The sequence below is a fragment of the Lactuca virosa genome, chromosome 7 (assembly GCF_052849685.1).
Source record: "Lactuca virosa cultivar CGN04683 chromosome 7, Lactuca_virosa_CGN04683_v6, whole genome shotgun sequence".
In the NCBI taxonomy this organism is placed as follows: Eukaryota; Viridiplantae; Streptophyta; class Magnoliopsida; order Asterales; family Asteraceae; genus Lactuca; species Lactuca virosa.
This window is the reverse complement of record NC_136432.1, coordinates 174,116,914-174,189,002: the sequence shown is the minus strand read 5'-3', so window position 1 is coordinate 174,189,002 and position 72,089 is coordinate 174,116,914. Positions and strand designations below refer to the sequence as shown.

At 35.7% G+C, this 72,089-nt stretch overlaps 3 protein-coding genes across 3 annotated transcripts; 2 read left to right on the top strand and 1 right to left on the bottom strand.

Annotated features, from left to right (window-relative positions):
* Positions 1–14,222: 14,222 nt before the first annotated feature.
* On the top strand, positions 14,223–22,039 carry LOC145124268 (putative LRR receptor-like serine/threonine-protein kinase At1g53440). Its single transcript, XM_079059536.1, has 24 exons — positions 14,223–14,514; positions 16,160–16,361; positions 16,456–16,527; positions 16,630–16,698; positions 16,772–16,843; positions 16,924–16,995; positions 17,085–17,156; positions 17,251–17,322; positions 17,395–17,466; positions 17,558–17,632; positions 17,707–17,781; positions 17,895–17,963; positions 18,066–18,131; positions 18,408–18,467; positions 18,558–18,602; positions 18,686–18,735; positions 18,813–19,168; positions 19,240–19,438; positions 19,522–19,656; positions 19,741–19,859; positions 19,965–20,175; positions 20,272–20,509; positions 20,598–20,748; positions 21,525–22,039. Exons 1-24 carry the CDS (start codon positions 14,376–14,378, stop codon positions 21,918–21,920), a joined length of 3,087 nt encoding a protein of 1,028 aa, XP_078915662.1. The 5' UTR covers positions 14,223–14,375; the 3' UTR covers positions 21,921–22,039.
* Positions 22,040–50,132: 28,093 nt separating this feature from the next.
* On the top strand, positions 50,133–58,156 carry LOC145124267 (putative LRR receptor-like serine/threonine-protein kinase At1g53440). The gene is made up of 24 exons (XM_079059535.1): positions 50,133–50,535; positions 52,278–52,458; positions 52,547–52,618; positions 52,727–52,795; positions 52,873–52,944; positions 53,025–53,096; positions 53,175–53,246; positions 53,337–53,408; positions 53,489–53,560; positions 53,649–53,723; positions 53,824–53,898; positions 53,978–54,046; positions 54,151–54,219; positions 54,364–54,423; positions 54,510–54,554; positions 54,654–54,700; positions 54,783–55,138; positions 55,232–55,430; positions 55,522–55,653; positions 55,739–55,857; positions 55,955–56,165; positions 56,247–56,484; positions 56,567–56,717; positions 57,562–58,156. Exons 1-24 carry the CDS (start codon positions 50,397–50,399, stop codon positions 57,982–57,984), a joined length of 3,090 nt encoding a protein of 1,029 aa, XP_078915661.1. The 5' UTR covers positions 50,133–50,396; the 3' UTR covers positions 57,985–58,156.
* Positions 58,157–63,559: 5,403 nt separating this feature from the next.
* LOC145127325 (SH3 domain-containing protein 2-like) lies at positions 63,560–70,893 on the bottom strand. Its single transcript, XM_079062541.1, is given in 6 exon segments — positions 63,560–63,766; positions 63,855–63,956; positions 64,079–64,230; positions 66,613–66,623; positions 68,533–68,575; positions 70,851–70,893. Coding segments are annotated over 6 exon segments (558 nt in total).
* Positions 70,894–72,089: the final 1,196 nt, after the last annotated feature.

Genomic DNA, 72,089 nt, shown 5'->3' with positions numbered 1-72,089 from the left:
CAGGTCGGTGACATGGTACTCCTGAAGGTCTCACCCTAGAAGGGTGTGATTCGCTTCAGGAAGAGGGGGAAATTGGGTCCCCGATACATTGGTCCGTTCAGGATCGTTGCCAGGGTTGGCAAGGTGGCATACAGGTTAGAGCTACCAGATGAGCTCAGTCGGATCCACAACACCTTTCACGTTTCGCAACTGCGGAAGTGCATTCCGGATGAGGAGGCGGTAGTATCATTGGATGACATTCAGGTCGATGAGTGTCTGAATTATGTTGCGAGACCAGTGGCCATTCTGGAAAAGAAGATGAAGGTTCTGCGGAACAAAGAGATACCTTTGGTAAAGGTCCAGTGGGAGCACCGAAGGGGGTCAGAGTGGACGTGGGAGACAGAGGCGGAAATGCGGGAGCACTATCCAGGGTTGTTCACCGCGGCAGACTTCGAAGACGAAGTCTAGTTCAAGTGGGGGAGAATTATAACGCCCCGATTCTCAGGTATTGATTTATGGTTATAAATTTTCATGATTTCAAGGTCTACTCGACGAGTTGGTTACCCTGACCCGTCGAGTAGCAGCGGGTTGGTCCACGTGTTTAAGTGACCTACTCGACGAGTTGGAGCTGGAGGATGAAACCCTAATTTCCGGGGTTTTGCACCCTATTTAAGGGATCATTAGCCTCCTTTGGCCTCCTTACTGTCCCTTGAGAGCTCAGCAAAACCCTAATACGTGTGTGTGCTCCATTTGTGTGTTTTAAGCTTTAGAAGAGGATTCTTGGTGAGAAGAGCTTGGAGAACAAGTGTCTAGAAGCAAGGAACATGTGGCAATCAGAAATCTACCTCAGTTAGCATCTCTTGGAAGGTATCAAGTCGTTATCTTGACCTCTTTTCCTTCTAGATCTCATTTGGGTGAAGTTTAGGGCTTTTCTAGAATATAAGGAAGCTTTTTTTGTGTATGAGCTAAGATCTGAAGTTGCAACTTCAGATCTGAGTTCTCTTGGGTCACTAAGTCCATAAAGCTTTCATCTTTAGCAAGTGTGAACCTCTCCTCAAGTGTAAAACTCCATTACAAGCTTGGTTTTTTCATTATAAGACCTTAGAGCCTTGCATGCACGTAAAGTTTGCAACTTTACGTGATAAACATGCCTTGGGAAGCTGGATCTGCAATATAGAACCTTAAGATGGCTTATTAAGCATCTGTATGGATATGGACTGAAGGGACTCGGCGAGTTGCATGGTAAACTCGGCGAGTCTGATGAAGATTGTCGTGGGGTTGGCGAGTCGGTAGGGTGACTCGACGAGTCAACTTGGGCTTTCCCCGACTTTTGGACACGCTTGGACTCGGCGAGTTGCAGGGAAACTCGACGAGTCAGTGACTGCACTCGACGAGTCGGGTCAACATGGATTGTTGACCTTGATCGTTGACTTTGACTTTGATCAAGGGTTGACCATTTGACTTCCGGGGCATTTTGGGAAGTTGGAAATTATGAGTATGGTTCAATGGTGATTATAGGTGGTGGAGTTTGTGGCGGTGATCCAAGAGTTTGAGCTTATATTTCGAGTCGACAGTTGCGAGGTGAGTTATCCTCACTATATTAATAGGGTCTAAGGCACCAAGGCCGACCCTTTATGGATTTGTATCTGGTTTATGGCATGATATGTTATTTATTGCATCCTGGTAGTTAGGATGGTGATATGCTTATGCTTGGTAACCTGGTTAGGTTGGTGTCCCGGTTATAGGATGATGTTATGTTAGTGACCAGTTAGGTCTGTATCCCAGTTATTGGGAAGTTGCTATGATTGTGATCTGTTAGATCGGTTTGGCTGTTATATGATATGAGCTAGCATATGATATTTATATGCACATGTTTTTTTGGTTGGGGATGGGTTGAGGCGGTCCTGCTTTGTGCTGTAGGCCAACATACCCTGCGAGTGGTCTGGATAGGTTGTAGGCCCTGCGAGGTGGTCCAGTCATGTCGAAGGCTCGGGAGCAGTCCAGATAGGTTGTAGGCCCTACGAGGCGGTCCAGTCAGGCTGAAGACTCGTTATGCATGTTGATCTGTATTCGTTGATATGATATGATATGGTTATATGAGGTTGGTATTTTGGGGGTAACTCACTAAGCTTTCGGGCTTACAGTTTCAGTTTATTGTTTCAGGTACATCAGGGGATCGTGGCAAGGCAAAGGTGTGACCGTAAAACTCCTCACTTTTTATGACCTTGTTTCTGGGATACTCTGATATGATACATTTTGAAAACAAGTTTGTAATGGTTTATAGATTTGAAATATTCTTAAAAGTTTAAATTTGGCATGATTTTTATGGGTGTTACAAAGACTCTAGGGATCTGGAATCCTTTCTTTCCAAAAGAGTTTCTAACCCTCACAACATTCCAAAGATGGAGACTTTATGGACATGTATGTCCAATGCATGTCTTGAAGTCAAAATGTCTAAAGAGGGAAAATATACCTTAAAATCCATGCATGGCATCCATGCTTGACCAAAAGCCAGATCTAGCCAACCATGCGACCATTTTGCCCCGGAGATTCATAAAGTTGCAAACTTTATGAAACCTATGCATGCAATCAACAAGAAAGATAGTAAATGAAGAGTAAACTCAAGGTCTAGCCATATTCTAAGATAAAAATCGAATCCTGAAGAGTTACAATAGTCCACAAGATGGTCAAACTCAAGAATGAGGGCTTTGTTTGTTGGATCTTCTCCTTCTTCTCACTATCTTCTTCTTCTTAAGCTCCAAAAGTCACTCTAGCTCACAATATAATAGGAAATGAAGATTAGGGTTTAACACAGACGTTCTTAGGGTTTGGAGAGTGATGGAAGGTCAGCCTCAAGGTTTTAAGGAGATTATATAGGGTGCAAACCCTAAAGTTAGGGTTTTTCCTTTACAACGCCTACTCGTCGAGTTGGGCCTTCCAACTCGTCGAGGAGGTCCTAAATCCCGCGTCCCTCAATGATCTCTACTCGACGAGATGGAGCTCCCCAACTCGTCGAGTCCCAGTCTAAAACCCTAAATTCTGAAAAGAAATTGATACCTAAAACGAGTGTTACACTAACATTTCACAATTCTCCTATATAATATAACTAATTTGTTTCTCTTATATTTCAATTATGATCATAATGTGGCTTTGAATTTTATTACTAATATTTATTAGTGGACATTTTATTATAAAAGTATATTTTTGTCTCAAAGTTTCAAAGGATTTTATCATTTAGTTTCAACTTTTAGAAATATTAAAACTTCAAAGTTATCATAAAAAATAGTTAAACACTTAAAAATGATTAAGTTTGCATTTTCATAGTTAAGGGTGAACATAGGCTGATAACTTGTCCTATTTGACTCGAACTGGAATCAGAACCGGCAATTCTTAGAATATTGGAACCAAAACTGGAATCAGTTACAACAGTTCTTTAGTGTTTGGAACCGGTCCTGGAACCGGCCGCTACCGGTTACTAATCCGGTGCCCGGGTTTAAGTTTATATATGACTTTTGAAGCTATAAATAAGCTTACATAATAATTATTATTACTCACGATTTTTGACTTGGAGCAACACGTTAAAAAGTGTAACACCCTATTTCGAATCGTTACCCATTTGGGCGTAGGTGATGAAATGTAGATGGTTCGGGCATTCGGAGTTGGTTTTGGTGTCAAGGAGTATTTTGGTAAATTGGCAGCGGGCTTTTATAGAAATTGGATTTTGTGTTCTGGGAACTTTAATTCAGGTATGAGTTGATAAAAGCATGGAGCTTTTCAATACCTTTTCATGGATATAAGGATGGTCGGAATCGGAGTGGTATCAAAGAAGTTATGGCCTTCGGAATGAATTAGGGTTTGAGGGAAGACCCTAGTTCGTGGGGCGTACTTATGCGAGGGGGACTACACCGTGCGTAAGGAGGTGTACGCTTAGCGTAGTGCGAAGACTGGATCGGGATGTGAGACCTCGTACGCTTGGTGTACGAGGGAAAGGATGAAACCCTAATTTTTAAGGATGTACCCTATATAAGCTTTATGTTAGTCCCTTTGGTTCATTTCTAAGCTAGCCTCCACTCTCTAAAAACCCTAAATCGACCTTGTAGCCTCTTGGAGGTGTTCTTGAGCTATTAGAAGGCTTTGGTGCAAGGTTCCTACCCTTGATGTATTTTTCATGTGGAGTATCATCACACCAGGGGATTTTTGTCATCTTCCACATTGTGTGGTAGAATTTTTGGCAACATGAGCAGGGAAAGACAGGAAGAGAGCACCAATTACTGGGGGAGTGCTCATCTCAAGGTTGGTCGAGTCCTATGGTATGTTTGAGTTTAGGGAGGCTAGGGCTTTATCATTAGAGATTACTTGTCCACTCAACCACCTTTTATTCAAAAGGGCGCGAGTGGTGATTGATAATGGGGGTAACAACTAATCCATTCCCCCAGATGATCCAGTGGAGGCTCCTGTGCTTAAGAGAGTTAGGAGACGGGGTTATGATATACAGGATGAGCCGACTGTTATTTTTGAAGAGGATGAGTTGCCAATGGACCCCTACAATGTTTATTTGAGACGATATCAAGACAATTTGGGTCAAGGCATGAATTACATGGGAATGCATATGGATCTCATTGTTGGGTTTTAGTATACTACAACATCCTATGGTGCACATACAACCCTAAATACCTTGGATCTATGTTTTCTCTATTATACATGCAAATGGTTTCCAAGGCATTAAACCTATAACTAGCATGCATTTGACATAAACCATATAATATACTAGTTAGGGAAACATACCTTTTATGTGGCTTGAAGTCTTGATGTATTTGGCCTTAAGAGCTTAGCACCAATAGTATGAAATGCCTCAAATGGAATCACAACACACCTAGGACAAAGGTGGCTCTTGAGAGAGAATTCCATGCACCAAAACACCTCCATATTTCTCTAAGAAAAGAAGTGGTGATTTTGGCTATGGAGTAACCTATTTATATGTAGGATTCCAAGGGTCATGGGTATAACCCATAATCCATACCCATGGGTTTTATGATCTATGGTTCATGTGGCCCAACTCTTTATGTATCCATACATAAACTTGGTCCAACATGGATCATAAGCCTAACACATATAAATATAACTAATTATCATAATTAGTCCCCATAGATTTAATTAGTCTCTTTTGATCACTAAATTAATTCCAAATTAATTCTTGATCGATACTAATTAAAACATATGATTTCATATTAATATATTATAACTTATAATATATTAATAAACCATAAATAACCTTCTCTCAAAAGTCCATCCTAACAAATTGTCCTGATGATATGCAACCCAAATGGACCATGCTACTATCGGGTCAAGTACATACCAATAATAGTTATGGGCTTAGACATCTAATCCAACACTCATGATGCAACACTTGGCCATTGATCGACCAAAAGGTTATCCCTTGCAATACACGTACATCCCGACTTGGGATGAGTTATGGGTTAAACACCAAGGTGGTTCTGGCGGTAGCGGAGGAGGAGGAGGAGATGGAAACGAAGAATGATTATCCTTGATTTTTTATTTTATTTTATGTTTGTGTTGTTTTTAATACAATTTATTTGTTTTTATGTTTGGTAATGTAGGATTTTAAGTAAATTTAGTTTTTGTGATGGTTTTCCTTTTTATTACTTGTTTGTTTTTTATTTCTCAAAAGTATAGTTAGCTGATGAATGATTTCCGAGAGAACATGACAAAAAGCTTAAGTGGGGGGTGAAGCTCGCGACTTGAAAAGAAACGATTTTGAGTGAAGATGACGAGTAGTTAATCATACTAACTAGAAGAGAGCATTTTTCAGCAAAATAGAAGAGTATACCACCTTGGTATTACTTTTTCTTGGCCAAGAATCGAGATGGACAGAACACTCATTATTCAGAGAAGAATGAAACCACGACGTGGTCAAAATTAACCACGACGTGGTGTCGAGGAATTTTGCAATTAAAGTATAGATTTTTCGAAGACCATGACATGTTCTTACAATACCATGTTGTGTTGCTACTCATATTCACCATTTTTGGTTGCTTGTTTCACTCCATTTGAAGTTTGTTTCTCTTGGTATATTAAAGAGCATTCCAGTAGCAGTCCAAAGTACCATTTTCCAGCTATTTCACGAGATGCCAACCACACAAGATACAAGTTCGACCTCTCCACTTCTATCCTAAGGAAGTCTGTTCCAATTTCTCTCTTTACTTTTATGTTCTTTTATTGGTTAAGCATGCATTGAGGACATTGCATGAAATAAGTGTGGGGTAGGGAGTTGAACGTAGGAATAACAAGCATTTTGAAAAAATTTATTATGAAAAATGACTTAAAAAATTATTAGAAAGACTTGAAACAATGATCTAAAATTGAACCTACTTAAAAAATTTAGTTATGTTGAGACCTAGGTTGCTAGTGTTGTGTGAGACGATCCGATGCAAGCCTCTATGTTTATTTGAGCCAGCATATGTTCTAGTATATTTGTGGTTTACCTGTCCTAGTGAAATAATGAGACAAAAAAAATGACCTTGCCCAATTTGAGGGATGTAAAAAGCTTTGGCTTTGGGAAAACCTAGACCTAATAAAAAGCTTACCAGTGATTGATTTATCTCCTAGGTCCTTTCTGTCAAAACAAAGCGAGTCAATTTATCAAGTTTATCTGTTTAATTTTCTGTATTGTTGGGTCTCTCACTCTCTCTTTCTCTCTCTCTCTCTCTCTCTCTCTATCTATCTATATATATATATATATATATATATATATATAACAGTTCAGGATTGGAGCCAATCTGTGACCTTCGGGACTTGGTTAGTATTCCCTGCAGGATATTTTTGGTATATCTGTCCACCTGCAGTACATTAATACGGATCGGAACGGGAAGAATGCCACTACACATGCTTCATCAAAAGTCATGGGTTCCATTAGTGATATAAGGGATTCCGAGTACTCCAATGAATCTTTTAGAAAGTCACGAACTATACTATTATTAAAGTTGCAACTAAGTTTAAGTTTTAGTTATTTATTTGCTTATATGTAATTATGGGAGGTTGAAGTATTGAGAAAAGATATAAAAATATAGAAAATATGAATATATATATATATATATATATATATATATATATATATATATATATATATATATATATATATATATATATATAAGAGAAAAAGTTCCAAAAAAGAAGATAATGTTGCAACAAATAAAAAATGTAGTTATATTTTTAGGAAAATTATATTATGTATTATTTTTCATTTTTTGTTGAGTCACTTTGCATTTGACAATAACTTTTGAGACGAAATGAGATAAATAAAAAGCCATATGAGGTAAGAATGGCAAAAATGAACGTTGTTCAAATTGATTGGGAAGTGTTTATGAGGATCGTAAGTATTTAGGATTGGGGAAGTTTTTAGGAAAATTAAACACAAATATATACATTACGGTCTCTGAGTAATGGAGAGGTTCAAAATGAATTGTTCTGTGCGATGTTGGTTGCTAGGGTTCTGATGATAATAAAAATCAGGTTTGCTTGGCAGCAACAAAAGACAAATATGGGGGGAATTTTGATATGTGCATATTTAGTTATATATTCCATGCATTATTTTTAATAATTTTTTGTACATTTATGCTCATTATAGAACAAAAGGTACTTAATTTGTTTAAAAGCTATTTTGTAGCAGCGAAGACATGCTTGGTGTAAAAAAGAAGCTATAGCAGAGCTGGAAGCGGGAAAAGTGGATTAAAATCAAAGAAGTCTTAAAATTGGAAGATCATGTCGTGGTTGTCTTAACACAACGTGGTGGTTGGAGACATCCCAATTGAATAGTGACTTGGCGATTACGTGTCTATAATGAAGACCACGTTGTGGTGGCGGTCAACCACGACGTGGTGGGCCAGATTCAGGATTTATAAATATGGCGATTATTCTCTCAACCTTAATGAATGTTCTGAGTTATATTCAACTTTTTGAGACCATAGAAGTGTTGGAACTAAAAAGGAGCTCAGATTTTGATTTAAGATTAGATTTCAAGGATATTTGAGGCAATAATACTTCTAAAAACTTATTTACTTTGTTCTTTATTATGATTTTCATTGTGAACTTCGTTTTTAAGTGTTTGTTTCCAGAAATCATGGGCTAAAAACCATAACTTCTGTTTAGAGTAGATGATCATTATGACTATGTGTTGATTTATTGGATCTTGGATTGTTGCTAGTTGCTTATTTGTTATGATAGCTTGTTAAAGATACTTTTGTGTTAATGACAACTACTCCTTCTGTTTATTGTTGAGTTTTTCTGAATTAGATGATCTTTCTTATTTGGTAAACTTGAATCTTATGAATTTGTGACCATCAAAGTTATAAGACTAGTGTTTTGATCATAAACCTAGGGTTAAATAGAAGAATATGTAAATTAATGTGGAAGGTAATATGTGATGATCATTCATGCATTGAATTGATGTTATTATCCATTAATGTCAATCACAGTTCAAGTCTAGCATAACTCGAATTAAGTACTAGTAATCTTATTTGTTTATTCACCTGATCAATGCATGAACGAAATAGTTTTACTAAAGGATTATTCTTTTGATCATAAATTTTAGTCAACTTAGGAATCGGTAAGCAACAATCAACTTAATACATTGCACTAATCTAAGAAATTAACCATATGAGTATTGTGAATCGAATCTAAATGGTAGTCTCTTTAATATCTTTCTTGTCTTAATCCTTAATTTGAATTGCTTTTGTTAGTTTAATTGCTTTTAATGATAATAGTTTTAAGTTTCTAGACTTGCAAAACTAGAACCCCCCCCCCCCTAATTAATCGTTTGAATTAGTTAACATTTAGTAGTATTTTAGCTAATATTTTCGTTCCATGTCTTCAATACCCTACTTTCCTGAACTATCATACTATTCGATTAGGTACACTATCTATTGCGTCTTAGTTAGTCTAGATTAGTAGGTTTATTACTTAGTAGATGAAATATCTATCAGCTATCTATACACTCACCCTGCAGGTTCCTCATAACCACTATTAAGCATCTAGACACTCATTCTAGACTACTCCCCAACACCACTGAGCCTCGCAAAGATCTTTGCTATCCTCGCCATTTGCTTCGTGCATGCCAATCGTACACAATACAGGACTCGGTAGACAATCGAATAAATGATTCTACCTCAAGTCCACAACTAAACAAGGAACAGGAAGAAAGGCTAAATCAGACATTATGTGGCTATAAAATCCTAACTATGTATAATTATGTAGCATACACTAAGCATATAGCAATGATATGTTCAATCTTATAAAAGCAACCTCCTAGGCTAAAGGCATCACAAATCAGACAACCTTAACACACTCTTCTTGAATGATCCTTAGCCTATCACCTAGCATGCAGATCTATCAGTTCATAAGCAAACAGCTCAATACTACACATAGAATAAATATAGATATTTTTGGAAAGCACCGCCCGAGATCTGGTTGATTGTACACACTGCTTCATCCGGTTTTCCCCTTTGAAATTCTTTGTTTTTTATTTTTTGAAAATTTTTTATGAAAATCCTCAAATCCTTAGTTTGAGTTTGGAATCCCACGATTGTTCATCCAAATCCCAAAACCCTAACTTCTAACATCACCAAAAACTCCATAACACATGCGTGGAAGAAAGGAAATGACCAAGCTAACATTTTTATGACTCTAAGCACCCTAAAATGTCTGAAAGGACAACTCATATGCTATGGAGTATTCCATACTCACAAAGATCAAGGTTTTGGGACAGAATGAACATAATCCAAGCCTAAACAAGATCTAGCAAAACAAACTCCAAGGTATGTACTTTATAACTTTAAAGCATGAACAAAGAGATGTAGATTCTGGATCCACAGGCTTGAATGCACCACCACTTCTTGAATGATCTTCCTTCACTACCAAGAACACTCAAAGATCACTCTGAAGCTTCAAATCTCACTCACAAGGGGTAAAGTTTCGATTTTAGGGTTTAGAGGAATGGAGGCTGGTTATAAGAAGGCCCAATGGGGATTAAGATGTTTAAATAGGGGACACAACCCTAAAAAAAATTAGGGTTTAAGCACTGCACGAGTACGCCCGACGTACCTATATGTACACCCAACATACTTCTCCTCCGTCACGACTCTCATGTTAACTTACGTCCGACGTACAAACCTGGTACGCCCAACGTAAGGGGCTAAATTGCAATATTTTAAAATACTAAGGGTTGAAATGGAAATACCTGACAACGGGTATTACATTCTTAATCATGCAATCAACACTGACCTGGTTATTCAAGATGCGTTCTATCTAAGTTGGTACTGAGAACAACTAATAAGCTCTAGTACATTTTCTTTTACCTAATTAGTTAACCAAAACGCTCTTCAATTAACCCTAACTTTTTACTATCTAATTAAACAAGCTCTTAATTAAATATGAAAAGCAACATTATGATTTGTGTAAAATTCCCAGCAATATCCAATACTTCTCATAAGCTCAAAAGCGTAAAGATATGATTTTTACAGTTTATATCAGAGTTAAATACCAACACATAACCAATCTGATATTTGTTACTTATTACCGGTTGATTAGAACAATTACAAAGTTTATTAACTGATTAACTAGAACGATTAAACCATAATCAGGTGATCACGCTAAAAAGAATCAAAATCAAACATTCATTAAGCACAAAACTGAAAAATCTAGATAGAATCACACAATGAAAACCAAGTCTAGTGATTGATAACATGAAAAGTAATAATATGTGCAGAACTGAAAACTAGTGTTTAGCCAGACATGGCTAAAAACCAATCAAAGCTAATAAAAAGAAAGATTAAACTACTAATTCTTACTAAACTAGATGAGAAACATGATCGACAACCTTCAGGTCTTCAGAAAAAATGGCGAAAACAGAGAAAATTCACCTCTAAATTTGTCTATAGTCATATGGGAATGATTTCTTACAACTAGGGTTCTATTGGGGACAATTTATACGAAATCAGCAGCAAAATCGTAACAAATCGTCAGAAAAATTGATAGGTGCGCCACGCTCATAAGGAGGCGCATTGCGCCCTTCCTTAAAACTGCCCAATTCGATCGTTTAATGAAGTACGTTGCTTTTTTGGGCATATTTGACAAAAAAATGATCGTGTTTTGTGGGAAAACGCGAGGTCCCGAAACATGACTTTTGACGATTTCGGAACTGCGACTTGTTTACATGATCAAATTTTTGAGGAAAATTCGATCGAATTTTTTACTTTTCTTCATAAAACTTCAAATTAAGGCAAGCAATCCTTGAACTCTTCACACGATCGAATTTCTAAAGAAACACGATCGAATTTGTGGGTTTTCACGCAAAATGTTCGTTTTTCCTTGTCCAAAACAGCTTCCAAGCATTCCCAAGCATCCTTCATAAGTTCTAGTTTAGTTCCAATGCTCCATCAAACGCATCCAAAGCTGCTCCCAAATCTCTATTCCACTTGAATTATCTGAAAACGACATCAAAACATGAGCATTACGGGAATTCTGACGAAGGACATGAGCTGAACATTATTTAAGTTAATGCATATGAAAATGCATAAAATATGATGCAAAATGTTAATAAAAACTACCCTAAAAATGCATAAAATGACATCTATCAACTCGGTATTGTACCCGAAAACGAACCGACACCGGTTCTTATATATTGGTCCTATAAAATCTCGTTAATCAATTTCCGGGTTTTCTGGGTTTTGGTCAATTCGAGCCGGGTTTGGACCCACTTTCATCCTTACTGCATGCTTCCAACACAACTGTCTATCCTTTCATCATCACATGTCTTTTATTTTCTAGGTAATTATTTTGATTTAAAATAGAGTAAATTACACAAATGGTCCCTATGGTTTGGGATAATTTGCACGCTTGGTCCCTAATTTATTTTTTTTAACTTGGAATGTCCCTACTGTTTGTTTTTGTTACGCACTTGGTCCCTACTATTTGTTTTTGTTACGCGTTTTGGTCTCTGTCTTACCTAAAAAGACTATTATTTAAATAGGGAAAAATGGTGAGGTAGGTAAAGTAAGGTGAGGAGGTGGGGTTGGATGTGTGTTTATTTAAATAAATTAAAAAATCAAGGGAAAAATAATCTTTTTAGGTAAGATAGGGACCAAGCGCGTAACAAAAACAAACAGTACAGATCTTCCGAGTTAAAAAAACAAGTTAGGGACCAAACACGCAAATTACCCTAAATCATAGGGATCATTCGTGTAATTTACTCTTTAAAATAACAAAACCAAAAAATTATTTCTACCACCTTTTGATTAATAAATTGAAATAACACTAATATATTAAAACGTTGTAAACTTTTTTATTTTTTTTTCACAAAACTTCATTAATGTGTGGTTTGGTTTTCCTTGGACCGTCGTCCAAAATAGAAAAAAAAGATGGGAGAGTAGTTATGCTGTCAACACCCAACATTCTTAGGGCATGTTTGTTATAGTCTGACTGGGACCGAGTCAGCGATTTGGGCTGACTCGGTCAGCGATTTGGGCTGACTCGGTCAGACGGAAATGTGTTTGATAATCGCTTTCTCACTCAGAAACGTCTGGCCCATATGATTTCTCGGTCAGACATTAAGATGCTGCTAACTGAAAAAATGACCTTCATACCCTCTCTTTTCTTTCTTCCCATCGTGACCTAGAAGAGAAACAACAAAGAAATTGGCCGCCATCGACAGCTCCCTCTATCGTCGCCGTCCCTCCCTCAGTTCGACTACCGGCCTCACTCTTCCCTCCGATTCGAGCTCCCGCGAGAAAGACATCAAAACAGGTACGTCCTCGTTTTTTTTTCCTGTGAAATCAGAAAATTGTCTTTCTCCTCCTCGTTTTTTTTTTCTGTGAAATCAAAATATTGTTTTTCCTTCTCCTTTGTATATGATTTGTGAAATCATAAATCAGAATTTGGTTTTGAAATAAAAAATTGTTCTTGTTCTTGAATTCATGTTCATATAGTGGATAGCAATTCCATACAGAAGTAAAGGGAACCTGCATAATAATTGGCATCTACAATGTTGTTTCATTATCATCTTAATTTGGTTTGAAGGGGGACAACAAATCTCAAATGTTAGAGCCTGATGCTGGATACTAGGTTTTCATTGTAAAATTTGGGTTAGGTGTTTTGTAGCTTCTGTATGTGTAAAGTGACAGCCGATAATCTATGATTTTACCATGGTTTTAATATGTTTGTTATGTTGTTAAACATTGTTATATACGAGTTATATCTTATATTCATATGATGAATCATCTTTCTATAGTTTTAACACTCTTACATCAAGTCTATTTATTCAGTTATGCATGATTTCTAACTTGAAATTTGTATTTAGTAAATATGAACAATTGTGAAGAGAATAAAAGCTGGGAAATTGATTATATTTGATCCAATGGAAATGTTGGAAACAAGCTGGTGTTTGTTGGAAATGATATTTTTGAATAATTTGTTTTGTATATTTTGCAAATTGAAGAATCTCTTTCGTTTTTGGGTCAAATGTTCATATGTAGTATGTGATTAGTTGTGGAAGGGTAAAATGATCATTTTTTATTAGTCAGCGCATTCAGTCAGATTTGTTTCTTACTCACTCAGGATTTCTTACCCAGACAGACATTTCCCAGTCAGCACTTTATCAGTCAGAAACTATCAAACGGGGCCTTAAATTATAGGTCATGGATGGAAAAAACACATTGATGAATGATGAGACCACAAATTATAACACGACGTAAGTGAAAATATTAATATTAATATGATAATAAATAAAAGATGTTTTATTATAAATGGTAAATTATATAAAAAGGAAACGTCTCTTATAAAATATGTTTCTAAAATAAAAATCAATAAAAAATATTTTTTTACATCAATTATGTATAACTAATCGTATTAAAAATAATACTCCAATCAGAAAACGAAAGAATAGTCATAAACATAGCTTTTGAAATGTTAACCGCAAATTAATACACGACAACGACAGGACCGTGTGTAAAGCTCGTCTTTAAATTTTAAAATTAAATGAAAATTTTAAATTGTTTTATTAATTTCGTTGAAAAGTCAAAACTGGTCAAGAACGATGTATTTGAGACTTTGAGTTAGGTTAGTTGTAGGAAGATGAGAAGATCGTTAAAGTTAACGGTAACGTTGCTGACGTGGCAATAGTTTATCTACCGACTCAACTTTGACGCCTGTTATCGTTAACAACTTGCCATTTTGTTTATGATTACTGTATTCCCATCTCTCTGTGCAAATAAGAAACCCAACTGCAATCGCCATTTATCTTCCCGCCTCTCTCTCTCTCTCTCTCTCTCTCTCACACACACACACACTGAGGAAGGCGGCGAACTCTAGTCGGTGGAGGCGTTATAATGATAAAAGGAAGTCGCATTATAGAGTCGTTTCTATGGAAGATGTCGGGATTATTCAACTTCTTCATCCTTCTGTTGTTCTTATCGACGAGTCTTCGTGATATCAGATCCGCCGCTCAGCTTTTGCCTGATGATGAAGGTACAGTGTTCCTTAATTTTTAATTGCTCTCCGTTCATCAACATTTCTGTTGTTTTAGTCACTAGCTAGTTATTGTTCTGAATGTTTGAACGAATCTGATGGTTCTCTTGATTTTGACTTTGCAATTTGCGTTTAGAGAAAATTGATTTCGGAGTAAAGCTTTATTTGGATAGTCGATGATAATCGTTATGTTATCCAGTCTCTCTTTTACCTTTATGAAGTCGCATAAACATCTGTTTTGGTGCTCATTGAACTGTAAAAGGAAGCTGTGCGGAATTGATTTCATTGTACAGCTTTAAAGGAGATAAAAACAATTTTTTCCCGAGAAGGTTACAAAAGTTCGGATTACTTCATTGACTTCATCGAAAATACTTTGATCTCTCCAAAAAGTTTGCCCAGATTTGAACTTAACTCACATTTTAGCAATTTACTTTATTATTATTCAAGAATGGGAAATAACGACAATAATAATAAGATAACAAAAATTCAATATATGTCAATATGTCATGAATGATCTATAAGATAATTGAGATGACAGGATAAAATATCAAAAATTAGAAAAGTATAATACTTGTTACCTAGGTTTGACTTCTTATATGATCACACTGTTAAGGGATAGTATTTTATTGTTTTAATGAAAACAAGTAATATTCTTTCGATATTATAGTAGTCCTTTTAAGACATTTCTTAATACAAATATCTTATCATTAATAATATTTAAAATACATACCATTTAATAATATCAACACAATGGTTAAGAATGTATTAATATAACTACACCTTAATAATTAATATTGGTGACATGGTACAAAATCCATTTGCGCTTAATTATTGTAAAAAAATATTCAAGGTCATATGAAGTATTTATCACAATAGGTATGTATGGGCCCCAAAGTTCATATCAACGTGCATCCCTATAACCCTATTCAATTAATTCATCCTTCAAAATTATGGATCTAATATAACGTGCTTCCTTCACCTATTCACCATGTCAGCTTTGATGGACCCCTTCTATATATTGTTTTATTTTTTCGTAAAATTTTAACTTTACATAGAATAAAATAATACCCTACCTAACAATTTAATCCTATTCTACTTTGATTCCTTTACTGCTTTTTTCCTTTTTTTTTTTCTATTATCGATGAAATAGTTATCTCATGTTCTACGGAGTTGGTTTAAAGGTCCTCTCTCAGATAGTTTGACTTTGACCATATAGCGTTTGGCCACCTGGTTGCATTTAAGGCCAGCCTTGATATAAAAAGACATATTTGATGTATGTAGATGTGCGGCTGAATGGATGTCGTTTTCTTTTTGTCAACCATGCAAAAATATATGTATTTTTTTTGTTCCATACAGCGTGTATAATTGACATTTATAATTTATAACCTACTTCCTTCGTGTGGGGATTATTTCCACTTTCTTGATATAATGTCAATATCGTTCGTTATGATCTTGATCCATTCCTCTAAACAGTTTAAAAATTAACAAGAAAGTTTGTTCTTTTCCACCAATCTACAAACATGTATTGACCTTTTACCTAGTTTCTGAACAATTCAACTTATTATGAAAGTTTGACAGCTATATGCATGACTAAATAATAAATGCGAGTTTATATATAATTCCCTTTTTTTTTTGTTTGTAACAGTTGAAACTATGAGAGTCATAGCCTCAAAGCTACAAAACACTAGGTGGAATGTTTCTAGAGATTCATGCACTACAGGTGAAGGGCTACAACAGATAATTTCCAATGATACAAGATCTGAAAGGAGACATATTATGGAAGTTGGAAGCAATATAACTTGCAACTGTAACATCACTAATAGTACTTTTTGCCACATAACAAACATGTATGCATCTATCTTTCTTTCTATAACATATATTAATTAATCATGTCACTAATCAATGTTTACTGATATTTTCAATACTTGTATTAAATTGCAGCCAGGTGAAAAAAATGAACTTGAACGGAGTTTTACCTGAGGAATTTGCAAATCTCACTTTTCTGCAAGAAATGTAAATCCAACAATCACCATGATCAATTTCTAATTATGTTAAATTAGTAAATTTATTAATATACCTGTTGTAATTAATATGATACATTTTTCATACATACAGAGATCTGACTCGCAACTATATCGGTGGCTCTATTCCCGCAAGTTTCAGCCAGCTTCCTCTTATTTTCTTGTAAGTTACTTTTTGTTTCAAATTTTCCCTTTTTGCCCTTGTGAATATACTTTTGACACTGTATTTTCCATAGGAGTATTGGGGGGAATCGCATCAGTGGTTCCATACCTGAACAATTAGCTAATATTTCTACACTTGAGGAATTGTAAGCAAAGATTCTTGGTTTTCGTCTTTACCCTATAATCATATGAGACCTTATAATGAATTTACTATTTTGACCTTTAGGGTCGTGGAAAACAACTTGCTTGGAGGACCACTTCCTCCACAACTTGGACGCTTGTCTCGCTTGAGAAGATTGTAAGATTAATTTATATATAATGTTTATATTTTAGTGTTGATATCGATAACAAGATTTTTTTTTTATTTTTTTTTTCTTTTTATTGCAGTGTTGCTTCTGCAAATAACTTTACTGGAACTATACCGGTTTCATATGGCAATCTGACTAATTTAGAACAGTTGTAAGTCATAGTTATCTTTTATTAATTATAGCGAGTCATTAAATACTCTATATAAATTATTTAATCTTTTTTTTTTTGGTTACATTTCTTGCAGTAGGATAGATGGGAGTACATTATCTGGGAGTATACCTGATTTTATCGGAAACTGGAAAAATCTCACAGTACTGTGAGTATTATTTTACTCTCTTTATTGTGATTAAAGTTTTTAAACTTTAATCATTTATAATTTATTTTGCAGTGATATGCAAGGAACGAACATGTCTGGACCCATTCCTACTACAATATCTCTGTTGAGAAAATTGAAATCATTGTGAGAAAGAGCACATTATTTTATTTTTGTTAAATTTTCAGTCAGTAGTTTTCTGGCAATAGACTTTAACATTGAACTTATTTTATATCAGGAGGATATCTGATTTGGCTGGATCATCGAGTTCACCATTTCCTAATCTGGAGGCTATGACAAACATGGAGGATTTGTGAGTTGATTAAATAATTTGTGTGAAAGAAAATAAAAAGTGTGTTATAATACTTACATATAATTTTGCTACAGGATTTTGAGAAATTGTTTGCTTACTGGCCCAATGCCTAAGTACATTGATGGAGGATATGACGATTTAAAAAACATGTAAGTCAGTTGCTAATAGTAGTATTCATGTTAAGATTATGTTTTTGACACGTTGTGCGATAGTTTTATTGATTAAATTTTTGTCTGAATTGTTTTTTTTTTATTATTTGCAGAGACCTGAGCTTCAACCAGCTGAATGGTTCAATACCCGAATTATTTCAATTTATAGACTTTGACACCTTGTATGCAACGCAACTACTTCCTAAGATGTTATAATTTATTTCCTATTTTAATTTTGAGGTTAAATTTGTTATTTTGAGATCTAATATTGTCCATGTATGTAGGTTTCTAAATAACAACTCACTATCCGAAGATATTCCAGCATGGATGTTTTCTCGCACAGACAAGATGTAAGTGATACCCCTGGCCTTGACTATTATTATTAGACCAAATTTCAAGACAAAAATAAATGTAGTTTACTCTTTTTACCAATATAGTATCATTTACCTATAATAGCAATATATTTACATTTTTATCAAAAATAGCAATATGTAATTCACAATATACATTTTCTTTATACATAATGTGTAGCAAAAGGCAAGTACGTTGCTTATTTAGGTAAAAAAAATAAAATAAAGTAAGTCTGTTGCTATTATGTTAAAATATTAGCACTATGTTTATTGCAGTGACTTATCTTACAACAATTTTGCAAATACTACACAGCAAACTTGTGGGTCATCTAGAGTGTGAGTTTTCCTATTCTACCCTTCCTTTACCATATCACAATATCATTACTTTCTATATTCACTAATTATATATACCTTTATTTATAACAGGAATTTGGTTTCAGCCTTGTCACCTTCAGCCCCTGCACCCAACAGGTATGTCCCCTGTCAACCCGTTCACATAAAACTTTTTCAACTGTTTACAATCATGTTACCTAACATGTTAATGAATCTTCTAGAGAAAGTTGGTGTTTAAGAGACGAAATTGGTTGCAGCAGAAGCCCCAAGTGTAAGAAATTAGTAAACAAAAACAACCCTTCCCTTTTTGTAACGTATCTAAATCTTGAAATGTATCTGAAATTCCAGATCATTCGTTGTTTATTAACTGTGGTGGAGATAGCACAGTGTTTGAGGGAAACGAATATCAAAGGGATTTTAGCAACGAGCAAGCTTACTTCTATTCTGAATCGGATGGATGGGCTTATAGCGCTAATGGTGTTTTCATGGGCAACAGTAGTGCCCCATTTGTTGGAACCAATACGAATGTAAGAGATGGTAAAATATACGAATCAGCTCGCTTTTCTCCCACTTCACTTAGGTACTACGGATTATGTTTGAGGGAAGGAAGTTATAAAGTGAGGCTCCATTTCGCTGAAATAAGTTACACAAATGATTCCACATTTGCAAGCCTTGGAAGACGCTATTTCGATATATCAATCCAAGTCAGTAACAATAATAACCCAATTTTTTTTTATTGTAGATTTTTAGTTATGAATTTAATTTTGTTATATAGGGCGTTTTGGAGCGGAAAGACTTTAGTATTGTGGAAAGAGCTGGAGGTGTTGGAAGAGGGACCTTCATAGATTTTGATAATGTTACGGTTACTGGTAGCACGTTGGAGATTCACTTGTACTGGGCTGGAAAAGGGACAACTGGCATTCCTGAGCGAGGTGTTTATGGACCTCTTTTATCAGCCATCGCAATAACACCAAGTAAGTAAATATTATCCCACCTTTTTAAGTGGGACAAAAAATTGAAGAATCATGTATAAATTACTTATTTGACCTTGTTGCAGACTATAATGTCAGTACAGGTGGGATTTCTGCTGGAGCTATTGCTGGAATTGTGATTGGTTCATGTGCGTTTATAGTCCTAATTTTAGCTCTGCTTTGGTGGGGAGGATATATAGGAGGAGACAAAGAAGATAAAGGCAAGACACAATATACATAAAGATAAATAAATTATGTGTATAAGATTTTATACAGTTCTAACTGCTTTTAATGTTGTACAACAGAGCTTCGAGCGCTTGAATTACAAACGGGGTATTTCAGCCTGCGACAAATTAAATCCGCTACTCATAACTTTGATCCTACAAACAAGATCGGTGAAGGAGGATTTGGACCAGTTTATAAGGTAGGTTTCAGATGTGGCCTCTTATTTGGGCAAATTGCAGAAAATAGTAACATTCCATTTTTATATTTATTTATATTAAAGTTTATGCATTTTGTTGAATCACAGGGCGTACTCTCGGATGGTTCCGAGATTGCTGTTAAACAACTTTCAGCAAGATCAAAGCAAGGAAACCGTGAATTTGTGACTGAAATAGGAATGATATCCGCTTTACAACATCCAAATCTTGTGAAGCTTTATGGTTGTTGTATCGAAGGAAAAGAGTTGTTGCTTGTATACGAATACCTCATCAACAACAGTCTCGCACGTGCCCTTTTTGGTAAATAACTAAATACTTTTAATATTTTTCACTATCCATCATGCAATTTCCTGGTTTTTTTTTTTTTTTTTAAAAAAAATTGTGAATTTTTTATAGGTAAAGAGAACCAGAAGCTTAATTTGGACTGGTCAACAAGAAAGAAGATATGTATGGGAATCGCAAAGGGCTTAGCTTATTTACATGAGGAGTCAAGATTGAAAATAGTTCATAGAGATATAAAAGCCACAAATGTGCTTCTTGACAAGGATTTAAACGCTAAAATATCGGATTTTGGTTTGGCAAAACTTGATGAAGAAGAGGATACTCATATCAGCACACGAATTGCTGGAACTATGTGAGACTGCATATTTCTTTTTATTTTATATTATTTATCACGGAAATTCACTAAAAATGTGACATATTTTTATGGTGTAAATTTGTAGAGGATATATGGCTCCGGAATATGCAATGAGAGGATACTTGACAGATAAAGCAGATGTTTACAGCTTTGGAGTTGTGTTGTTGGAGATTGTGAGTGGGAAAAGCAACACAAATTATAGACCAAAGGAGGAGTTTGTCTACCTTCTCGACTGGGTAAGTTCAATTTTTTTTTTATTACAATTACAGGAAATAGCAACGTACTTTGCTTTTTTTTTTTTTTTTAATATACATATATGGGCGATACACTTTAATTTTTATCCATAGTGATACTAGTAATGTATTTACGGTTTCTTTTCAAGAAAAGAATTTTTAAAACTGGTTACCATTTGAATTTTTTTTCAACTTTTTTCTTATGTGGTAATATTTGAAGATTTGGCAGTTTTTTGACACATTATTGTTGGTTACATGCCACATAAGCAAAAGAGTAAATTCAATTTCAATCTAAGTCTTGCTCATTTTTTTCGGTTTTGGTCCATGAAGTTTCCTTTTTGCAGTTTTCCTCCTTATTTGTGGGTTTTCATAAGGGTTTTGGTCACTGAAATTTCCTTTTTCATAGTTTTGGTCCTTATTTGAGGTTTTCATATTGCATTTGGTCCCCGATCCAAGTAAAATGACTATATTACCCTCGATCATCTTTCTCTTTGTAAAATTTGTAATATAATAATAATGTAAAACTCATTTTGCTTTGAGCAGGGACCAAAAGCATTAAAAAACAACAAATAATGACCGAAATTGCAAAAAGGAAACATTAGGGACCAAAACCAAAAAATGAGCTAAATCAAAAACCAAAACTGTAGTTTCCCTCGAAGCAAAAAAAGTTAAATGAAAACTAAAATTCGTTAAAAAGTGTTGTGTTTGGTAGAAAATCACAAGTACATTAACGGGTATTTCTCTTAAGGCCCAAATTAATAACTTCTATTTGTAATCAGGCGTATGTTCTACAAGAGCAAGGGGGTCTCTTGGACTTAGTGGACCCAGGTCTTGTTAAATACTCAAAAGACGAAGCATTGATGATGTTAAATTTGGCTATCTTATGCACGAATATATCACCCACACTTCGCCCACCAATGTCATCAGTCGTCAAAATGTTGGATGGGAAATTACCACTTCTGCCCCCAGTGGTGAAACGAGGGGTGGGGAATCCCGACATTAAGTTTAAAGCTTTTGACATGATGTCACATGATAGTCAAACACAAGTCTCAACTATCTCAGCAGATAGTCAAGGCCCCAGTCTGTGGAATGATACATCCTTGTATAAGGATGAGACACAGGGTACGTCTTCTGAGACGAAGCTTCTTCCCGATCTTTATGATGTTGATATATGAATCCTTAATTTATTTCTTCATTTATAGATATATTATACATGTGTGAGTTGTACAAAATATGTTTAAATTTTTGGTTGTAGGTCTATTATCGCAATGTAATTTTTGCAAAATTTTGTTTAGATTTGTCTCATGGGCTATGGTTTTTTATATATATCCTTCAACTCTGGCATTCCTGGACACATTTCTTAGTTTTTGTATTCTTTGTCTGATAACAAATGTTCTATAGTGCGGTTTCATTTTGAATTAACAAACATGATGACAAAAATTGGTCTATTCAGATATAATTTAGGGTTGTCCCCTTTTGACTTAATGAGTTAAGCACTTAATATGGACAACCAAATATGGTTGTTTCTTTTTTACTTAATGTGGGCAACATGACTTAATGGATTATGTCAAAATTTACCCTTCTTTTTCTCATCCCAATTCCTCTCGTGTTTGATGAATATTGTTGAGTTGATTAAATTGTGACAATTGTTTGTTAGAATGTAACGGTAAAATGGTCATTTATTTTTTACAACACTTCATTTGGACTATATTCGGTGGTCATGGTCTCCATGTAGGACTTAAGAAAAAATTAAACCCTTAGTCTATCTATGATTCGGTAAAAATAAAGATTAAATACAATTGTGTTTTCATGGTTAAAAATAGGGCAAACTATATAAAAGCCATTATATTTTGGTCATTTTTGTGGTTTAACCACTATATTTTCATTTCGTTAATGAAATTCATCCAAGTTTGATAATTTTTTATATGTCGATTTGACACTAAACTTTGTGTGGGAACTAAAATACGGAAAATGTACGAAGGAAACAAAATGACCGCACTTTGCTTATGAATTACATGTGCGCAAATTGCATATGATGAAAATGCTACAAATGATACACACAACGAAGATCAAGAAACAATTTGATGAAAGAACAAGATCAATACCCGAAGAATTGAAAATGTACGAGTTTGTGAAACCAAAAAATTAAAGACGAATGAATATTGGAATTAATTTTGTATTTAATTAGCTAGTTGTTGAAAAAATTAATTATTTAATTACTTTATAATAACTAAAATTAATTAACTTCAAGAAATTAATAATTAAAGACCAATGTTTTAAAAACCGGTTTGAACCGGCCGGTCGAACCAGTTGGACCGGGAACCGGGGAAGGGAGCGGTTCAACTATCACCGGTTTTGCGTCGATTTCTGGACCGGATTAAACCGGCCGGTTTTTAGAAAAACTCGGTTGAACCGGTTAAACCAAATAAAAATACATGGAAAAAAACCATTTTCATAATAAACTTTGGTGAATTTTTTAAAATCTATATAGTTTTCTCTAAATAAAAACATATGATAAATGTTATAAAGTTTTTAATGTATTTGGAATGATCTACAACTTATTTGTATGTGTACTTTTAATGCTTGAACTTGTAAACGTCAAATTCATGATTTATATATGTATGTATGTATAGGAAAATAAGAAAAAATATGAAAATTACAGAAACCGGTTGACCCGCCGGTCGAACCGGTTAAACCGGTTGGACCAGGAACCGGTCACTATACCGGTTCAACTAAAAAACTGGTTTTTAAAACATTGTTAAAGACCAACGAAAAAGAAATAAGATTAAAACGTGAATTATAGAAAGAAATAAGAATGAGATACGTTCTAATTATTTTTGATATAGAATAATAAAACTAAAACATTATTTCTACCACTTTTGATAATTAAATTGAAGCTATAGTAATATTATAATACGTTTTTATACTTTTTTTACAAAACATTATTACCGCGTGGTTAGAATATTCTTGGACCGTCGTCCAAAATGGAAAAGGTTGAGGTAGTTGTGTTGTCAACATTTCAAATTCTAGGTCATGGATGCAAAAAAACACATTGATGAGACCACAAATTATAACACGACGTAAGTTAAAATATTAATATCTATATGATAATAAATAAAAGGTGTCTTATACATTAATTGTGTATAAACTAATCACATTAAAAATGATAAATTAGAAAACGATAGAATAGTCATAATCATAGCTTTTGAAATGGTAAACGCCAATTAAAGAACACTGAAAGGTAAAAATCAAAGCACGACAACGACAGGGACCCGTATGTGTGAAAGCTCCTCTTTTAATTTTAAGTTACATGCAAATTTTAAATCGTGTTTATTAATTATGAAGTAAATTACAGTTTTGGTCCCTACGGCTTACATGCATGTGCATTTTAGTACAAATTTTCAATTTTTAACATTGCTTGTCCTCGTGGTTTCCAGAAGTTACACTCATGGTCATTTGTCTAACACCGTTAAAGTTTTCTGTTAAGTCCAATATTAAAAGAATTTTTTTTTCACTTATAACAAATTTGATAATCCTTATACTTCAATGACAAATTCTAAAAACTTATATGTAAAAAAGAAATAAAACCACAAATCAGTAGTAGCCATTGTTCTCTCTAACCTTTGCCCTCCCCCTACTTCCCCCCGACAGTGCCTCTGACCAAGCATTATTGTAGGTGTAGCTTGGTGTTGTCGTTCATAATGGAGGAGTTGCCATCAGTCTCCTTCTCCTTCATCTCTATCTCTATCTCCCATTTCAGTGTCGTCATTGCTCTCTCTCTCTCTCTCTCTCTCTCTCTCTCTCTCTCTCTCTCTCTCTCTCTCTCTCTCTCTCTCTCTCTTGCAACTTGAGAGAAGAGGAAGGAATTGTTAGCACAATAAGTTATTTAGGCTCTTTTTGTATTGGGTCTTATGTTTAGTCCTTTACCTAAGTTAACCCTAGATAATTTTTCTATTCATAGTCTTATTTATCTTTCTTTGTATTTTTACATAGTTTTCCATCTACAATGTGTAACACTCCAATCCAGGTATTCCATTGTTTACCCTCAAAGTATTTCATTTTGGCAAAAAAGGACCCTCCGTATGTTGGGCGTACATATACGTACGCTTAGCGTACGCATGTGCATGAAGCGGTGGCTGAGGCTCATACGTTGGGCATACGAGCATGTACGCGGGGCGTACATCGCCCATGACCAAACCCTAATTTCTAGGCTTTGGACACTATTTAAGCATACTTATATCATTTTGACTAAACCCTAATCAGCCCCCATAGCCTCCTTTCATCCTAAAACCCTAGTTTTGCAAGAGTGTGAGTTTTGTGTCTTAAAGTGTTCTTGGTGGCCATTCTAGTGGGTTTTCAAGAAGAAGGAAGTGGTGTTCAAGCCTTGAACGTGGGAAGAGCTTGAGGATCCTACATTTAGAGTATCTTGGGAAGCTTTGGAAGGTAAAAAGCTTTCTCCTTGCTTATCCTTGTTGTTTATTGAGTTAGGGTTTTCTAGAAGTTCTCTTTTGAGTCCATAAATCCTCTCTTAGGCGTTTGGGCAACTCCATAGATTAGGAAGGATAGATATGAGGTCCTTTGGCTTGATTATATCATAAAAATGCAATCTTGATGACTTCTTTGGCTCCATGCATGAGTTAAGACCCTTGGAAAGGTCTCAATGAGATAGAATGGGTTGTTGGGAGCATATATGGCATGCAAAGGCATAAAGTTTCCTACTTTATTCCTTAGGACTCTTAAAACGTCTAAGATCTGAAGTTTAAGTGAAAAGTCTTCATGCATTAAGGACTTAATGGAGTTGGATGGAATACAGTTTGTACGCTGGGCGTACTATGTTGTACGTTGCGCGTACAACTCCTAGACCGAGTACGCTAAGCGTACTGAAGAGGTATGTTGGGCGTACGCTCTGTGAGGACTTTGGGCTTCCGTGGAGCTTCGGATCTTTGGGCTCTAATGGTTTGGGCCTGGTCTAGCTAGATCATGGGACTGAATTTATTATTTGGGCCATTGTTGGCATGTTGGGCCTTTAGGGCCTTATGGATCAATATAGAATTGGATTTTTATGTTAGGCCCATTAGAGGAGGAAAGGTCTTTGGGCCATTATGGAGGGACTTAGACTTAGGATTTTGGGCCCATGTCTAGTTGTGTCATAATCCTAATTAGGGTTATTTGTGTAACACCGTAATTTTTCAAAACAATTTTTCACTTTTAAAAAATATAATTTCATTCACAAAATATTCTCAAATCTCAATGTATCACATCTTAAATCCATAAAACACATCCCAAGATCAAAATGTATAAAACTCTAATAGTGTGTACTGATCATGCCGGCGCCTTCCCGCGATCCTCGCTGGTACCTGAAACACATAACACAAAACACTGTAAGCATAAATGCTTAGTGAGTTCCCCAAAATACCACATATAACACATATTAGCCACTCGAGGCTGTAACTTTGTGGACCCTCCGGTCCTAACTCTGTGGACCCTCTGGTCCTAAATCTGTGAACCTTCCGGTTCTAACTCCGTAACTCTGGAACATACACGGCATGAATCACATATAAATAATGCAGTGTATCACAATCACATAATGGCATACAAGATACTCTCTCACATAACTCTAATTACCACTCTAGGTAAAGTATAATGAGAAGACTCACCTCGGGTAACTCGGTAAACCTCGAACTCTGAAATACTGCACTAGCCTCCGCCTAATCACATAAATAATTACTCTAATTAATACAACTTCTAAAGGCTAGGCTAACCCCTCTCTATAAGTTCTCTAAGAAGGGTAAAAGACCATTCTACCCCTCTAATGGCTCATAAGTCCAAACACTGACTAAACCTTAAAAGGCAACAAAGTCAACGATCAACATTGACCGGACTCGTCGAGTGCACTCGTGTGACTCGACGAGTACATGCGTGTTCTCTTCTCCCCTGGTCCACACTCGACTCGCTGAGTCAACCCTGCACTCATCGGGTTATCACAGGTCGCAAATCGTGGGGCAACGTGACTCGACTCGTCGAGTCCCTTATGGGCTCGGCGAGTTCCTCCCATGGAAACACTCATCTAACCTCCTGAGGTCAGATCTGCTTCTCTAATCTATAGATCTGACTTCCCCATGACCAATAAACATGTAAAGGTCGAATCTTGGTACACATGCAAGGCACTCTAGGCTTATTTTGGTGAAATACCTTCTAACATGGCAACCTATGTCCATTTCCTCCATAGAACCACAAAAAGCAGCATGGTTCAGGCTCTCTGGACCTCAAAAGGTCCAGATCTAGAGTTTAGCACTCAACGGGACACTATACACAACTAAACAAGCCATAAAGGGGTATAGAAAGCCCTAAATTCAATGCCCTTAAGCAAAACAGAAGGATAGGATCAAATAGCTACCTCAAACTTGAAGATCCAAGCCGAAAACCCACTGAAATGCAATCCTCTTGACCTCCCCTTGCTGGAAACACTTTCTCCTTTGCAAAATCACACCAAAAATGATCAAAAAGGCTCAAACTCTCTCACAACTCGCTCACAATCGCTAGGGTATCTCTCTCTGGACTGGTAGCCGCAAATGGAGGCCATAAAGGCCTTTAAATAGGGCTCAGGCCCTGAGATTTAGGGTTTCACTTTACAGCGCGGACTCGTCGAGTCCCTCATTAATCTAGGCAAGAATTCGCGATCCTACTCGACGAGTCTGAGCTCCTACTCGCCGAGTCCCTCCCTAAAACTCAAGGTAAATACTTAAAATAAGATACCTGGGAATCCGGATGTTACAATTCTCCCCCACTAGAATCAGACTTCGCCCTCGAAGTCTTGCTCAGCAAACAACTCTGGATGCTGCTCCCGCATCTCCAACTCCGGCTCCCAAGTCAGCTCGGACCCTCTCCGATGTTGCCACTGGACCTGCACCAAGGGCACCTCCTTGTTCCTCAGAACCTTGATCTTCCGATCTCGGATCGCGATTGGCCTTTTGGCATAATTCAAGTTCGCATTCACTTGAATATCCTCCAGTGGCACCACCGCCGACTCGTCGGCTATACACTTCCTCAACTGAGACACGTGGAAGGTATCATGAATCTGGCTCAACTCCTCGGGTAGCTCTAGACGATATGCTACCTTTCCCACCCTCGCGGTCACCCTGAACGGGCCAATATGCCGGGGCCCCAGCTTGCCCCTCTTCCTGAATCGAATCACTCCTTTCCAAGGGGACACTTTCAGGAGTACGAAGTCTCCCACCTGGAACTCAAGCTCGGATCGTCGCCTATCCGCATAACTCTTCTGGCGACTCTGAGCCGTCAACAACCTCTGCCTAACCTGCTGTATCTGTTCGGTCGTCTGAAGCACTATCTCAGTGCTGCCTATTATGCGCTGCCCTACCTCTCCCCAGCAAATAGGATTCCGACATCTCCTCCCGTATAACAACTCGAAGGGAGGCATACCAATACTCGAATGGTGGCTGTTGTTATAAGAAAACTCAGCCAATGGCAGATACGTGTCCCAACTTCCCCCGAAGTCCAACACACATGCTCGGAGCATGTCCTCGAGCGTCTGAATCGTCCGCTCACTCTGCCTGTCCGTCTGTGGGTGGTAAGCGGTACTGAAATGCAGCCTCGTACCCAACTCCTCATGGAACTTCTTCCAGAACCTGGAAGTGAAACGTACATCTCGGTCTGACACAATCGAGATCGGTACTCCATGCCGCGATACCACCTCTCTCACATACAACTCTGTCAATCTCTCTGCAGAAGAGCTCTCACTGATAGCAAGGAAGTGAGCGCTCTTCGTCAGCCGGTCGACAATCACCCAAATCGTATCGACACCCCTCGCGGTCCTTGGCAATTTGGTGATAAAGTCCATGGAAATCTGTTCCCACTTCCACCGGGGAACCTCAAGTGGCTGCAACTTGCCGTGCGGACGCTGGTGCTCAGCCTTAACCCTGCGACAGGTCAAGCACATCTCAACAAACCATGCTACATCCCTCTTCATACAGGGCCACCAATAATCTTTCTTCAGGTCCAAATACATCTTAGTGGCCCCGGGATGGATCGAGAACCTCGATCGGTGCGCCTCCTCCATCAAAGTGGTGCGCGTACCGCCTGCATACGGCACCCAAATCCGACCCTGAAAGGTCATAAGCCTACGGCTATCGGTCACGAACTCAGGTACCTGTCCAATCACGCGCTCTCTCTTGCGGTTCTCCGGTCTCACGGCCTCTGCCTGGGCCTCCCGAATGGTGTCCAACACCGGAGTCATCACTGTCAATCTCAAACAAACATCTCGTATCGGGGCACTCTCCGCCCTGCGACTCAGGGCATCAGCTACAACATTAGCTTTGCCCGGGTGGTACAGGATCTCACAATCGTAATCCTTTACCACGTCCAACCATCTCCTATGGCGCATATTCAGATTGGGCTGATCCATCAAATACTTCAAGCTCTTTTGGTCCGTGTATATGGTACACCGAACCCCATATAAATAGTGACGCCAGATCTTGAGGGCGAACACCACTGCCCCCAACTCCAGATCGTGGGTGGGATACCTCGTCTCATGATGCTTCAGCTGCCTCGATGCATACGCTATCACATGCCCCCTCTGCATAAGTACTGCACCCAATCCTGATATTGATGCGTCACAGTACACCACAAAATCCTCCATCCCTTCCGGGAGGGCTAACACCGGGGCTTTGCATAACCTCTGGCGAAGTGTCTCAAACGAGGTCTACTGCTCCGGTCCCCACGAAAAAGCCACACCCTTCCGGGTCAACCTGGTGAGAGGCACGACGATCTTGGAGAAATCCTTGATGAATCTCCGATAGTAGCCAGCCAACCCCAGGAAACTCCTGATCTCGGTGGGGGATCTCGGCACCTCCCAACTCATCACCGCCTCAATCTTGGCCGGATCGACTAATATCCCATTCTGGTTGACGAGGTGTCCTAAGAACTGGACCTCTCGTAACCAGAAATCACACTTGGAGAATTTGGCGTAAAGCCTCTCCGATCTCAGAACTCCGAGGATCTCCCTCAAATGCTCCTCATGCTGCTCTCTGGATCTCGAATACACCAGTATGTTGTCGATGAATACAATCACCGATCGATTCAACATCGGTCTGCACACCCTGTTCATGAGATCCATGAACGCTGCCGGTGCGTTGGTGAGCCCAAAAGGCATCACCACGAAGTCGTAATGCCTATAACGAGTCCTGAACGCCGTCTTCTGGATATCCTCATCTCGCACCCTCATCTGGTGATATCCAGACCTCAAGTCTATCTTGGAGAACCAAGATGCTCCCTGCAACTGATCGAACAGATCATCAATCCTCGGCAGTGGGTAACGGTTCTTGACCGTTAACTTGTTCAACTCCCGGTAATCAATGCACATCCGGTGTGAACCATCCTTTTTCTTGACAAAAAGGATCGGCGCTCCCCACGGCGAGCTACTCGGTCGAATAAACCCCTTCCCCAGCAGCTCCTGAAGCTGCGAGGATAACTCCTGCATCTCTGGCGGCGCAAGGCAATAAGGCGCCTTGGCGATAGGCGCTGCCCCCCGAACCAAATCGATGCGGAACTCTACCTGCCTCTCGGGAGGCACGCCCGGCAACTCCTCGGGGAAAACATCCGGGAACTCACGCACTATCGGGACCTCATCGACCGACCTCGATCTATCTGCATCTACTCTCGTATCCACCACATAAGCCACAAACCCACTACAGCCCTGCTGTAGGCTCTGCCTCGCTCTAGCGGCCGAACAAAATGCTGACCCAGAACGGGTACCCTCGCCATAAACCGTAAGAACTCCCCCACTAGGGTCTCGTATGGTCACCAACTGTCGCTCGCAGTCGATAACCGCTCCAAACCTGCTCAACCAGTCTATGCCCACGATGACACAGACATCTCCCATCGCAATCGGGACCATATCAATCGGAAACTCAACGCCGAAGATCTCGAGTACATATCCTCGGATCACATCAGTGGCATACACCGCTCTCTCGTCAGCTATGGAAACTCGCAAAGGTCGACTCAACGCCTCTCGACAGATACTGATGTGATGACTAAAGGCTAACGACACAAAAGACCGACTTGCACACGAGTCAAATAACACCAAAGCAGGTACAGAACTCACAAGAAACGTACCTACACATATCATAATATAAGCATAACACCATAATCTCAAAATAAATAGATGAAAGAACACATACCCGCCACAACATCTGGCGCTGCGCGGACCTCCTCCGATGTCAACTGGAAGGCTCTCCCGTGAGCCTTTGGCGCCTCGGCCTTCACTGGCCGACTCTCTGCAGCTCGAACGGCAGCATGGGCAGATCCCTGTGATGCTCCCTGGGCTGACCCCCGCAACTGCGGACACTCGGCCTTCCGGTGTCCGGTCTGGTTGCAGTGAAAACAGACTGCAAACCCCTTGGGGAAATCCTTGTCCATGTGCCCCTCCTTGCCACACTTGTAGCAAGACCCTGCTCTGCAAACCCCCTCATGACTCTTGCCGCACTTGCCACAAGTGCGGCTCTTCTGGTTCCCTGATCTCGAATCGGTGGGCTTGGCCCGCTTGGCTGCCGACTGGGACTGTGCCGGTCGCCGCTCCCTCCCTTGAGACTCCGCCTCCTCCCTGGCCTGAGTCTCGAGCTCAATCTCCCTCTTCCGGGCATTTGCCTGAAGCTCGACAAATGTCCGGTACGACGAGTTCACCACGAACTCGCGGATGTCTCTCCTCAAAATGCTCAAATACCGACTCATGCGTGCCTGCTCGGAAGACACGTGCTCAGGGCAGAACATTGCCCTCTCATGGAACATCCTGGTGATCACTGTAACAGACTCGGTACCCTGCTTGAGGGTCAAGAACTCCTGGGCCAAACGTTTCCTTTCCACCGGGGGAACGTACTCATCACGAAACATAGCGGTGAACCTCTCCCAGGTCACCGCGGCAAGCTCTGCAGAAGAGTAGTGCGCTGTCACGAACTTCCACCAGTCCTTCGCTCCCAAGCGAAGCTGGTTCAGCGCGAACCGAACTCTCAAATGCTCCGGACAAGAGCATGTATAGAAGCATCCCTCAATATCAGAAATCCATCTCATCGCATCGATCGGATCCTGTGTCCCATCAAACTCTGGTGGCTTCGTGTTGCTGAACTCTCGGTACAGCAACGAGTCACCCCCTTGCGGTCTCGCAGCAGCGACGGCTGCGGTGGCTGCAGCAACAGCAGCATCAGTAAGAGCAGCGTAACGCTCGTCAAAAGTCTCGATCAGGGTGGTCTTGATAGACCCAAACATATCTGGTATCTCGGCTCGGATGGCAGCAGCCACCTCCTCATGAATTAACCTGCGGATTTCCTCATCACTGGTACCACGGGTACCACTGCCTCCTGGGTGATGGCGCGTCCCAACCATGATATCTCTGAAATACAACACAAAAGAAATCAGAGACTCGCTCGAGTATACTCGCACTCGATACCCAACCCTACTTGCTCTATAGTACCCTAAGGATTCTTACTTGGACTGCTCACCGATCCGGTGTTTCCAGTAGTACGGGCCCTTATACTACCTTCCACAGCGCATGTAACAACGTAAATTTTCAAAACAAATTTTCATTTTTAAATCATCAAAACAATATCAAACAACTGTATCCAATGTCATTATAGCAAACAAATCCCAGAATCTCAAAACATAATCTCTATGAGTGTGTACGGATCATGTCGGCGCCTTCCCGCGATCCTCGCTAGTACCTGAAACACATAACACAACAACTGTAAGCATAAATGCTTAGTGAGTTCCCCAAATACCACATACCACACATACGCCTTTCCAGGCCATAACTCTATAGGATCTTCCGATCCATATGTCTCAGGGGACTTCCGTCCCGAATCCCGGTAGACCTTCCGGTCCTACCCGTATCGACCTTCCGGTCCATCACCCTTTGACCTTCCAGTCCATATCATCGTTACCTTCCGGTCCATATCATCTTGACCTTCCGGTCCTTACCATACATAACATACATAACACATACATATCACGTAACCGCATATAGCACATACATCTCATAGCATACAAGACCTTCTGGTCATACATATCACATAACCGCATATAGCACATACATCATAGCATACAAGACCTTCCGGTCACACATAGGTACCCTTCCAGGTACAGTATAGTGAGAAGACTCACCTCGGATGGCGAACAGATCCTATAAATGTTGCTGCTATACTCCGGCTTCTATCACTAAGCCAAACCCACAAATAACCCCATTAGGATATAAGACAAACCTTCACCTTATCAGGTTTAAATATGGTCCACCAATCCGGTCCATAAATAATCCAAGCCCAATGGGCCCACCAAGGCCCAATACCAAATGGGTTCACAAAAAGTCCTCTAATGGCCCAACTATGGCCCAATTTTCCAAATTGGGCCCAAACCCTCACATGGGCCTTACCCTAAACCCATCTAAATATTCTAGTCTACATGACTGCTCTTGGATGGCTCATCAATGACCCAAACACCAAAGCCCAATAAAAAGGGCCAACTCAAGGCCTAAGCAAAATTAGGGTTTTCACATAAAATGACAATTAGGGTTAAGTGTTTCTTACTTAACCCATTAAGTCCATTATTCCACTAAGCCATCATACAATAGAATTGTCATGAGTTATATCTTCAGTCCACTGGTCCAAATGCGGGTCCCAATAGGCCCAAACCAACAAACCCAAAATTAGGGTTTTCTAAACCCTAATTAGGGTTTCTAGCCCAACAACGAACCAGCCCAGTCCAATAATAAACAATTGGGCCAATTAGAGTTTCACTAGGCCAGGCACCACCCACTGCCACCTCGGACAATGGTGGTCGGCGGCGGCTCACGGCGGTAACCACCACCTCACGGCGGTGGTGGTGGTTTTTCCCTCAAACCCTCCACCAGAATGCTAGAACAAGTCTCAATCCACTAGACATATTCAAAACATCACAATGTATATACACAGCCACCACCATACGGCGGTTGGTGGTGGCGAAGCGATGGCAGGAGGCGATAGCCACCACCTCATGGTGGTGGCAGTGGATTTTCGGACACATATACACACATCCCACACCTTAAATACCGAAAACAACCACCATACACTAGCATGCGCCCAAACAGCCACCTCTTAGGCAGTAGGCATCGCCGGAAAAACACAAACAACACCCCTCATCGCCACCGACGGCGGCAGTGGCGATTACAGCGTCACACCCACAAAAGAACGAGACAGAAGGGGAAGGAAGGGTTACGGGTGACTTACTGAGCATCTCCAATGGCTCATGACTCGCACATCGACAACACAGTGGGTTTGATTCTCGGACCTCGGCAGTTCTCCGGCTGCCTACGAAGTTTCGACAGCAGACATTGTGATGGTGACCATCGTCGGCACTACAGCGGCGGCGACGGACGAATTTACTTGCAAGCGGTATTAAGGAATCTTCTAAGAATGGTGGTGGCGGCTGAACTCGTCTAGGGTTAGGTTGCAATGTAACAGGTGAAGAAAGTAGCACCGGGTATAACCCGCGTTCCCTTCAAACTTTTGAACTTGTACAAGATCAGCCCCTCCTCACTAGATCTTCTTCAACTTTAATCCAGAATTTCCCTTTTAACCCCTCATTCCCTAAATTCATTACCATTTAGGTCCAAAACTTACCAAATACACCCTGACTTCTAAAACCCTTTTCAACTTAAATCCCGAACTTACACATTTAACCCCCAAAATCCAAAATTATATCAATTGGCTCCCCAATACCAACACCCCGCTAAATATTATTTATTTTAGGGCTATTATTCATTAATATATATTTATCTACTTATTTATTTAATTAAATGGGATGTTACAGCGCATCGGTATTCACCCCAAGTCCTCCTCCTAGGATCCCAGATCACAAGTACTCTATATCTCACTAAACTCAGGCTACTCTCCGGTAGACCACTCATAAGCTCCTCGCTGCTACCTACTTACTCTCGAAGTATCTCATAGTAGCAATAACTCCTAGGCTAAGGCATCACAAATCAGGCCCACTCTAGTCCTAACCATGAATACCTAGCCTACTCTAGCATGCATGACATACCACATAATATCTCATAACACATAATGTAAGGGTATTTTGGGAAATTAATGTTCGGGCGCTGGCTGATCGTACACACTGCTCTGCTCTGCTCTTTTCAAAATCCTTTTACTCTTTTAGAAAAATTTTGTTTTATTTCGAAAAATTCCTCAAATCCTCAGTTTGAGTTCAAATGCGCTCGAAGGTGCATTCGAATCCCTCAAACCAAGGCTCTGATACCAACTTGTAACACCGTAATTTTTCAAAACAATTTTTCACTTTTAAAAAATATAATTTCATTCACAAATATTCTCAAATCTCAATGTATCACATCTTAAATCCATAAAAACACATCCCAAGATCAAAATGTATAAAACTCTAATAGTGTGTACTGATCATGCCGGCGCCTTCCTGCGATCCTCACTGGTACCTGAAACACATAACACAAAACACTGTAAGCATAAATGCTTAGTGAGTTCCCCAAAATACCACATATAACACATATTATCCACTCGAGGCTGTAACTCTGTGGACCCTCCGGTCCTAACTCTGTGGACCCTCTGGTCCTAACTCTGTGAACCTTCCGGTTCTAACTCCGTAACTCTGGAACATACACGACATGAATCACATATAAATAATGCAGTGTATCACAATCATATAATGGCATACAAGATACTCTCTCACATAACTCTAATTACCACTCTAGGTAAAGTATAATGAGAAGACTCACCTCGGGTAACTCGGTAATCCTCGAACTCTGAAATACTGCACTAGCCTCCGCCTAATCACATAAATAATTACTCTAATTAATACAACTTCTAAAGGCTAGGCTAACCCCTCTCTATAAGTTCTCTAAGAAGGGTAAAAGACCATTCTACCCCTCTAATGGCTCATAAGTCCAAACACTGACTAAACCCTAAAAGTCAACAAAGTCAACGGTCAACATTGACCGGACTCGTCGAGTGCACTCGTGTAACTCGACGAGTACATGCGTGTTCTCTTCTCCCCTGGTCCACACTCGACTCGCTGAGTCAACCCTGCACTCATCGGGTTATCACAGGTCGCAAATCGTGGGGCAACGCGACTCGACTCGTCGAGTCCCTTATGGGCTCGGCGAGTTCCTCCCATGGAAACACTCATCTAACCTCCTGAGGTCAGATCTGCTTCTCTAATCTATAGATCTGACTTCCCCATGACCAATAAACATGTAAAGGACGAATCTTGGTACACATGCAAGGCACTCTAGGCTTATTTTGGTGAAATACCTTCTAACATGGCAACCTATGTCCATTTCCTCCATAGAACCACAAAAAGCAGCATGGTTCAGGCTCTCTGGACCTCAAAAGGTCCAGATCTAGAGTTTAGCACTCAACGGGACACTATACACAACTAAACAAGCCATAAAGGGGTATAGAAAGCCCTAAATTCAATGCCCTTAAGCAAAACAGAAGGATAGGATCAAATAGCTACCTCAAACTTGAAGATCCAAGCCGAAAACCCACTGAAATGCAATCCTCTTGACCTCCCCTTGCTGGAAACACTTTCTCCTTTGCAAAATCACACCAAAAATGATCAAAAAGGCTCAAACTCTCTCACAACTCGCTCACAATCGCTAGGGTATCTCTCTCTGGACTGGTAGCCGCAAATGGAGGCCATAAAGGCCTTTAAATAGGGCTCAGGCCCTGAGATTTAGGGTTTCACTTTACAGCGCGGACTCGCCGAGTCCACGCATCGACTCGTCGAGTCCCTCATTAATCTAGGCAAGAATTCGCGATCCTACTCGACGAGTCTGAGCGCCTACTCGCCGAGTCCCTCCCTAAAACTCAAGGTAAATACTTAAAATAAGATACCTGGGAATCCGGATGTTACAATTTGTATATCGTTCAGTGTGAGATTTTGGGCGAGTAGTCGAGCAGTTATTGTTTTCAGCATACTCAGGTGAGTATTCTCACTATACCAATGGGTCGAAGGCACCAATGCCGACCCATTACCTGATATGAGATTCCAACAATTGAATATGCAATGGTTTTGGTATTTGGTATGTATGGATTTATGTGAAGACCATGAGGGGAGCCCATAGCACTTGGTAAGAGCATGAGGGGGAGCCCATGGCCGTTGGATGTAAGACCATGGGGGTAGCCCATGACATCCCAGTTGAAGACCATGGAGGGAGTCCATGACAAAATTTATATGTATATGTGCATGACATTATGTGGTTATGTGTTTTGTGTATTTTGGGAAATTCACTAAGCGTGTGCTTACAATTTTGTTGGGTGTTTCGGGTACTTCTGGTTCTAAGGGCAAGGGTCCGACTTGATGGCACAACGTGCACTCTCCAGTATTTCCGCACTTATTGTTTGGATACTCTGATCTTTTGAACAATGTGCTTATGTAATGGAATTTTAGAGAAACAAATATGGTTGAGATTTCTAATTATTAAATGAAAAAATTTATCTGAATATTTGGGCTGTTACACAATGTAACCTTAGTCGTTTTCACGTTACAATTTTCTATCAACAACGTAACCTAGCAGTTTTCTCTTTATATTATTATTTGTCCTCTTTAAATTCTTATTAGTTTACATGGTATCAGAGTTGTGTTCGATCTGTCTTTTATGATTGTTTGGTATGTTTTTCTGATTTGTTTCTTTATTTCTTTTGGTTTGATTGGTTTAAATTTGTTATTTTGAGGGTATTGTTAATGTTATTTCGTCACTTGCTGGTTTGATTTGTTCGTTTTCCGTAGCTTTTCACGCCGCAATCTGTTTTATCACTCGCGAAATTCCTTTTGATTGATAATTTCATTGCGACATTTGTGAATCTGGCCACGATTTTGGGTATAGCTTTCTGATTCGTTTATGTATTTCGAATGATTTGATTTGTTTGATGTTTTTTCGTATTACATATTCTCGACGTGATTTTGGGTATCGTGTAGTGATTGGTACCGTTCATCGTTTGGTACTGTTCATCATTTGTCCATTTTGATTATTGTTCGAAGTTTTTTTTTTGTTTGGTTGTTGCATGTATTTGTTCTTATTCGTTGTTGGTATTAGTTTTGTTTTATTACAATTTTCTTTTATTACAATTTTCTTTCAAGTATGAAACCTAGTCGAAAGTTTGCTTTTGTTAGTTTTACCATTTTGGTACTTTTCTTTTGTTGTCAGAGTTCTTGAAAACCTTGGTTGTCAAAAATTTTCTACTTTTGTTATTCTTAATGTTTACGGTTCAATTCATGTCTTTTTCGTTGGTTTGAAAGCTTCTTAATAAAATGCCTTATTATTTTGAATGATTGGTCTAATCTACGTCGTTCTATTTTTCCTTCAAAAAAAAGTTTTTTGTTTTACTTTTGCAAGTATGTCACTTCATGTTAAGAGCAATTATAATGCTTTCCGCTTCCGCTTCCACTAGTATCATTGGACCCATATTAGCTTCAACAATATTTGATTTGGTTTTATTCTAGAGTTCTTGTTCCGGTTAGAGTTCTTTTGTTTGTTTTCCTGTTGTAGCTTCCATTTCCATTTTCGGTTACAAAAATATTTGATTCGGGTTTGTATTCGTTTGGTCGTATTTATTTTATTTTTTTTTCCGTTGGGTTTTGCTTTTGTTTTTGTGTTGTTTGTGACATTCCCAAATTCATGGTCATTTTAAAATTTTTATTTATGCTTATTTAAAATCATAGTATTCATTTTGAAAAGTAGTATTGTGGAATTTGTTCCCAGAAGCATTTCCGAAGAAATGTATTTTATTTATATTAAAACATTGGGATGTTATTGTCAATACAGAAACATAAGCATAAACATACCTTACATTCATTTACACTAATGATTTACATCTCCATTAATCTCTCAGTGTAATGTAGCTTCGTATCGACACCTGTGATACAAATAAATTGAGTGGGTGAGGTTAGGAAACCTGGTGAGTACATAAGGATTTCAATCCCACAATGTTATGTCATATATATATATATATATATATATATATATATATATATATATAGAGCTAGGTTCATTTGTTTAAACTAAGTATTGTGTTATCGTATGCATAAATGTGGGCCAATCAAAATTAAATAAAATTTTAAATAATTAAATAAATAAATAAGGGTAATTTAGTCATTTGTTTAATAACTTCCAAAAATAATCCCTATAATCTTGCTAGCCTTCACTCTTAACCTAATTTATTTTCTTATATATAGCCGTCGATAATGACCTGAAACAAAAAGAAGGGCAGCCGTTATCGACCTTGTACATCGATGAAGGTGATGAAGGGCATCAGGAACGAGAGAATGAAAATGGCGCAGACGCATAGATTGCCAACATTATTTACACTTTCACCCACTAATCCTTCCAATATACACCTCAATTCTCACTCAAATTCTATACGAGTGCGTACTTCAAAAATTAGGGCAGATGTCTCACTCGAAGTCGAAGAACACCCTTTTCCTTTTCCCCCAAACGTCATGCGAAGGAAGCTTGATTCCAGGTGGTTGGGTGGATTCAGTCTAGGAATTGATCTTGGGTTGTCTCGTACCGGTCTTGCCATAAGCAAAGGATTCTCAGTTCGCCCCCTCAAGGTTTCTTCCTCACATCTCCATCTCCATTAATGGTCTTTTTCAATCTTCATTTAATACATAATTTCAATTTGTATAACTAATTCGCACAATCTCAATGGGTTCTTAGGTTTTTGATTTGGATTTTATCATGTGTGTGTCTACTCTAGGTTCTGGAATTAAGGGGCCAAAAGCTTGAGAAAGGCCTGCTTGAAATTGCTCAAGAACAGGTATGTTCTTGTTTATTGAAATTCTACCCTTTAGATTCTAAAAATTAAAAATCAAAAACTGATCCATGTATATTTAACTTTGTAGCTTCAAACTAGTGTGATTTGAATAGACCATATGTTTTTTCTGTATGAACCAAAACAAGTTAACCATCATTTTAATTTGACATTTAAAAGTTAAATATTCAATAGAGGATAACGCACATCATGTTTACACTAGAATAATATCTCCATCTTTTTGAAATGAGTGTAGTAATATACATCAAGTTATGAATTTGTTATCCTTGTGCTATCAACATTCTTCATTTTGTATTAATATCATGTTTGACTTGAATTGGTCAAATATTGACTTCTTTGACCTTGAATTTTGACAAGAATTCTATATTTAAGAATTCCATGTTAATTAAGATTTTATTTATTTTTTATGACATTCTGTTAGAATATGGGTAATTGTATTAAAATGTACAATTTCATAGCAGTTATTCTTATAGAATGCGTGAAGGAGACATGCTGATCAAGGGCGTGAACGTTGGAATGGAATGACGAATTCCAATTCTGTTGGAATCACAGAAGCTGATGCTTGAAGAACGAACCACATTATTCTTTTAGAATGTATTAGCCGTTGTTAGATTTTGATGTTTCTTCCCCGTTTTGATTTTTTTTTAGTTTTATTCTTTAACAATAAATGTAATTCTTAACAATTGTTACCCGTATTCTATAAGAAATAATGTATTTTTTGTTTTTATTCTTCAATTGATTGTTCAAGATTTTGTTTTTCTACAAGAAGTTGTTACTCTTCAAGAAGTTTTTAAAATCATCATCAAGAAATAGGTTCAAGAATATTTTTATTATTTATGGTTCAAGAATATTTTTATTTTTGAATATACTCATAAACATATTCTGTCAGAATGTCCGAATTAAAAGAATTATAATTCTTAAAATCGGATTTTTAAAATTAATAGAATCTATGATCCCTTAAAAAAATGCAATTTTCCTTTATTAAATCTATATTAATTGACTAAATTACCCTTGTAATTAATTAAGATGAATTTTTCAATTATATTTAATTCAATAATGTATATTAATCACTTTCTTAAAATAAGTAAATTTGATTGGCCCACATTTATGCATACAATAAAACAATAATTACTTTAAACAAAATAACCTAAGCCTATATATATATATATATATATATATATATATATATATATATATATATATATATATATATATATATTAGAACTCACAATATATACAATTTCACCTCATATAAGCAATTTTACCCCACCCCGTCGATCCTCACAACGATACGAATCCATATTCTCGGGTCTAAATTTAATGGCTTTACCTAATCCATACTCGCGGATCAGGTATGTCAAGTCTATGCTCTCCGGTCAATGTAAAATGACTATGCCCAATCCGTACTCTCGGACTAAGGACGAATGACTATGTCTAATCCATGCTCTCGGATTAATGACATATGACTATGCCCAATCCATACTCTCGTACTAGGGACGAATGACTATGTCTAATCCATGCTCTCGGATTAATGACAAATTTTAAAGTTCGAACCTTCGTGTATATCTCACCCGTACTCATAAGGAGATACTACCTGATATTCATCTCAATTAATTTAGGTTTATTCTGTATCATAAATTATCATATATTATCATATATGCTCTTAACACGTATTTCAGACAATAACAAATATTTCACATACAAACATATATATATATATATATATATATATATATATATATATATATATATATATATATATATATATATATATATATTTAATACTTTAATTGTAACACCCAAATTTTCAAAACAATTTTTCATTTCAAAACATACTTTCCACCACATAAAAATCACAAAATCATAATAAATCTCTGTATCATCACAAAACATGTCCCAAGATCTCCTATAAATAAATCATCTCTCGTGTGTACGAATCATGCCGGCGCCTTCCCGCGATCCTTACTAGTACCTGAAACACATCACACAACAACTGTAAGCATAAAAGCTTAGTGAGTTCCCCAATATACCACATACAACACATACGCCACTCGAGGCTACAATACGACCCTCCGGTCCGATGTGTCTCAGCGGGACCCTCCAGTCCCGTAGCTCGTTGGACCCTCTGGTCCGGTCATAGCTCGTTGGACCCTTCGGTCCGGTCTGTATCGTTGGACCCTTCGGTCCGGTCTATATCGTTGGACCCTTCGGTCCGGTCTATATCGTTGGACCCTTCGGTCCGGTCTATACAAAACATAGCATACATATAACACAATACACATAATCTCATACATACACATAGCATACAAGACCCTCTGGTCTACACATAAATACCACTCTAGGTAATGTATAGTGAGAAGACTCACCTCGGATGTCTCGGATAATATCCCGCCTGTGTATATACTGATCTAGCCTCTGCCTATACACATAACATAATCATCTCAATCAATCACGGCTCTCTAGGCTAGACTAGACTCTCACATGTCCTCTAAGAAGGCTAAAAGGCTATTTTACCCTTCAAACAGTCCACAAGTTCTATTGTTGACCAAACCCTAAAAGTCAACAAAAGTCAACGGTCAACTCTTGACCAGACTCGCTGAGTGCACAAATGTGACTCGGCGAGTTCAGTCGTGAACTCGAGTCCTCTATTCCCCCTCTGACTCACTGAGTCATTCCCCCAACTCGGCAAGTCACTCACTGAGTGATTCACGGGAAACCCTAACCCTACTCGCCGAGTCTGCCCTTAGACTCGGCGAGTTCATGTCATGCACAAACTCAAATGACCTCCTGAGGTCAGATCTGTTCCTTAGAACCATAAATCTGACCTTCCCAAGCCTGATAATCACGTAAAGCTTGGATCTTGACTCTCATGTGACGTCTAGGAGGCTTTACTTGGTGATTTAGCCCCAAACACAACAACCTAAGCTCATTGCCTCCATAGTTCAACATAAAGCAAGCTGGAATAAGCTCTTTAGACCACTATGGGTCCAGATCCGAAGTCTCAAAATGAATAGGGGCCATATTCTCACAACTCCTTCCAATAAAAGACATAAAAACTCTACATCTATGGATTCCTTCAACAAAACAGATAAAGGGGCGACATAATACCTCAAAGATGAAGTCTTTTGCTCGAAATCCCCAGATGCACAACCTCCTTGGTCCCCTCCAAGCTGGAATCACCTCCTTCTTGTAAGAATCAATCACAAAGATCAAGAAATGGCTCCTTTCCTCTCACAAACGCTCTAGCTCTTTTAGGGTTTCTCTCTGGGGTTTGGTAGCCGCAAGTGACGGCCCTTAGGGCCTTTAAATAGGTCCCAAACCCAAGAAATTAGGGTTTCATTAAACAGCATGGACTCGCCGAGTCCACGTATGGACTCGCCGAGTCCAGTCATTAATCCAGTCCAACAATGCGCGGCTCTACTCGGCGAGTCTAAGCGCCTACTCGCCGAGTCCCTCTCCAAAACTCAAAAATAATTAGATAAATACAGTACCTAGAAATCCGGATGTTACATTAATCAATACTTGTATTAAAATCATGTTTATGAAAGAGACTATGCATTCACTTGTTAAAGTGATGACTCCAAACTCGGGCAGCGCTTCGCTTCTAACAATTTTATTTTCCTTCGACGAAACCTAGTATGATTACCACTAGATTTTAGTCTAATATTAATTGCAACTAATTACTAGTCTAGATTTACGAGCGATAGTGTTTTATAAGTATTAAACAATACTTTTCAACTACTATGTACAGACAGGGGCAAGACATTAAACACCGGAGTGCAGGACCATTTTGGCATTTAAGCTGTTCTGAAATCCAACAACCTTATGCGGCCCTTCAAACCAGATTCCCCGTTTCGCAAGCAGTTAAAATGTATTATAATAACACTTTGTGTAACTTATAATACTTAACACATATATTATTTATGGGTTCATAATAACGATAATGAACTTAAACATAAGTTATACTTAAAGTAGGGTAAGCATAACTTACTTACAAGAGGTTTTAGCTAGGAGTCGGGCTCTGCAGAGGTAGAACTTTGTCGCTGAATATTTCTAAAAAAGATTCGTGCAACGTTTCAGCGCTCACCTTACTATACTAAAACTACAGAAAGAGAAGTCAAATCACGAGGGACCGAAATGCTCGGGGGATAAGAAGAGAAAGACTCTTGAATCAAGAGAATGATGCAAGAAATATAAGAGCCTAGAGGCTCTTATTTATAGTAATTGAATTTTCAAAAACTATCATCTATAGTTACTTAATGACCTTATAGTTATTTAAACGACTAAACATCCCTTTATAATACTATTTTAAATAGATTTAACGATATTTGTACTAAACTAATGTCGAAAGTACTCAACACTAGTCTTATAACGACCGCATCGTCGATAGCTTTCTAATGATATATACATATGTATATATATGCAATGGCGGATCCATAGCAAACATTAATCGGGGTCCATAATGATAAAAATATTGAAAATAAGAAAAATAAGAAAAAAATCTGAAATTTGAGGTCTTGTTAAGGTTTTTTGAGCAAAAATAATGGTGTCCAAAGTGGGGTGTTAAGTATCTAATTCTATAAAAATATATATTTTTCTATTAAAAATTAGGGTGTGACCCACCATCAAGTGGGGTCATGCACCCCACTTGTTATTTACTACTTCCGCTACTGTATATATGTATACGTATACTAGACGAATATCCGCGCGTTGCGCGGAATAAAATTATGAAGTTAAACTTTTGGTAATTATATGATATTGAATATATTTACGTTATTTATATTAGTTATAAGATAATAATTATTACATTTAATTGATGTAATACTATAATTAATTTGAACAATAGATAAAATAACATTTATTAAAATCAAATTATTTAATGGTCTCTATTGAAACTTTATGTGTGTATAAAATTAATTATTTCTCAATTATTTTAATTAACTATTGTTATGATTTATCAAATTTCAATTTTTTTTTGACGATGTCTTAATTTTATCATGATGATTATTTAAACTATCAACCATTATTTGTAATATAACATAATTTAATTTATAACTTTATTTTATTATTATTATTATTATTATTATTATTATTATTATTATTATTATTATTTTTATTTTTATTATTATTATTATTATTATTATTATTATTATTATTATTATAAGTTAAATTGAAAACAACTTATTAAATTTTAGTTATTATAAAAAGTAGTTTTTGGACATCTTTTACTTAATACAACTTTTAGATTTATGTTTTTTGAATTTATCGTGTTTAATATATTTCTTTTAACTATTTTGCAAAAGATATATTGAATTTTTTTAAAACTTTATTTTATATTTTACTTTATGTTTTAAACTTTACATTAAATTTTTCGTTTATTTGTTATATATATATATATATATATATATATATATATATATATATATATATATATATATATATATATATATATAAATAATGCATTTAACACTATATTAAAGTCACCAAATTAAGTATATCATAATGATAACTCGTTATAAGATAACAACTGTTACATTTAATTGATGTAATATTATAATTAATTTGAACAATAGATAAATAACATTTATTAAAATCAAATCATTTAATGGTCTCTATTCAAACTTTATGTGTGTATAAAATTAATTATTTATCAACTATTTTAATTAACTACTATATAAATTATCAATTTCAAATTTTTTGACAATGTTTTAATTTTATCATTGATGACTATTTAAATTATCAACCACTATTTGTAAGATAATGTAATTTAATTTATAATTTTATGTTATTTTTAACTATTATTATTATTATTATTATTATAAATTAAATTGAAAACAACTTAATTGAATTTTATTTATTATAAAAAATAGTTTTTGGAAATGTTTTAGTTAATTCGACTTTTAGATTTAGCTTCTTTTACATTTATCGTATTTAATATTTTTCTCTTAACTATTTTACAAAATATACATTGATTTTTTTTAAACTTTATTTGATATTTTACTTTACGTTTTAAATTATACACTATATTTGAAGTTTATTTTATATATTATTATATGTTATGCATTTAACATTATATTGAAGTCAACAAATTAAGTATATCATATTGATAATTCAAGAAGACTTTCATTTATGACAATGTTTATAATTAACAACATATTTAAGTTAATATATTAAGTATATTATGTGAAAATATGAAGAGTTTGAGGTTTCAAATTGATGTGGTGAAAGGAAAAATGGTTACACCTATATAGTTGAAGTCTTTACAAATATATGTTTTTTTAAATATAGCAATAACGTTGTTAAATTTTATATAATAATTCGTATACTAAATTGATATAATATATTGATTATTTTGAATTATATGACAATATATACATCTATTATAACTGCATAATCTCAATCGTTTGAATGACTTCTATCCGCGAGTTACACATGAATAAAATTAAATATAATATACGGTTTAATGTTATTTATAGTTGTTATTTTTAATTAATTTTTTAAAATTTATTTGCTTAATGTTTTAATTTCTATCATTATAATTATTTAAAACATCAAACATTGTTTTTTTTTATTTTAAAGGTAACAATATAATTATCTATATAGAGTTATTTTTAACTATTGTTATTGTAGGTTATTTTAAGCTACTTATTTGAAAACTTTAACGATTATAAAAATATCTTTAGGAAATATTTTAGTTAAATTGATATTACAATTTAGTTTTTGCATTTATCATTACAATTTATCATTTTTAACTATTTACAAAATATTCTTCGGTTTTTAAGTGGAACTGAAATTTATATTTAAGTTGACATTGTAATGTTATATTTAAATTAACAATTTAAGTATTTTGGGGTTTGTTTGTATGTTGCAAAAATAAAGATTTGTTTGTTTTGGCTGCTTTCATGTCTATTGTTTGGTTTTGGCTGCTTTCATGCGAATTGTTATGTTTGACTGTTTTTATGCAGATTGTTTGGTTTTGGCTGCTTTCATGCGAATTGTTATGTTTGACTGTTTTTATGCAGATTGTTTGGTTTTGGTTGTTTTCATATAGATTGTTTGGTTTTGGCTGCTTTCGTGTAGATTGTTTGGTTTTTGTTGCTTTCGTACATATTGTTTGGTTTTGACTGCTTTCGTGGATATTGTTTGGTTTTGGTTGTTTTCGTGCAGATTGTTTGGTTTTGGTTGTTTTCGTGCAGATTGTTTGGTTTTGGTTGCTTTTGTGCAGATTGTTTGTTTTTTTTGGATGTTTTTGTGTAGGTTGTTTAGTTTCGCTGCTTTTCTTGAAGATTGTTTGGTATTGCTGCTTAGATGAATATTGTTCGCCGTTATGGAATGCAGTTTCTTTGGTTGGTTGCGAATATGAATGTTTGCTAAGGCACACTCAGCATCTCGTTTACGTTTCTTTGAAGACAAACTCTCAATGCTTGTTTCCACATTATTATGAGTTTTGAGGGGAGGTGTTAGCATAATAAGTTATTTAGGCTTTTTTGTATTGGACCTTATGTATAGCCCTTTACAAACCTAGATAGCTTTCATATATATATATATATATATATATATATATATATATATATATATATATATATATATATATATATATATATATATATATATATATATATATATATATATTGAATTTTACACAGTTTTCCATCTACAATGTAACCCTAGCCATTTTCTCTTTATATTTTTCTATCAACAGTGTAACCTAACCGTTTTCTCTTTATATTATTATTAGTTATCTTTATATTATTATTAGAGGGTGTTTGGATAGGGAAAAAAGAGAGAGCTTATTGCTTATCTCCATCGCTATAAGCTAAGTTTAAGTGTTTGAATAGAAAACATTAAAAATCAACATATTATGGTGGGGATAAGCTAAATAAACTAATTTTGAAAAACTTCCCCCCCCCCCCCAATACTTAAAGCTTATTGCTTATTGCTTAGACAAAATTGCAAGAATGGTCCCTGTGGTATGTCAAAACTAGCAACTTTGGTCCAAAATGGGTTTGGCTCGCAAGGATAGTCCAATAGTTTCGTTTTGTTGCGAGTTTGGTCCAATTTCCTATGAACTTTTTTAAAATGACGGATTTGCCCTTTATTATTTTATTTTCCATTTTTCTTTTATTACAACAATTAAAAAACAATTAAAAATAAAACAAAAATAATCTCTCTCTCTCTCTCAAACGTAATTAAATTAAAATCCATATTGCAAAGCCATCCGTCATATCCATCAAAAACCTCACCAAACTCCCCCAAATCTCCCACATTTTACTCGATTCCTAAATCCCCAAATACCCAATCGCATGTTTCTACTAGATTCAAATTGTTTTCGCCTTTTGATTTAGAATTCGAGTATGATTATGTGAATTGCAGGTGAACAAGTATGATTAAAGTTGGAAAAAGGAGTGGTTTGGGGTTAGGCTGTTCTTCGAAGTCTTGAGCAATGTTGAGAAAGCAGGGTTGTTGTATAAGGTGGAGGAGTTAGAATTCACCTTTTCTTCAAGATGGAGCAGGTGGTGATGGCGACTGGTGGTTTCTTTTTGGGTTTAAGATGGAGGCAGAGGAGGGTGCGTAGAACTTGGCCGCTTCATTAGGAGTTTTTTTTAGGAGCACTTGTGAGTTTTTAAGAAAGGGTCTTAAAACCCAATTCGACTGTTACTGTTTTGCTTTTGGTGTTGATATTGATCTTACTGTCTCGATTCAGGTGGTGGTGAAGGGCCTTGAAACACCGACAAGGGTTTCAGATCGACGGTGAGAGGGGTAATCGGAAAAGGACAACTATGGCGGTGCTCTTTCAGATCTTCACAGGGCTGCTAGGCAGCTGATGAAGGCCATCAGATGGAGATACATTGACGATGTCCTGAGCGGCGGTGACATGGATTAGATATCTAAAAAAACCCACCTTGGAAACATCCATGGAGTCGATTTTCAGAAACTCACCCCTTGATATTTTTCAGAAATTTTAAGAAACATCCATGAAGTTGATTTCATGGGTTTTCATCACTGCTTTATGAGTTTTTGAGAGGCGATGATGGAGTCATGGAGATTAGATCCAAGAACACCGGAATCTGGTATGCACAAACCATCTTGATTAAGAAGGAAGAGATGAAGAAGATGAACTGTTCTTGGGTAAAAAGAAAAAAAAATTGTGAGGGGAATACGGTGGAGAGAGAGAGAGAGAGGGTATATTATTTTTGTTTTATTTTTAATTGTTGTAATAAAAGAAAAATGGAAAATAAAATAATAAAGGGCAAATCCGTCATTTTAAAAAAGTTCATAGGAAATTGGACCAAACTCGCAACAAAACGGAACTATTGGACCATCCTTGTGAGCCAAACCCATTTTGGACCAAAGTTGCTAGTTTTGACATACCACAGGGACCATTCTTGCAATTTTGTCTATTGCTTATAGCCTATTTCTAGTCATTTAACTCATATAAGTTGTTTTGTTTGCCAAACACAGTTTTCCATCTACAATGTAACCCTGCATCATTGAGTGAGAATTCTGCAGTTCCCAAGGTAAATCTGTATCGAAGCGGAGATCTTATTCATACTTAACTGAAGTTTCTGCAATGAAGTCAGGTTCCCAAATGTCACCGAAATTACTACGGTCAACAAATTCATAAAAATGTCAAAAAAAAAAAAGTTGCGGACAATTTCCAAGCTCTGGTGGAATAATTCTAACCAAATTGTTCTGCAACAACAACAAATTCTTAAGATTTTATAAATTGTCCGACTTCTCGAGATTAAGATAGTGTAAATGGCACCACTCAGCCCCTGTGGCAATGGAGTTTCGTCTGTAGTGACTTCAGGGCATGAGGCATAGCCTCATGTTCACAGCGGGGGATTAGTCGGTGCGCGAAAGCTGACCCGGAAACCCTCGTTAGGGAAGTTCCCTTTCCAAAAAAAAAGTAGTGTAAATGGCAAGGGTCTAGAGCTTCTTGAATCCTGAGATTACCAATGGTCGGTGGTAGAAAATTTTATAAGCGTGTTTTTGCAATACCCAACATCATCAAACCAATACAATTCCCTATTTCTTCTAGCAAAGGCCTTTCAATGTTTTTTTTCCACCATCCTCTTATCACCCGATGAAACTCGAAATGCTTCCACCTAGTTGATTGTCATATCAAGTCAACACAACCGGTCTCTTAAGGTTTCCAATTTCAACAAAGACCAGAGATCGGTGTTGGTAATGATAGGGTGAGGTCCATATTAAAATATTAAGTATCAAAAACATAATAAAAAGAAAAAGAAAAAGCAAAGGTAACATGGTTATTTAGAAGTATTTAACAAATGAGAGTGAACGGTAACAACCAAATGGACCATAAGTGCAATTTTTAGAAACTATGGAAACGAGTCATGTTAAAAATTGAAAAATTAGTCTAGAACCATGGATGCATGTAAACCACAGTGACCAAAACTGTAATTTACTCTTAATTGAAAAGTCAAACTGGTCAGGAACGGTGGATTTGTGTTAGGGTGTACGAAAGATCGTTAAAAGGCAAGGGCAACCTTGCTGACTTGCAATTGTTTATCTGCCAACTCCCATTTAACGCCCTTTTATCATTAACAACTTACCATTTTGTTTGTGATTTAGTCAGTGTTACTGCATTCCCATCTCGCCCTGCAAATAAGAAACCCAACTGCAATCGCTATTTATCTTCCCGCCTTTCATCTCTCTCTCTCTCTCTCTCTCTCTCTCTCTCTCTCTCTCTCTCTCTCTCTCTCTCACACACACACACACATACACACACACACACACACAAGCTGAGGAAGACGGCGAACTGTAATCGGTGGAGGCATTATAATGATAAAAGGAAGTCACATTATAGAGTCGTCTCTGTGGACGATGTCGGGGTTATTCAACTTCTTCATCCTTCTATTCTTCTTATCGACGAGTCTTCGTGATATCAGATCCGCCGCTCAACTTTTGCCTAACGAAGAAGGTACAGTGTTCCTTAATATTTAAATATTGCTCTCCGTTCATCACATTTCTGTTGTTATTTTTGTGTTTGTTTTAGTCACTACTCACTAGATCATTGTTCTGAATGTTTGAACGAACTGATGCTTCTGTTGATTTTGACTTTGGAATTTGCGTTTCGAGAAAATTGATTTCGGTTTAAAGCTTTATTTGGATAGTCGATGATAATCGTTATGCTGTTACCCAGTTTCTCTTTTACCTTTTCCAAATAAACATCTGTTTTGGAGCTCAGCTACTTTTACAATGTTCATAATCAACTGCAAAAGGAAACTGTACGGAAATTGATTTCAGTGTAGAACTTTAACGGAGATAAAAACATTTACTCCAGAAGTTTACTAAAGTTTTGATCCGTTCATCGACCTTATTGAAAATACGTTGATCTCTCCAAGAAATTTGCCCAGGTTTGGACTTTATTATTATTCAAGTATGGGAATGACTACATACAATAATAATAAGATAACAAAAATCTGAACTATTTGTTTATTCCTCAAGAAAAATCATCTATCATCGATGATCTAAGAACATAATAAAATTTCAAACATTAGAAAACTACAATACTTGTCATCTATGTTTGACTTCTTCAATATGTGATCACTGTTAAGGGTTTATTATTTTTTTATTTTAATGAAAACGAATAATCCTCTTTCAATAATAGTAGTCCTTTTAACACACTACTTAATACAATAAATTAGTTATTGATTATATTTCAAGCACATCTCAGTATAGAATATCAATAAAAATTGCAATTATGATTATAATCTAGCAATAAAGTTATAATTAAAAAATTAATACAAGGTCATATGAACTTATGGGCCCCGGAGTTTATTTTTAAAATTTCAACTTGGATCCCTATTAAATTCAGCTTCAGCCTCCAAACTTATTATGGATACAGTTAATAACAGAACGTGCTTCCGTTACCATGTCAGCTTTGATGGGCCCTTTTATTTTGTTTTCTTTTTCTTAATTTAAATATAGAACAAGTCAATAAGATAATACCAAGACCTAACATTTTATCATATATTATTACGTGATTCCTTTACTGTTTTTTTCCTTAGTATTTTCATTTTCATCTATGAAATGGTTATCTCATCTTACAAGAAAATCCTGACTTTTAATTCGTATATGTGAAGCGTAGTTGGATGAGTTGCTTTAAAGGGCGTGTCTTTGACTCTTTCCTTTTCAAATAGTTTGGACAAGGTGGCTGCTATCATCTAGAAGCATTTAATTAAGGCTAGCGTTACATGAAAACACCATTTGATGACTTGATTTGATGCTTGGCTGAATTGATGTCGTGTTATTTTTGTCAACCATGCAAAAATATATATTTTTGTTTTCCATCTGGCGTGTATAATTATAATTGACATTATAATTTATAACCTACTTCATTTTTGTGGGCATTATTTCCACTTGCTTGATATAATTTCAATTTCGTTCTTTATGATCTTGATCCATTCCTTTAAATATCTTAAAAATAACAATTAAGGAAGTCTATTCATTTCCATCAATCTACAAATTAATTAACTTGTATACCTTTGAACATTTGTTGACCTTTTACCTAGTTTTTGAAACTTATTATGAAAGTTTGACTGCTATAAGCATGACTAAATAATAAATGCTACTTGTCTTGTGAAAACTCATAAATATAGATAGGTTTTTAGGTGTAAATAATTATGACATTCTATTTATTCCTTTTTTTTTTTGTAACAGTTGAAGCTCTGGAAGCAATAGCCTCAAGGTTACAACATACTGGTTGGAGTGTTTCTAGAGATTCATGCAGCAGAAGTCAAGGGCTAAATAGGACAATTACCACGAGAGCTGACGGGTTTGTTATCATTGGTGGCAATATAATTTGCAACTGTAACACCACTGTTTGCCACATAACAACAATGTAAGCATCTATCTTTCTACAACATTTATTAATTATGTCACTAATCAATGTTTACTCATATTTTTTTTATACTTGTATTAAATTGCAGCCAGTTAAAAGGAATGAACTTGACAGGAGTTTTACCTGAAGAATTTTCTAATCTCCCTTTTCTGCAAGAAATGTAATTAAGTGCACCATTATAATATATTCTCATTATTATTAAATCTAATATTAAACTCTGTTATGCCTTTGAAATTCATTTTGTGTAATATGATGCATCTTCATGCAGAGATTTGTCTCGCAACTATATCAGTGGCCCTATTCCTGCAAGTTATGGTCAGCTTCGCCTTAGAGTTTTGTAAGAGTTGATTACTTTTTGTTTCAAATTTCCCATTTTGCCCTTGTGAATGTACTTTTAACACTGTATTTTCATAGGAGTTTTTTGGGGAACCGCATCAATGGTTCTATACCTGAAGCACTAGGTGATATGTCTACACTTGAAGAGTTGTAAGTTAAAATCCTTACCTTTCATGTTCACCCTATGTGAGTGGGACCTTTTATAGAGAATTTACTATTTTGACCTTTAGGGTCGTGGAAGACAATTTTCTTGGAGGACCACTTCCTCAAAATCTTGGACGCTTGTCTCGCTTGAGAAGATTGTAAGATTACTTTTTATATATTTTTTTTATAATATTTATATTTTAGTGTTGTTAACAAGAAATTTTTTTTTCTTGAAGCCTTGCTTCTGCAAATAACTTTACTAGAACTATACCGGATTCTTATGGCAATCTGACTAATTTAGAAGATTTGTAAGTCATAGATATCTTCTATAAATTATTCTCATTTTCTTTACATACTCTATATAAATTATTTAATCTTTTTTTTTATATTTCTTGCAGTAGGATAGATGGGAGTACATTATCTGGGAGAATACCTGATTTTATCGGAAACTGGAGAAATCTCACAAGACTGTGAGTATTATTTTAATTTTTACCCTCTTTATTGTCATTAAAAAGCTTAAAACTTTAATTATGTATAATTTATTTTGCAGTGATATGCAAGGAACGAACATGTCTGGACCTATTCCTTCTACAATATCTCTGCTGACAAACTTGAATTCACTGTGAGCACATTATTTTAATTTTATTGAATTTTCAGTCAATAATTTTATGGTAATAGACTTTATTAACATTGAACTTATTTTATATCAGGAGGATATCTGATTTGACTGGATCATCAAGTACGCCATTTCCTAATCTGGAGGCTATGACAAACATGGAGGATTTGTGAGTTGATTGAATAATTTGTGTGAAAGAAAATGAAATAATTTAACACAATAAGTGTGTTATATATATTATATTACTTATATACATAATTTTGCTACAGGAGTTTGAGAAATTGTTTGCTTACTGGCTCAATACCTCCATACATCGGACAGAACAATGACACTTTAAAATACGTGTAAGTCTGATTTTTTTTAAATTTATTATTTAAATTTAATGAAATTTTTGTCTGACTTTTTATTTTATTTTATTTGTAGAGACTTGAGCTTCAACCGACTGAGTGGTTTAGTACCCCCTTCCGTTTGGGGAAGAGATTTTGACACCTTGTATGCAACAGATAAACTTGGTCTAATATTGTGTCTGTTATAGTTATATTTCCTGTTTTTATTTTGATGTAAATTCTGATATTAAATATTGTCCATGAATGTAGGTTTCTGAATAACAACTTACTTTCTGGAGAGATTCCAGATTTGATATTTACTCGTAACAATGACAAGATGTAAGTAATACCCTTTAATTATTATTTCCATTACGCCATATTAGCAATATGTAAATCATAATAGCTATTATTTAGGTAAAAAACTAAAAGTACATTGATTTCTATTATCTGCAAAGAAATTTGAATGTGTTGCTATGATTGCAGTGACATAGCTTACAACGATTTTACAAGAGCTCCACCACAAATTTGTCAGTCATCTAGCTTGTGAGTTTTCCTATTCTACCCTTTACTGTATCACAATATTACTACTTTCTATATTCGCTAATTATATATACCTTTATTTATAACAGGAATTTAATTTCTGCCCTGTCACCTACAGCTGACCCAACCAATACGTATGTCACATGTAAACCTATTCACACACACAAAAAAAAAAATTATAAATTATATATACAATGATGTCAACTAACATAACATGTTTATAAATCTTTTAGAGGTTGGTGTATAACAGATGAAGTTACTTGCAGCAGAAACCCCATCCGTAAGACATTACTAAACTTATTTTGTAAATTATTATTATATTATATCAGTATCTAAATCTTGAAATGTATCTTAAATTCCAGATCATTCTTTGTTTATTAACTGTGGTGGAGCTAGAACAGAGTTTGAAGGAAATGAATATGAAGATGATTCAACCAGCCTTCAATCTTACTTCTTTACTACCTCTGAAAGATGGGCTTATAGCACTAATGGTCTTTTCATGGGTCAAGGTCAAGCTAGATTTACTGGAACCAATACGAATGTGACAGGTGGCGATATATACACAACAGCTCGCTTTTCTCCCGGTTCACTTAGATACTATGGATTATGTTTAAGGAAAGGGAGTTATAGAGTGAGACTCCACTTTGCTGAAATAAGTTATACAAATGATACCACATTTAGAAGCCTCGGAAGACGCTATTTCGATATATCAATCCAAGTCAGTAACAATAATAATAAGTCTATAATATAATAACACTTCCCAATTTTTTGATTGTATATTTTTGGTTATGAATTTAATTTTGTTTTATAGGGTGTTTTGCAATGGAAAGACTTTAACATTGTGGAAGTAGTTGGAGGTGTTGGAATTGGGACTTCCGTAGATTTTGATAATATCGTGGTTAACGGAAGCACGTTAGATATTCACTTGCAATGGGCTGGAAAGGGGACAACTGCCATTCCGGATCGAGGTGTTTATGGGCCTCTTTTATCTGCTATCGAAATAACACCAGGTTAGTAGTACCATCTTTCTACTACTTCTTCCGATTTCAAAATTTTCTTACTTTCACTTTCATGTAACATACCTATTCTCCCTTTTTGCAGAATACGACATCGGCACAGGACTCTCTGCTGGAGCTATTGCTGGAATTGTGATTGGGTCATGTGCATTTGTAGTGCTAATTTTAGCTCTACTTTGGTGGAGAGGCTATATTGGAGGAGACAAAGAAGATAAAGGCAAGAGACAATATATGCAAAAAAACAAGTTATGTCTATAAGATTTTTATACAATTCTAAGAGCTTTTAATTGTTGTAACAACAGAGCTTCGGGCGCTTGAATTACAAACGGGGTATTTCAGCCTGCGACAAATTAAAGCTGCTACTCATAACTTTGATCCTGCAAACAAGATTGGTGAAGGAGGATTTGGACCAGTTTATAAGGTAAGTTTCAAATGTGGCCTCTTATTTGGGCAATTTGCAGAAAATAGTAACATTCCATTTTTATATTTATATTAAAGTTTATGCGTTTTGTTCACAGGGTGTACTCTCAGATGGTTCCGAGATTGCTGTGAAGCAACTTTCAGCAAGATCAAAACAAGGAAACCGTGAATTTGTAACTGAAATAGGAATGATATCCGCTTTACAACATCCAAATCTCGTGAAACTTTATGGTTGTTGTATCGAAGGAAAAGAGTTGTTACTTGTATATGAATACCTCATAAACAACAGTCTAGCACGTGCCCTTTTTGGTAAATAACCAAATACTTTTCAGTTTTCAATATCCCGCAAATTCGTAGTCTTTTTTTTTTTTAATTGTGAATTTTTTATAGGTAAAGAGAACCAGAAGCTTAATTTGGACTGGTCAACAAGAAAGAAGATATGTATGGGAATCGCAAAGGGTTTAGCTTATTTACATGAGGAGTCAAGATTAAAAATAGTTCATAGAGATATAAAGGCCACAAATGTGCTTCTTGACAAGGATCTTAACGCCAAAATATCGGATTTTGGTTTGGCAAAACTTGATGAAGAAGAGAATACTCATATCAGTACACGAATTGCTGGAACAATGTGAGCATTTATTTTATATATACATATTTTACCATTTAACTTCATTAAAAATCTGACATATTTTTATGGTGTAAATATGTAGAGGGTATATGGCTCCGGAATATGCAATGAGAGGATATTTGACAGATAAAGCAGATGTTTACAGCTTTGGAGTTGTAGCATTAGAGATTGTGAGCGGGAAAAGCAATACAAATTATAGGCCAAAGGAGGAATTTGTCTACCTTCTTGACTGGGTAACTTCAAATTAAAAACAAAAATAAAAAATCTTGCAGGAAATGGCAGCATACTTTTCCCTTTTTATGAATGTGGAGAATATAGTTAATTTTTTACCCATAATAGCAATGTATTATCGATTTTCTTCCAAAAACAATAATTTTTAACGTGGAGAACCACTAACTGATTATCATTCGAATTTGTTTCAACTTGTTGCTTATTTGGCATTATTTGAAGATTTGGCAATTGTTTGCCACATCATCATTGGTTTCATGCCAAATACACAAAGGAGTAAATTAAAATTTTGGTCCAGGGGTGTAGCTCATTTTTCAGTTTTAATCCATGAAGTTTCTTTTTTAAAATTTTGGTCCTTATTTAAGGTTTTCATAATGCTTTTGGTCCTTGCTCCAATGAAATGACTATATTACCCTCCCTTCCTTTCGTCTTGTTAAATTTACAATATACAAACAATATAAATTTAAAACAGCATTAAAAAAAATCAGAGAAAAGGTAAATATAGGCATAGTCATTTTGCTTGGAGCAGGGATCAAAAGTATTACAAAAACGTCAAATAAGGACCAAAAGTAAAAAAAAAAAAAAAAAAAAAAAAAAAAAAAAAACGAGCTAAACTCAGACACCAAAATTGTAACTTACTCGAAGCAAAAAAGATGAATTGTACTAACTGGTTACCAATTCTTCAAGTTAAAAATTGTTGTTTTCGGTAGAAATATCACAAGTACGTTTGCTATCATGGGTAAAAACTAAAGTATATTGTTCATATCAATTAAAATGGAAAAGTACGTTGCTATTTTAACACGTATATCTCTTAAGACCCGAATTGATATCTTTTATTGGTGTGATCAGGCATATGTGCTACAAGAGCAAGGGAGTCTACTGGAGCTAGTGGACCCAAGTCTTGTTAAATACTCAAAAGACGAGGCAATGAGGATGTTGAATATAGCTCTCTTATGCACAAATCCATCTCCCACACTTCGCCCACCAATGTCACAAGTGGTCAAAATGTTGGATGGGAAATTACCAGTTCAACCCCCAGTGGTGAAACGAGGGGTGGAGAATCCTGACTTGAGGTTTAAAGCTTTTGACATGATATCACATGACAGTCAAACACAAGTCTCAACTATCTCGACAAATAGTCAAGGCCCAAGAAGCATATCCACTGATCGTCCGTGGATGGATACGACTTTGTATAAGCATGAGACACAGGAGAGTGCGTCTTCTGAGACGAAGCTTCTTCCCGATCTTGATCTTTATGATGTTGATATGTGAATTGGTAAGGTTTATGGTATATCATATGATTTATTTCATTCATATATGTTACTTGTACAAATTATTTATAGATTACAAATAGTCTATTAATTTATGGTTATACTTTATAATCACATTGTATTTTGTTTGAACGTGTATCATGATTTTATATAGAGTAACATTTTTGGTCCCAGATTATATAGTTAATTTTTGTAATTTTGATCTCAAAAATGTTTTCTCTTGCAATGTTGGTAATTATTTAAGAGGTTCTTGTAACATGTTTGGTTTATGTTCCAAGTAAAATGATTATTTTTAGTTTTTGAATATAGCTTTTTTTGTAATTTTGGTCCAAAAAATTTAGTCATTTTATATGAGTTGAAATACTTTTTAACAGCTACATATAATCACGGGGAAAATATCACTGTAGCACAATGAACTTATGTGTTTTGTCCGACTTGACTAATTATGTTTTTTTTCTGCGCAATAGGTCATCTAACTGTTACTGTACATGTCAATTAAGTCATTATCGTTAGTTTTTAACCATTCATCATTCCTCCGTTAACTAGTTTTTTAAATTACACGAATGCCCCTATGTTTTAAATTTCTTCCGTAGTTGCTCTTTACCAGTTATGGTTTAAATTTTACGACTAAAACTGCCACAATTTAGAAACTCTGGGGACCAAAGTTTAACATTATCATTATCCTCCCATCAATCTGGTTGAAACATGAAGCAGACCAATGGATTCCATAAACACCAAACCAAAATCATCCCAAAGAATTTTCAGATCATACTTTTGCTTTTAACCAATATCTTGAGCATCGATACATAGGGGTGTTTGGGATAGCTTTTTAAACTAAAAAGTCCTTTTTAAAAAAGAACTTTTTGATTCATGTCTTTTTCCAAAAGATAAATTTTAAAATGTGTTTGTTTAAATTTTTGAGGGGGCAAAGAGAAAAAAGCCAAAAGTTGCTAAAAGTCACATGACTTCTTAAACCTCTCCTTTTTCTTCTACTCAAAAAAAATAATTTAAAATATATTTTCAAACCAAACAACTTTTTAAACTTTTGACTTTTTGGAAAAACTAAAAGTCAAAAGTCACCCTCATAAAACATCAATCAACCACAATCAACAAATCCACAAATCCAACAATTTAGCAACAAGATACATAAACATCAATCAGCCACAATCAACAAACTCGTCATCAATTCACCATCAAAATATCTAGAGACATTCATAATAGGATCGATTGATCCCCATGAATGAATAGAGTTCGAACAACAAAATTAAGATATATTACAGGAACAAGATTGATGCAGAGGAAGAACAAGATTTAATCTTTAAAGAAAATTTGCGATCTGATGAAACTAATAACAATCTAGAGTCAAGAAAGAACACGATTTAATCTTTAAAGCAAATACTATAAAGCAAATTTGGTCCGGCTAATGACACCATATCATCTGCAAGATTCTTTAATCCCCAATTATTGACAACACTTACAAGATGAACTTTGGTTAATTTGTTAGCTCCTCCTTCTCTTGCTCTAGTTCTATCCCAGTGATCGAATCCAGTTGGGGATAAAGATGAAGGGAGTAGATCGATTTTGTAAGGACTAACACAATTCTAGGTAAATTACCTGATTTCCCTCTTTCCAAGGATCTAGAATAAACGTCGATTGTGTTTGAAACTAACTCTGCTACTTTTATGGGAAATGATCCGTCGAAATTGACGACGTCTACCACCATTACTACGACAGTTCGTGTACCTGAAACCGAACTCAACCTCCTTCGGACTGTATGATCGAACTCGAAATCGGGTAGCAGGTTTTTGACGGTTTGATCCTTCAAGTTCCCATAGGTCTGCAAGTTGTGGCACCTCGTGCAACGACTAGTCTTTCTGGCGATTTTGGGGTAGGGTTTTTGAGGATTTCATCGGGTTCAAGTAAGAAAATATCGTGAATGACATTTGATTAGGCTTTCAAGTTCCAAAAATAACTTAATACCAACAAATTATGAACAACAATGAATTTATCAGATTCAACATATTCGATCGATTGTGAATGAGCGTCAGGTAAGTTGGGATACGAAAGAGTTGAGGGAAGATGATGACAATGTTACAATTTAGTCCCCAGAGTTTCAGAAATGTGGCAGTTTTGATCGGTGCAATTTTAATCATAGCTGATAAGGAGCAACTACGAAAGAAATTTAAAACATAGGGTTCATTCGTGTAATTTAGAAAACTAGTTAACGAAGAAATTGTTAAAAACTAACGATAATGACTTAATTGACATATACAATAACAACAGTTAGATAACCTATTGCGCAGAAAAAAAAAAAACATAATTTGTCAAGTCGGACAAAACACATAAGTTCATTGTACTACAGTGACATTCCCTATAATCACGGAAATACCTTTTAATAGCTACATATAATAACTATGACCTTATAAGATATGAGTATAGTATTTGATATTTCATTGACTTTTTTGTTGGCCTTCTAATTACATTCATTCATTTTGTTAATCTTCATTCTTTAATAGAAAAGATATAATAAATTTCATCATTTTTTATCTAGTAGTTTTCAACAATATACATTTTTACGATTTTAGTCAAAGTTTAATTTTATTTTCATGACTCTTAAAAAAACTCCATTTTTATTTTTTACACCATTTAAAGCTCTTTTTTTCTTTTTTGTTGAGAAAGTGTTCTTTGAAGATTTTTACACCAAAAAAGTTTCAAAAAAATGTTTTTTTTTATTCGACAAAACTGCAAATTTAGTCCTTGTGGTTTGCAAAAAACTTTGGATATGGTCCAAAAAGTTTTCGACTTGCATAGAAGGTCCAAAATCAAAACTTTTATGTGAATTTGGTCCAAATAAATATGAAAAGACTATTTTGCCCTTATTATTTCTTTTTACATTTTCTTTGTTTATTTTGATTGTTTTAATATAAAAGAAAAAAAAAACGGGCATGACCATTTGACCACACAATACCCACCCCACATATCTCTCTCTCTCTCTCTCTCTCTCTCTCTCTCTCTCATCAAAAAGACTTCCATGATCATTTCGTTTCCATAGCTATCACCTTCCTTTCCCGTCAAGATGCCCTACAATAGTCGTCGACCCTTCTCGCCGGTAAGTTTCTTACCTCACACTGCCTCCATTCCCCTTTCTTCTTCTCGAGCCAATGGGTTTAAGTTTTAGAGCTTGAAGCCTGCCATCTAGACCAAAACCTCGATACGACAACGGTGAATCAGATAGCAAATTCGACAGCTTGAAACGTGTTAACTTGTGACAGCCTACCAATATCTTTCCCCCAGCCATCGAAATCTTCTAAGGTTCCATTTTAGATTTGATTTTGTGTTTTCTAAAAATTTCTAGGTTAGCTTAGAATTTTGATTTTCAATTTCTACAATTGGTGTTTATTATTATGTGGGTGGGTGTAGATTTTCTGGTGAAGAGATTTTCTGGGATCCATTCATTATCTCAAAGACTTTGTGAGTTTCAATTTCTGCAATTTTTGTTCAATTTGAGCAATTCGTGTTTATTAATGAGGAATTGGGAGTTTTGTTTATGCATATTACTGATGAAGAACAAATGATTGAATTTTACAAACATTGGAATCACCCACTTCATGATGCATCTTCTGAAAACCCATGAGCTTTTATGCATTTTCATAAGGTGGAATCCCTGACTGTGGTGTGTAGATGTAAGCATGATTGAATCGATTGGTGTTAAACTGAGTTGGGTTTCTGTAGGATTACATTGATGAATGCAAAACTGATGGATTGAAGCTTTTAAGGTAAGTTTTTGTTGGTTTTTTGACAGCTCGATTTGTTTGAAGGAAACGTAAAACCGATGTCCCTGGAACATTTAGAGATTGATTTTGAATATGTAATGGTGGGTGTTTTTGATCCAGTTGTAGGTTAAAGGTGGCAGTCCCCGTTGGGTCTTTTTTTTTGTTTGGGTTTTCCGATAAAGAAAATAGGAGAGAGGAATAATGGGCTGCAATGAAGCTTACACTCAATATTCAAGTGGATTTGTGTTTTGTTGTAGGCTTTAAAGAAGAAGAAGCAGAAAAGGAGGAGAGAGAGAGAGAGAGAGAGATGATGAGAGTGTGAGAGAGAGAGAGAGATGGTATGGTGGGGTGTATATTTTTTTTAATTTCTTTTTATTTTGTAATTATAAAAACATTATAAATGGTAAAAACAATGTAAAAAAGAAATTAGAAGGGCAAAACCGTCATTTCAGGTCTTCCAAGGACCAAAACCACATGAATCTACTAATTTTGGGACCAAATTCACGGAAAAGTTTTGATTTTGGACCTTCCATGCAAGTCGAAATTTTTTTGGACCCTATCTAAAGTTTTTTATAAACCACAATGACCAAATTTGCAGTTTTGTCTTTTTATTCTCATAGCTTAGATATGAGAAATTAAAATTTTCTCAGATCATATCTTCAATTTTTTTTTAGAATGGCCAGATCATATATATATATATATATATATATATATATATATATATATATATATATATATATATAGGAATGATCATTTGAGAACTCATAGTTTTCCAAGAACTTGAGAACTAAAAGTGGAGCGTTGGATCAAAAAAAAGGATGTCCAAGATGCATTGTGGCATTTTTGTAAATACATAGACAAAATAAGACAGAGGGGGTATGTTTTTAAAATGAATCAGGGGCATTTTAGGGAATCAAATATCTCTTTTAATTCCCCAGATTAAATATCTCATTTGCATCTCTCTCTATCTCTCTCTCACACACACACACACATACACACACACACACTCACGTCGTCTTCTTCACCGATTCACCCATCTGCCCTAGATCAACCTCAATCACCATCGGTTTCAATCATCGAGTCTGTCGATCTTCCCTTAAAATCACCATCGTCTCCACCACATTGATCTTAGTTCTGTTCATACACAAAATCGTAACCCTAAAATCATCAGGTTACATGATCCACCATTAATGAAATCAAGAAGGTAGTAAAGGTGCCTTTCCAGATCCAAATTGGATCAACAAAATGTGTGTTGTGCATCTCCGAGCTAGGCATCCGCGGATCACTGAAACGACAATCATCACCCCATCAGTTGATCGCCTTCGCCTCCGTTCCGTCTCCATTGATTGACCTTGTTTCCGATCAGATCTGGAAGAGGAGATTAACAAAATAAACTCTAGTGGTTGACAATGGAATTCGTTCCAATGTACGGATATTCGCACAACACAGGTTCTAATTTTTCATTTTATTTTAATTCCTCCATTAGTATATATGCGATTTTACACTTCAGAATTACCTATTCTGATTATTTTCTTGTTTGAATTGAAATTTTTGTTTTGTCTTAGAGTTATGATGCAAAAACATGCTTTGATTGATGTAAAATCTAAAAACATTGAACAATCCAGGCTTCATTATGGCAATTATCAACAATATGAAGGTGCGATTTAGCATTCAAGGATTCAGTTATTCTTGAAACATTCATCGGTCAGAGGTAACTAATATTATTCCATCTCAATTTTGTGGTTAATCTTGTTTTTATTCAGTGTCATATTAGTTGCGAATTTGAGAATTATAGTGTTATTACTAGTTAATAGTTAATAGTAATAATAATACCATGGAAATTAATCTCTGAAGTGTAATTTTTTGCTGTTGACCTGCAACAGCAGCCATTACTGATGCAACTTCTCTTCCCAAAATTGCCATGTTGGATTTCAGATCAAGTTTCATAAGGATGTCTGGATTCCATGTTCCTTCTTTTACTCTTGCTTGTCTTTTAGAAACTTCAACAGCCTACAAATTAAGATAATGTCATTAAATAATTTACTTTTTTTTATCCATTAAGGAAAAAAAATCATTTATTAAAAAAAAAATGGAACACCTGTACTTCAGCCTCTTGTCTCATTCTATCATATCTTTGAGCAAGACGAAGAGCATCTTCTAGTGGAGATCCCATTACCATTGCTCTTACTGGCTCTACCACCTGTTCAAGATTTGAAAAAACTTTCTATTTTTAGCTTTGTACTTTAACTCTTTCTATTTTTATAACACTAGTTTGAAATATCTACACAGTTACATTTGTATAATAATGGTTTGTATTAGAACTTGAGTCCCAAATGATTTAAGTAGGTTTCCTCTTTCCTTATCCATTAAAGCACGAGCTCTTGAAATGCTTTTTGCAGCTCTGGATAGTGTGCTACCACTAGTGCATGTGTTCTCAACACCATATTTCTTGCTATCTTCGGACAATTTTGTCCCTGTTCAATAAACTCTTCATGTGAATTTACAAATTACAACACAATGTCCATCAAATGGACTTGAAAAGAAAGTTGGAAAAAGAAGGTGCTTTTGAATTTGGTAGTTTGTCTAATAATGTCATATTAGTTGGCCACTCTATGGGTGATTTTGTTGCTAGAGCTACAGTTGTGTACCCTAATTTGATAAAGTCATCAGTTAAAATTGTTCTCACTTTATCAACTCCACATCAGTGAGTTTCTTTGGACTTTCTGATTATCATTGTATCCATAATTGTGATGTAATTTTCTTTACTCTTGCTTCAGGTCACCCCTCATTGCATTTCATCCTTCATTGATCCAAAAAGAGTTGAATGGTACAATTTCCATATCATAATGTACAACCTCTGCATATCCACGATTTTGTCTAGATTTGAACTAATATATTGTTCCTTCATCGATCTAATCGAGGTGAATACAGTGCACAAAATGTGGGCATTCACTCGGCTTTGATGGACCTTATAAGCTCGTCTGATGACACTGTCAGGGCTTGGGATACTCGCTCTTACCAACAAGTTTCTTCCTTCATGTGTCTCTAACAATTTGATTCCTGATTTTGATGTTTTGAAATACAATTTTACAGTTTGATATATTCTTTTTTGTCTATATGCTAGTGATATTGGTTCTTATTTGATTTTGAAGGTGGTTTATTGTATATATCTAGGTTTGATTTGGATCTTTTACCTTGATTTTGTCCTGTATTTGTTAAAATTTCTTTTAGAACCATTTAATATTATTTGATTTGATACTAATCCTAGAAATCTGTTACAAATGACATTTCAACATCTGAACTTTTATCAACAGAGGCAACATGCAGGTATATAGTATTATTTTATTTGTTTTTGATTATTTGTTTGAAAAATATTTTTTCAAAATAACATTGTTTTATGGTAGGCTCCAGAAATAGAAATCACCCCAGCTCCAAATGCAATACTATCTCCAGAACCAATAAACAACCTGGAATGTGCATGTATATAGGTACTAACTTGGTATCTATACATGTACATATTTTTTTCACATAGTTGTTTACTAACTTGGTATCTATACATGTACATATTTTTCACATACTAACTTGGTGATTCAGTTGTGATTCACATATGAATTACATGTGATTCACATGTAATTCACATATGAATTACATGTGATTCACATGTAATTCACATATGAATTACATGTGATTCACATGTAATTCACATATGAATCACTTGTGACACACATGTAAATCACATATAAATCACATATGAATTACATGTGATTCACATGTAAATCACATATGAATTACATGTGATTTACATGAAATTCGCATATGAATTACATGTGATTCACATGTAAATCACCTATGAATTACATGTGATTCACATATGAATTACATGTGATTCACATGTAATTCACATATAAATTACATATGATTCACATGTAAATCACATATGAATTACAAGTGATTCACATGAAATTCACATATGAAATACATGTGATTCACATGTAAATCACATATGAATTACATGTGATTCACATATGAATTACATGTGATTCACATGTAAATCACATATGTATTTTTGTGAGTGTTTTTGCATAAATCAGATTCTTTTTAGTTTTCTTGTAGATTTGGAAGAAATTGTGGTGAATATTGAAGAGATGGAAAATGATAAATTGAAGAAAATATGGAAATATTGACACGAAGACATGAAAATGCTTTGAAATTTTGTAGCATTTTTTGTTTTTTATATTTTATATTGTATCGAATAAAATATTTATTATATTGTGATTATAGATTAGTAAATAAAATGATTTTTCTTATGATTTTCTTACAAATATTATAGTATATGAAATATGCATATATGCATTTGTAAAAATATGTATAAATGTACCAAAAATGTTGATTTTTTTGGTTAAAAAAATATAGTATTTTTTAAATATTCCAGTTTTTTATTGATTTTTAAATTTTTTTTAAAAAATGCAGTTTTTTTTAAAAAAAATATTTTTTTCAATTTTTTTTTCAAAAAGTCATGTTTTCTATAAAAAAAAACTAAAAAATCTGCACTTTTTTAAAAAAAAACTGAAAAATACTATTTTTTAAAAAATCTGCAAAAAACTGAAAAAAAAATTCAAAAATTCATGTTTTCTTTAAAAAATTAAAAAATCTGCACTTTAAAAAAAACTGAAAAAAAATCCGAAAATTTGATTTATTATGTAATTTTTTAGACATTTTTATTAATATGTAGAATAACACAAAAAATTAAACATTAAATGAAATCGATAAGATTACGATCATGCCCTTAATGAATTAGTTTTGATCTAACGCTCTAGTTTAGTTTTCGGCTTCTCGGGAAACTGTGAGTTCTCAACCGATCTCAACCCTATATATATATATATATATATATATATATATATATATATATATATATATATATATATATATATATATATATATATATATATATATATATATATATATATAAAAGATCAAATGAAAACCCAAAAAAAATAACCACTCATTTTTAACTTATTTTTGTCTTTTTTAATATTTTGATTTTATAAAGTTTTTTATAAATGAAAAGCAATCAATAAAGAACTTTTTAAGAAACTAATTCTATAACATAGATCTGTTGCTTTCGTTGAACCTCTCCAACTCTCTTAGAGGGTGTTTGTTTTATCTTTTAAAACAAATTTGAGCCTTTATCTTTTCTTAAAAGTTAAAAAGGAGCTAAAAGATGTTTAGGAAAAGGAAAAGATCTTTTAAAAGAAACTTTTCAGAAAGAAGGAAAATGAGCATTTTGAAAAGTCAGGTATACGTGACTTTTTGTAACTTTTGAACCACTTCAAACTTAAATTACTTTTATACCCCCAACTATCCCAAATAACCTAATCAATTGAAGATACGTTCTTTTCTTCTCGTTCTCGTGTTGTCCGCTCCTCGTTCTTCTCTTCTCTCTGTCGTTCATCGATCTCCAAAGCAGTCGACGATCTTCCTCCAAAGCCGTCGGCGATCTTCCTCCAAGCCGACGATCTTCTCTGTCGGCGTCTCCTTTCTCCCTCTCCGACCAGGTAAGTGCAAACTCCGATTTTGGTTTTGTTTGTCTTGATTTTCGATTTTCGTTAGCAAAGAAAATGTCAACTTTCGATTTTCCTTGCACTGTATGTGATTTGTTCCTTTGATTTCGATTTTCCTTGCACTGTATGTGATTTGTTCCTTCAATTTGTTCCTTGCATGGATCTGTGTTGACTGTAAATTGATGAATATTGTGTTAACAGTTATAGATTTGTGAAATTGATGATTTATTGAATAATAATTAGTAAAATTGATGAAATATGGATGATATTGATTAAAGTGATGAAATTTTTTGTTCACAGGGACCGATTTGTGTTGTTAACAGGTACCCATTTGTGAAAATTATTCCAATTTCTTTATTCTGGTTTGTGTTGTTTTCTTCCATTGTTGTTCTATTTTTTATGTTTTAATTAAACTATAGTTCATGAATCGTATGAAAGATTGATTAGAAATTCTTTAAATTGATGAAATCATTTAGGAAGGTTAATGAAATTGGTTTGTTGTTTAAATGTTGATATGTAATTCACAGATAATGGACAAAAACCTCACCACTATTGTTGATTGTGAAACATCTTTAAAGATGAAAAAACCAAAATTTAGGGCACAACAAGAATCCTACAATCTCATACAAGGTGATACTAGTAGTGAAGTTTACGAAGAAGGTCCAAGTACACGTCGCACGAGTGATGATGATTTATATATGGCAGTGATACGAGATATTATTGCACAAGATATAATCACATTGCGAAGATGAATGTAATATTATCTATGATATTTTTTATGAATTATTTACAATTTGTATGAACGTTTTTTAATATTATCATGGTCTAATAAAAAAATTAGGAATATTTAAATGAAATTTATATTTTATATTTTCTAATAAAATGTTTACAAAATTATAATATGTGTTTAAAAATTGTTAAGTATAAAATAGTATATGTAAATTAGTAAATAATTGTAAATATGTAAGCATGTCATTTTTAGTCATTTTACATGTAAAAGTTAAACCAAACACTTTTTAAAAACAACTTTTGACTTTTGCTTCTCAAAAGCTAATCCAAACACATTTTTAAAAACATCTTTTATAAAAAGTCCTTTCACAAAAAGTCCTTTTACAAAAAGGACTTTTGAAGGTAAAAAGATATCCAAACACCCCCTTAACTTCTCCCACCAAAATTAAAAAACACACAACCATTAATCCCCATACATCCTGTCACCTTCTGCTACCGGAGACCACCGCCTCTTCCAACCTTCGGCGAACTACTGCCATCGACCACCTCCAGCCACCGTTTTACAAATTTCATCATCTCCAACTTACCTCTGGCTACTTACAAAACCGAAGAAAACACAGATCTCGTCAGATCTGATGAGATCTAATGTAATCACCATCGTTTTTTCTTCCCGTCAAACATCGATGTATGTCACAACTAGCATTTTAGTTAGGAAATTCTATTCTCATGTAAACATTCATCCAGTGTAATAACTTGTACTCTAAGTGAATGCCATACTCTATGCTCATTCAAACACATTTCTTATCGTCAATAAGGTGTTGAAAACCCTAGAAATCCTGGTTCCAGTCTAATATGAGCTAGGGTTCTCTTATTGGGCCTAATGGACCAATAAACCTTCAACTTGACTATATTGGGCCTAGAAACCCTAATTGGGCTCTAATTAGACCCACACTTGTAAAACTTTAGCATATTGGGCCATGTGGGCCTAGGATGATCCTTCTTATTTCTAGTGGGTCGTAAACTCCTTAATTGGGCTTCATTGGGACGAGACTCTTAATAAGGGCCCAATGGGCCAAAAAATATTATGAGGCTTCTTAAAACTTGATCAAAACCAAGATTGGGCCCAAATCCCTTTTTCTAGCCCAACTCCCGGCCCAACTATAAAAAAAAAAAGAAATCAACAAGGGTGCTTAAGAGGTGACACCTCACTAATGTTTAGTGGTTAACCATGCAAAAATCTCATACTTATAGGACTCTAAACCCCCATGTAATAACCAAAAATCAAATTCCTCATTCTCTTCTTATTGCTCTCGGCCGAAACTCCACCACACCACCCTCATATTTTCCTTCAAACACTCTCAAGAAATCTCTCAAAAACTTCTCCTTCTTCCACCAAGGTTTCGAGATTTTGGGTGTGTTTCAAGAGGATTTTTCATCAAGATCATCATCCTTGGTAATATCTCACAAACCTAAGTTGATTTACTACATCTTTAAACTTAAATCACTCCTCTTACACCCATATTTTTGTGGATCATGTTTCTTAGAACCATCCAAGTTCGAAAACCTCTTCAAGAGGCTTGCTAAAGTCGAGATCTTCTTCAATCTCTTCATCAAACCAAATCCAAACCCCCAAAGTGAGTTCATACCCCCTTGATTTTGGTTTTACATTGTTTTTGGGGGGAGAATACAAGTTGCTATGTGTTAGATCTATGTATTTGTGCATGTTTATGTGTGTTTTCTAAGTGTATGTTGTGATTGGGTAAAGAAATTCATAGATCTAGACAATATTTGGAAACTACAACACTTTATGCAACTTACTATAAGGATAAATATGCTAAAACATGTGAAGATCCATAAGAAACTAAACAACTCTTGAAAGAGAGCTATTTTTGACAAACAAACAAAATATTGAGACTTTTATGCCATATACGGTTTTACAAGGGCTAAAATGGTCTCATTTACATAAAAATGGGTTTTTATAATATTCATAGTTTCCAAGGGGCTTAAAGTGAAATTTTTCGCATAATGGGCCATAAAATGGGCCTTAAGTTTTTTCTTGGGCTTAAAGTGTAAAAGTTTGGTTTTTGTGGACTAAAATGTCATTTTATACAAATTTGAGTAAAAAATGTGAATTTACGGATATAGGTGCTGAAAATGTCACTTTCCTCGAATTTGAGCCAAAAATGTTATTTTTATAAAATTTGGGCCAAAATTGTCATTTTTATCAAAATGGGCTGAAAATGTAAATTCATATAATAAAGGGACCGAAAATAGCAATTTAAATATATTTGGGCCAAAGATGTTAATATTTATGATTTTGGGCCAAAAATGAAGTTTTTACCAAAATGGGCCATAAAAGCTATTTTATTAGAATTAAGCCCATAAAATGAAAACTCTTAGCCTTAGGGGAACTAAAGTGTCAAATTTTCCAAAAATGTGACTAAATTGTATATTTTCGGTATAGTGGGCCAAAAATGTCACTATTACGAAAATTAAACCTTTTTATATTATTCTATTAAACCCTTAATCAAAAACAAACAACGAAATAATAATAAATGGACTAAATACCTTTATAACATTTTATTGGGCCTAATACCCTCGTTACATGGCTAATGGGCCTTAGGGGCCCATTTAAATGTATATTGGGCCTAATGTTTCCATAACATGTTTATTGGACCTTTGTGGTCCAATTTCCATGTTAATTTGGGCCTAAGCTATGGATCACAAGTTAATTGGGCATTAGTGGTCCATTTACATGCCTATTGGGCCTGAATTACCCTTTCACATGCTTAGTGGACCTTAACTGTCCCTCTACATATTTTTTGAACTTCATGTACTCATATACATACTTTTGGATTTGAAAACTTAAAACATACCCGTAAACATTATACATGGTGTAGTACATTACTTGTGAACATGTTAAGGATCTAGTGAGACTTGTCGGTTGACATCCTCGGGTGTATGATCGTAGCCTGTAGTTATAACCAGAGTCTCCTGGAGGGAGAGCGGGAGTTTGTGTATAGATCTATACGGGGTGACGCCCCACACCTGAGCTGTTCGCTACAGCTAGACTAGGTCAGTCTAGGGTGACAAACCTTACCTTCGACAAACCAGCGTCTGATACGCCATGACAGGCGAATTAGTCATTATTAAGCATGGTTGTAACAACTCACATAGAGATCAATACCATAAGAATATTACGAAATACAAATACAAATCGTGGCGACACAAAACGTACATACATTAATACATGGTCTTAGGGTTTTAAGACTACATTACTTTTATAGTCAGGAAATATCGGATTTTATGGGGAAAAATATACATTTGTACACTACCTTCAACTTACAACAGAAACAAACAGGATTTTTCGGGAACTTATTCTTACATATTTTCTACAATGGAAACCACACATGCATTAATACTTGATTTGATATATCATTTTCAAACTCTTGTGCAGAAAATATCGGATTTTCTGGTGTTTTACTAATGATACAAAACTTTTCATTAAAATACACTTATGAACTCACAAACATTGTTATGTTGACCGTTTTCAAAATAACTTGTATTCTCAGGAACTCGTTAAGCGGAAGAATCAACAAGAATATGGGATTTTGTTTTGTGTACTATTAAACATCGTACGTTGAATGTTTTGGTCATGTAATTTAAAGTACTGTACTTGATGTAAACAATGACATTTGTATTATATTATGCATGGTGATGATGATGTTATGTTTCATTTATATTCATTGTAATGATATTTCAAGATGAAGTCACGTGCAAGCCCCCAGACGTTTTCCGCCGTCTGGTTCGGGGGTGTGACAATGTAAGACCTATAGATACAGTCGTTGCTTCAGATATGCTCCAACGAGTATCTGATATGTATGGTAGATCTCGAATGCATTAGATCTGGACCTTCTTTCACTCAGATCTAGAATCTCCGATGACCTTCCAACACCACCACCACGAACCTCCGACACATCAGTTCCACAACTACATATGTGTAACGCCCCGATTCTCAAGTATTGATTTAATGTGTGAGTTCT

What these genes read in the sequence shown, in the direction of transcription:
- LOC145124267 (XM_079059535.1), top strand. Translation starts at nt 50,397, where the DNA reads ATGATAAAAGGAAGTCACATTATAGAGTCGTCTCTGTGGACGATGTCG. An exon ending in TTGCAGCAGAAACCCCATCC is followed by an intron (nt 54,701 to 54,782) that starts GTAAGACATTAC and finishes CTTAAATTCCAG; the next exon opens with ATCATTCTTTGTTTATTAAC. An exon ending in TCTAGCACGTGCCCTTTTTG is followed by an intron (nt 56,166 to 56,246) that starts GTAAATAACCAA and finishes AATTTTTTATAG; the next exon opens with GTAAAGAGAACCAGAAGCTT.
- LOC145124268 (XM_079059536.1), top strand. Translation starts at nt 14,376, where the DNA reads ATGATAAAAGGAAGTCGCATTATAGAGTCGTTTCTATGGAAGATGTCG. An exon ending in CTCACTTTTCTGCAAGAAAT is followed by an intron (nt 16,528 to 16,629) that starts GTAAATCCAACA and finishes TCATACATACAG; the next exon opens with AGATCTGACTCGCAACTATA. An exon ending in TTTTCTCGCACAGACAAGAT is followed by an intron (nt 18,132 to 18,407) that starts GTAAGTGATACC and finishes TGTTTATTGCAG; the next exon opens with TGACTTATCTTACAACAATT.